Source organism: Rhinatrema bivittatum, chromosome 4 (assembly GCF_901001135.1).
Source record: "Rhinatrema bivittatum chromosome 4, aRhiBiv1.1, whole genome shotgun sequence".
NCBI classification, from domain to species: Eukaryota; Metazoa; Chordata; class Amphibia; order Gymnophiona; family Rhinatrematidae; genus Rhinatrema; species Rhinatrema bivittatum.
In genome coordinates this window covers 352,487,663-352,559,751 of record NC_042618.1, presented here as the reverse complement: position 1 = coordinate 352,559,751, position 72,089 = coordinate 352,487,663, and the positions used below count along the sequence as shown (strand labels likewise).

Genomic DNA, 72,089 nt, shown 5'->3' with positions numbered 1-72,089 from the left:
CCCGATGCCAGGAACTCAGCCTGGACCCAGGTGTAATGCTGCAACCCAAACCCGGAGGCTAGGTACTAATGCCAGGACCTAGGCCCAGATCCAGGTTCAATGCTGAGGCCTCGACTTAGGCCAGGGCCCAAGCCCAAGCCTGATGCTGCAACCTGACCCGGAGGCCAGATCGTGACGCTGGGGTCTCAGCCCGGACCAAGGTCCATCACCGGGGCCTCGACCAGGAGTCTGGGTTCCAATGCCTGGGCCTTGGCTTCAGGGTCAGGCCCAGGCCTCGGTGTCCAGGTCTGGAGTTCTGTGATCTGTGGTTGTCTTTTTTCAGCTCTTCAATGCCAAATGATGGCATTTGCTGGGGTCGCACCAGAATTAATTAACTCCAGCATATTCACCCCAGAGGACAGTGCCATTTTGATGTACGGCATTTAACATCGGGTGTCGGGCCTGGGTCCGGATCTAGGTCCCAGTGTTAGGACCCAGACTCCAGGTTGGGTCACTGTGTCGGGCCTGGACTCGGGCCCCAGCCTAGGCAGAGGCCCCGGCATCAGGACTGTCCTTCAGGTCATGTCACGATGTGAGACCTGGGTCCAGGCCCTGGTCTGGGGCCCCAGCATCGGGATAAGGTTTACTGAAGAGGATGTTGGGGAGATACTCATTCTGGAGGTTTCCATGGGTAATGATTCAGATGGACTGAACCAAATTACAATAAACCTAGAAGATGTGGTAGGCCAGATTGACAAACTGAAGAGTAGTAAATCACCCGGACCGGATGGTATACACCCTAGGGTTCTGAAGGAACTCAAAAATGAAATTCCAGATGTATTAGTAACAATTTGTAACCTATCACTGAAATCATCCATTGTAACTGAAGATTGGAGGGTGGCAAATGTAACCGCAATATTTAAAAAGGGCTCCAGGGGCGATCCGGGAAACTACAGACCAGTTAGCTTGATGTCAGTGCCAGGAAAACTAGTGGAAAGTGTTCTAAAGATCAAAATCACAGAATATATAGAAAGACATGGTTTAATAGAACAAAGCCAGCATGGCTTTACCCAAGGCAAGTCTTGCCTCACAAACCTGCTTCACTTTTTTGAAGGAGTTAATAAACATGTAGATAAAGGTGAACTGGTAGATGTATATTTGGATTTTCAGAAGGCATTTGACAAATTTCCACGTGAGAGGCTTTTAGGAAAAGTAAAAAGTCATGGGATAGGTGGCGATGTCCTTTTGTGGATTACAAACTGGTTAAAAGACAGGAAACAGAGAATAGGATTAAATGGACAATTTTCTCAGTGGAGGGGGGTGGGCAGGGGAGTGCCTCAGGGATCTGTACTGGGACCCGTGCTTTTCAATATATTTATAAATGATCTGGAAAGGAATACGACGAGAGAGGTAATCAAATTTGCAGATGATACAAAATTATTCAGAGTAGTTAAATCACAAGCGGTTCAGTGTGCTGCGGCAGTCAAAAAAGCAAACAGAATGTTGGGAATTATTAGGAAGGGAATGGTGAATAAAACGGAAAATGTCATAATGCCTCTGTGTCGCTCCATGGTGAGACCCCCACCTTGAATACTGTGTACAATTCTGGTCGCCGCATCTCAAAAAAGATATAGTTGCGATGGAGAAAGTACAGAGAAGGACGACCAAAATGATAAGGGGAATGGAACAGCTCCCCTATGAGGAAAGACTAAAGAGGTTAGGACTTTTCAGCTTGGAGAAGAGACGGTTGAGGTGGGATATGATAGAGGTGTTTAAAATCATGAGAGGTCTAGAAAGGGTAGATGTGAATCGGTTATTTAGTCTTTCAGATAATAGAAAGACTAGGGGGCACTCCATGAAGTTAGCATGTGGCACATTTAAAACTAATCAGAGAAAGTTTTTCTTCATGCAACACACAATTAAACTCTGGAATTTGTTGCCAGAGGACGTGGTTAGTTCAGTTAGTATAATTGTGTTTAAAAATGGATTGGATAAGTTATTGGAGGAAAAGTCCATTACCTGCTATTAATTAAGTTGACTTAGAAAATAGCCACTGCTATTACTAGCAACGGCAACATGAAATAGACTTATTTTTTGGGTACTTGCCAGGTTCTTATGGCCTGGATTGGCCACTGTTGGAAACAGGATTCTGGGCTTGATGGACCCTTGGTCTGACCCAGTATGGCATGTTCTTATGTTCTTAAGAGAAGACTAGGTGTGGCCTGGAGTCTGGAGAGAGGAGGTGCCTGCTCAGGTGTTGAGAGTGATACGGAGTTTGAGACAGTGAGGGGCAAGAGCAAGCCCAGACTGCCAGCCAGTACCAGAACCAGAAGCAAATCTCCTTCCGAGACCATAAGCTCAGCCAGTACCAAGCCCAAGAAGCAAGCCTCTCCCCTATCCACATTCTCTAGCTTTCCAGCCAGAGCCTGCTTCAGAGGTGAACAGAGGTATCACCTGAAGTTGTAATCAGGGGTAAGTAAGTTAGCCATAAGTGTTAATATATTAAGCAGGCTAAGGTTTATGGCATGTCTGTTACCACCCATGATACAGAACTGTCTTTAGGGAAAACAGGTGCTTAGTGGCCAGGATGTTAGAGACAGGAATTGTTATTTTCTAAATGATATGTCCTGCAAAATCTGACAAATGAAAGTCTGTTTCTGAGGAGAATATATGTTGTCTTTTCCTGTCTTAGGATTGCAAGAAGGTGGGAGGGCAGCTGGCAGTGTCTTGTATCAGACAATCCCTGCACCCCTAAATTTGCTTACAGCACCACATTCTCTGTTGCCTTCTTTGCGGCGCTGAGGGTGGGAGAGTTGATGGCAGGTATCATGAAACCCTGTGACTCTAAAGGATTGTTTCTTTCATTGATCACATTCACCAGAGACTACCTGAGCTTTTGGATACAGCGCTCGAAGACATATCAGGGTAGTAAAGATCAGCACATTTCCCTGTCTGTGGTGCCTGGCCTTGTAATTTATCCTGTCTATAACACAGTAGCCTACTTGGCTATGCGTTCAGTTGTAGGACATCATTTCCTGATTCATGAAAATCTCTGCTTCGCCATTTCCAGTTTTCTGCTGTCTTCAATTGGGTGCTTAAGGCTGCAGATCTTCAGGCCAGCTTTTTCTGTGGATATTTTTTTCCTATAAAAACAACATAGGCAGTTTTAAAAATGCAACACTACATACGCTGTTGCCTCCCCCGGCCTATCCATACCACAAGAATGCAGGTAAAATAATGTGTGTTGCAGAACAATGCACTTACTTTTATCCACAAACACTGATGGCAATTTTCAAAAAGCCATTTTTTTTACCTGTTTCAGTAATTATTTTCACAGATAAATAGTTTTGAAACTTGCTCTGTCCCTGAATTTGAAAAAGAAAAGGTTAAAAGCCTAACTTTCAAACCTGTTCACGCTACTGGACATGTGGATGTGTGGACATTTATTTTAGCATTTTATATACTGTGCACAAGGTTGCTGCATAGTTTATAAATACAATTACAGTGTAGTTCTGCTCTGAAAGTACTCGCATATGATTCAGTATGAACAAATATTTACAATGCTATTTTCTAAACATAAACACGAATATTTTAGGTGCCAAAAAAAATAACATGTATATTCCATTTTTAAAATACTCGCAGGCATACTTGAATTCAGCAGATCACCAGTGACTCTGTCAGTCCACCCAATCCATCTCCAGTTCACCCTGAACCCCCACCAGTTCATCCAGGCCTCCCACCCAATAATTGCAGACCAGTCTAAGTTCACTTGTGCAAGTTAATTAATAGGTGTAAAATTGTATAAATAAGTTAAATAATTTATATGTGTACAACTCTTATAAAATAACTTCCATATGGACTTCTTGACCCCACCCCGGAATTCCCCTAGGCCATACTTTTTTGTGCCAGTAAATTGCTCACACATAACCAAAAATACACATGTACCTTCGGTTTATAAAATAAAATATGTGCGTGAATGCATGCTACTTCTGCATGTATATGCTATTTTTCCATGCGAAGCCCCTTTGAAAATGTACTCATAAGTGACCTTCCTTATATAGACACAGGGTAAGTGGAAGTAGAGATTTTGAGCTTCACCTTTCATAGCTCTGTCCTTGAACCGTGAGGCTACACTGCTAGGGGCCATACCAAGGGTTAGCCGATCTGTAACACTGGAAAGACAATGCTTATTGGAACTTTGGAATATCACAGAATGTTCCATTATCTTCCTGAGAAACATGGCTTAGTCGAGAGCTGCATCATGTTAAGTTCCAACTTCTGCAAACATTTAAAGGTGGTCTTTCAGCATCACTATAGTGCCATGTTTCTCATCAGGGATGTCAAAAACAGCTTGTATTCATTTTATTTTGCTCCAAAAATCACCATTCATAGTAGACAAAGAGGATTCAAATTATTTTGTCAAGTTAGAACTGATTCTCCATTATGACTCTCACACAGGTCAGACATGTTAGAACTGTGGACCCTTGGACCGGGACAAGGGTTGGTACTACCACTGAGGGATGGCCCCCAATGGTTCTCGTCGCCAGCTGGTGGTATAGGTGAGGACAACCTGGCTGGAGCTTCACCTATACCAGCTCTCATTCCTCGCAGGTTGAGCCCTTGGGTGCCGGGGCTGGCAGGTCTTAGGTGCGGGTCGCCTCAACGAGAGTGGAAGTGATGGCAAGAGAAGGCAAGGTCAGGAGTCCGGGTTGGGGCAGGCAGCAGAGGTGCAGAACGAGAGTCCAATCCAAAGATCTGGGGCAGGCAGCAGACAGGCAGAGACGAAGAACCAGGCCAAGGGTCAAGACGGACAGCAGACAAGCAAAGATGAGGAAGCGAGCCGAAGTCAGAACCAGGAGTTCAAGCCGAGGAGGGAAGCACAAGAACTGAAGGAGGAGAGGAACGGAGTCAGGAACACAGGTATGGGCAGGAAGGCAGGAGTTGGTACGCCGGGACTGAACTCAGGAACCAAGGACTGGAACAGGAGCAAAATCAGGACCAGGATCAGGAGCAGGAGTTGAAGACAGGAACTGAAGACATCAGGAAACAGCAACTAGCACTCCAAGGAGACGACCTGTTGCAAAGGCAAGAAGCTGAAGACTGAGGCAGGGTTTAAATACCCCTCAGTCCTGACGTCATCCATTGGGGCCGGGCCGAGGTTTCCCGCCACGGCCCCTTTAAGAGGCAGAGTCTCCCGCGCATGTGCACCTAGGGAGAGCCCCGCTGGAAGGAAGATGGCAGCGTTCAGAGCCGCGTGGGAGGCCGCGGTCAGCCGGCCCCAGAGTGGGGCACGCGCACCAACCAGAGGAGGCACCGGCCTGCGTTGGAGGAGGTAGGGGGGACCGGCCGTGGCCTGCCGCAGCCGGGAGCCACAACAAGACATACAGAAAAATGTATCATGAACCATCATCATATTGGAAATACCAGTTAAAAACTTAAATAAATAGTAGAAAGACCTTGAAAAGCTTGCATTTCTCATTGGCCAAAAGAGCTGAGGTCACAACCCAGGGGACATATTTATTTCTGTTGCAAAAGAAGAGCTGAAAAATTGACAACCAAATAAGGAATTATTTCTCATCCCTTCTCCATTCTTTCATCACGTATCATTTTACCCTATACTGTGGGTCATGTGCCACTGGAGTTTACCACATGGGGCTGATTTCCTATGGCAATACATTATGACTCTGTTGCCAAGCTTCTGTCCTTGAGTTATTTATCCGGTGCACCTACTTTAAGTCTGTGAGGACAATGTTAGCATGGCCAACAGATAATAAACAGCACATCCTTCACTGTGACAAAAACTAGGCAGGAGGACCTTTGGGAATTTGATTTATTCTGACTTGGGCTCTAATTCATCAAGGTATTTTCCCATAGACACTGAATGGGAGAAAAGTCTTAGTGAATAATGCCCTTAAGGATGAAAAAGATACCAGAAAGGAAAAAGAAGTAGTTGATGTTTTTGCTTATTTGCTCGGCTCAGTACAAACTGAACTCTTTGAAAAACCAGTTTAGATAGTACTGGTAGATTTAAGAAGGTTCAGGCACAAGGTAAGTGACCTTCTTGTAGTTATTTCTTCTTTGGATCTTTCCTACACCTTTTTTCATCAATTTTGAGCCCTGTTCTCCAGCCAGCACGCCCAGGCATCTAATGGGAAGTGTTCATTTCATTTAATTTTCATTTCATTTAATAAAATTTATTAATCGCCTAACACTGAAAGGCCTAGGCGATATACATAATAAACATACATAATAAAAATGTAACTGACAACATACAGCATATCCTCAACGCTGCTTTTTGATTATAATGATAACAGCAGCTGCCTTCCCACCTATTTGGGCCTGAGCATGCCACCTCTGCAGCACATCCAGGCAGGACCAGATTTAAATGTGAGTGCCCATAGGCACTGTGGAGAGGAGGATCCCTTTGAGATTATTGGAGGAGGAGGAGGAGGGAGAGGTTTCCTCGGATCACCCCTGCCCAAATCTTCTCTCCCCGTGTCCAAATCTTCTGCTATCCTCACATAGCCTCTTCTGCCCCCTCAGTTCAGAAGATCTTTAGCCAGTAACTGCAGCAGTAACACGAATGCAAAGAAAGGTCGGTGTGAGGATTGTGAGCCAGCACCTAGCAGCCTCCACCCAACCTCCCACATTGGGTTATCACATCGAAACGAAGGAGTGGCCCTAGGACTAGTGAGCGTGTGCCTGCTCACAAATCCTATGCTAACTCTTCTTAAGAGTTGGTGTTGCTGCTGCAGGTGCCAGGTCAGGATGGCAGCTGGAGGCAGGATCAGATGGCAGCATGGCGCCTTTCAAATTTGGCAATGTAAGCAATTGCCTGTATTAAATATGCCGGAATCTGAGCCTGCATCCTAGTCCAGTAGGCCCTCAAAACCCAGATCTCTGACACCGAAACATACAACAGTGTGATCTGAGTCACATCTCTGACTTATAGTCCTCCGTCTACTTCCTGTTCTTTACCTCTAATACCACTAGCATGCTTAAAGAGAGTTTTACAAAACCAGAGAGATAAAGACTGGCTCCTTCAGCATATCAAAAATATGTACTTGTACAAAAAAAAAAAAACCTAGTAGTTTTTCTAATCAGTTTGTACCATTCATCCAGGGCTTAATTTGTTACAGACTGTCTCTGTGATCCCTTGCAATGCAGTACCAGCCAGAACTATGGAGTTCCATTCGGTCTATGTCACACAGCCCCAGTCTCAGTCTGTTCTATTCAAATCCTTTCACTTATCCTCAAGTGCTGTTTAACTGTAGTCATAACCATCCAAATTATATTAAAATCATCAGGATTTCAAACATGCGGAAATTCCTCTACTCAACTGGCAGGATGTTTAAAGAAAATTGCTTTAAGTCAGTATTAATCAGTTTGACTGTAAAAGTAGCATGACACATCAAGGAAATTAGATTCATTTGCTAATTCGATCCATTGCACCAAGTTTTACACATGTCTGTAGTCACACACATTTACTGTACAAATCAGCAATTGGAAAAAAAATTACACAAGGACTGTAGGATTATCTGACTGGAGTCTTTAAAAAAATAAACATAAAACAAAAGCACAGGATGGACTTTCATGCACTGTTTACATGGCTAACCAAAAATCTGGCTAGGTTGAAATGTCTAAATATATAGTGCAATCATATAGTTCTGTACATGGCCTCTAGAGGTGAACTATTCCCTCCATAATGTTGAGCCTAGGAAGCCGACAAAATGATTTGGTTTCTTACCAGTGGCCTTTCTAGCCACAGACAGAGGACAGAGGTGGGACTCTGCCGCAGGTCTCCTCCAAAGCAGCGAGCCAAGAAGGGACAATGGGAAGGGAGGAGGAGAGTGTTTTTGTGTGGGGATGGGGTGGATGTGTCTTCCATATCTTTAGTGGGTCTGGGCTTGTAGGGTTGCTTAGTTTATTACTTTATTATTTATTTAATCGAGTTGGGGTGGGGGAGGGAGACGTATCCTTCAGTCCCTCGGTGAGAGAGGATTAGTTAGTCGGGGAAGTTTGGGATGGTGAAGATAATTGTTTATTATGAAAATTACTATATTGTATTTATTATTACATGTTATATTGCATGCTATATTCTTTTTATGATTTGTATTATTTGTGCATTGTATTTTAAAAAAAAACTTGACAGTAAACTGCTTTAGGCAATCTTGCTAGACTGAAAGGGTGAAATATTAGGTTCAATTAGAAATAGCTGTCCTGATAACAGAGTTTAAAATGAAAAAAATAAACAGATAATAATCTTAGAGTAAGAGCATGGAATGGATAAACGAGGCTGCCTAGTTAGACACGAGGGGACATGAGAGAACTGGGGACCCAATGTATTATACCTCTTGTGCCCATAGGGCCACTGCCTCAGCCCACTGACCTGCAGTTGGGTGGTAGAGGTCAGCCTGAGGCACAGAATCGGGCGCTTTCCCTCATGCAATAGAGACAAGAACTTTCAAGTAAAGATTCTAAAAAACACAAGACTTGCCTTGCTGGGTCAGACTGAGGTCCATCAATCCCAACATCCTGTCTTCAACAGTAGCCAATTCAGGTCGCATGTACTTGGCAGATCCCATAAAGTAAATCTAATTCCTGTTACTCGCTCCCAGGAATAGCAATAGCTTTCTTTAGTCTACCTGGCTAATGATATATTATGGACTTTTCCTCTGGGAACTTGTCCAAACCTCTTTTAAATCCTGCTATGCTAGTCGCCTTAATCACGTCTTCTGGCAAATTTGTTTTGAATCTGCTGGTTGTTAATTTCATGGAGTGTCTCCTTGTTTTAGTATTATTTGAAAGGGTAAATTACCGTCCTTTATTTGCCTATTCCACCCCACTCATGATTTTGTAAACTTCTATCATATCCCCTCTCAGCATTCTGATCACATTCATTCCAAGAATGCATAAAGCTACGTGGCTACTTGGCACACCTGCAGTTGACTATTTCAACATAGCTTCCATCTTGTCAAAGTTGATAATGCTTTCCGTTTTAAGCATGAAATTGCAGAAAAGCAAATAACTTAGAAAAACTAAGCAAATTATTAACATGAAAAGTATTTTTATGAAGTCTAAAAGAGGATTTATTCAGGGCTCCTGTTCCATGAGCACTTTTTTTTAAAACAAGGATTTGTTTATTTTTATTTGCTGGAATCATGAAATACATTACTGACAGAAATTTTTTTTAAGTCTTGAATTTGGGTGAATCAAAGTCCTGCTATTGATTTAAATGCTGCTTTGATCATACACATTCTATTTCTCTGTATGATAGGAGGTCAATTTTCAACGGTTTGTCACGGTTTTGCCTGTTTCACAGGCTCTCTGTGCCCTGGTTCAGCCTGTTGTATAGCCCCCCCTCCATCAGAAGTCCTCAGTGAGCTTCACCTCCACCTTGCCAAGTTCCTTCTGACTGCTTATACCTCACCCAAGCTCCAGCCACATTTAACCATGCCCTGCCAGTACCCAGATGCCTCTTCATGGAGTCAACCTTGGCTCTCTGACCTGGTCGCTCTTATCTTGCTCCATGCTTTGTGGTCTCTGGGCCTTCTTTTACCTTGCTCCTTGTCTTGTGGCTTAACTAGGCCTCTCCTTGCCTTGTGGCCTCTGGATCTTCTTGTTTCTTGCTCCTTATTTTGTGGCCTACTCAGGCCTTATCTTGCCTTGTGGCTTCCGGGCCCTCCTTGGACCTTGTTTTGTGGCCTACTCAGGTCTTACCTCGCCTTGTGGCTTCTGGGCCTGCTCTTACCATGACCTTGCTTTGTGACTTACTCAGGCCTCTCCTTACCTAGTGGCCTCTGGGCCTTATGCTCAGTAGCCTATGGGCCTTCTGTATTGCTGCCTTCAGGCCTGTGTTCTTTGTTCTGTCTTGTCTTGTCTAGTCCATTTCCAGACCGGTTCTGGTTTCTCTTGTCTTGCCCTGCCCTGCCCTTCTCTGGTCTTGTCTTGTCTTGTCTTGCCCTGCCCAGTCCAGTTCCTAGTATCCATTGCCTACCTTGCTATTGCCTTGCCTTGCCCCAATCTATATCCCATCCCAGTCTCTTCTCAGTATCCTGCCCAAGCCTGTGTCCATATCTGGGAACTTCTGAGTTATGGTCACCCTGATATTGCTGTTGATTAGCAGTGAGGGAGGGGGAGGGGAAAGGAATGGAATAATATGTATCAGCTTTCTCTCTTCCACTGCCCTCATCCTCACCTAGCTAATTCTCTTTCTTTTTCTCCCACCCATCACCTGTCCCCTTTCCTGAGATGACCCAACATGCTTCCCATTCATCTCTCCCTCATCCCAGCACTGTCTTTGCTCCCTCCCCCTATAAGTCTCAGCTCCATGACTTATGCATCCTCACTGTACCCTTAGCTGAGTAATTTCCAAGTCCTGGAATCACAGCTGCAGACTAAGTTTTGTGTATATATCAGACCCTCTCCAATTTTTTCCACAAGCTGCTTATAGTGTCTACTCCAGGCTTGCCCCAGTTTTCCTGTTCTCTGCAGGTTTACTGAGGAAGGGGAGTGGCTGAGCTGTATGCAGAGAGACCCTGAGATTACTAGTGTTTCCTCTGAGACCCTGCAACTGATGCAAATTCCCTGAGTTAGGGTGAAATCGTGAGAGTTCCCAGGTAGGCCTGTCTGTATCCAGTCCCAGTCTCTGCTCAGTATCTTGCCCAAGCCTGTGTCCATATCCTGTCCCAGTCCCTGCTCTGTATCCTTTCCAAGCCTGTGTCTGTATCCAGTCCTAATCCCTGCTTAATAGTATTCTGTTTAGTCTTGTTCCAGTATCCGGTCCTCAGTTCCCTGCCTGTTCTAATACCTAGACCTCTGCTTCCATTCTGTCTCTGCCCACATCATCCAGCGCAGCCTTTGCCTGATCTCAGTTCCAGCTTGGGCCTTCCCTGCTTGTCCAGTATCCCGCCTTGTCCAGCTAAGCCCTACCAGTCCCCAGAACCCAAGGGCTCAACCTGCAGGGGAGGGGTCTGGCTAGGCAGAAGACCAGTTCTTGTTCAGCCCTGCAGTCTTGTACCACACCTGTGGGGGTATATCCTAACCCCAGCCGTTCACCCCATGACACTTGTGTGGTTGTTTTTAGCCAAATTTGTTGTGGAGCGCTAGGAGAGTGATCCATTTACCAGGAGATGTGTTCTTGGGCCACGGCTCGACCCCAGAGGAACTCCGAAGAGGCATGCCCGAGCATGCCCGAGCATGGGTTGAACAGGAGCGAAGCTGGACTGAAGACTGGAGATACTGATCCTCCTCCGGACTTGCACGCTTTGGAAGACCAATAACGCAATGGTGGTCTTATGAACAGTCCTCTGACCGTTCCAAGCCCTTTCGGACCTGCCGCAGGGTACAGCAAGAAGCAGCAGGCCGGATGGAGGCCAGGGCAGTGAAGACCGGAACATGGAGATTCAGACGAGACTCAGGAATGAGGTACTTGGATGCATAGATGTAGACTCAGGCACAGACGTAGACTCAGGAACGAGGTACTTGGATGCACAGACAAGACTCAGGAACAGACGTATACTCAGGAACGAGGTACTTGGCTTTCAGAAGACTCAAGAACAAGGTACAAGGCTTGCATCATGAAGCGCCCTACTCAGCCCGCCCGTGGGGCTGGTCGCAGACCATGACATGGCTTGCCGAGGGGTACCAAGCTTACAGAAGACTCAGGAACGAGGAACCAGGGGTTCAGGAGAGCAAGACAGAATCACGGACTACAGGATCAGGAGAAGCAACATCAGAGCTGGGTCACGAACATCAGGAACAAACATCTGGACTGGAACATGGATTAGGATCAAAAGACAGGTCTCAGGGCTGGAACACGGACATCAGGAACAGCAGGTGAACATCTGGACTGGAATGTAGACATCAAGACAGGACGAGGAGCTCCAACAAAGAACAGGAAACACAGGACCTTGAAGAAGTGCTGGAACAAGGACGACTCCTGGAGCGAAGGACAGCAGGATCCCAGAAGTGACCAACTCCTTGCAAAGGCAAAGCTGGAATGGACGCTGAGCCCTTTTGTAGGGCTGAAGAGGACAATGCCCAGGGAGGGGACAGCAGAGGACCACACCTGGCTGGCCCTTGAAAAGGAGGAGAGAGGTGCGCGCCCGTGCCTTAGGAGAGCTGGATGAAGAGAGCTGGAAGCTGGTGGCGTCCTCAGCCACGTGGAAGGCCTAAGGATCAAGGTAGGTAGCGGAGCAGCCCTGCCCAGAAGCTGGAGAGGTGGCAGGCTGCAGGAGTGCTCCCAGCCGCGAAGACAGAAGCAGGAAGCAGAAGAAGGGCTAGCTGCAGGACGAGCAGGGAGCTGTAGAAGGCTGCAGGCACCGGCAGGGACGGCTTCCCTGCCGGGCGAGGACCCGGACTGTAGCAGGCACCATCAGGGATGGCCTCCCTACCTGCTGAAGACCCCGGCCTCATGGGAACAGCTGCAGGGATGGCCCCAGCTGATTCGGGGAAGCAGAAGCGGCAGCGGCAGTCCCCAGCTGCCTGAGAGAGCTCCTGGCATCCCGACCCTGCTGCACAGGACTGGAGGCAGCCAGGGAGGGGTCCCACGACGGCGGCACACCCACCGTGAAGAAGATAGCGTCAGTGGCCCGACTAGCCGCGAGAAGGTAAGAGCCTGTCCGCGCTCCTCGCGGGCAGAATCGCAACAGTACCCCCTCCTCAAAGCCCCCCTCAAGCCTCTTGTCAACAGCTTGAGAAGAAGGCGGTATTCTATATACCGTCAGGGGCAATCAAGGATCCAAGGACAAAGCTGGAACTTCTTGGCAAGAAACTGTAGCGTGAAGTATACTTGAGCAGAAGACAAGACAGAAGGGGTCAAGGTCCAGGCAAGACGAACACAGAACAGGGAATGTTGAAGGCGCAGTTCAGACAGGGTGCAGGGTACAGAACCGCAAGATGGCATCTTGGTTCAAGGATCAAAGTGGCAGAGGCAAGGCTCCATCCAAGACTTGGCTTTGAACGGAAGTCCTTAATACTTCTTAAGGCTGAAGCTGTAGTGCAGGATGGAGTAACCAGGTGAAGGCTAGATGCTTGGTTGACGGTTCCAGGAACTTAGCACTTCAGTGACTCATGGTGGATGCATGGAATCAAGGTAGCAGTTTGAGATGCGCCAAGGATTAGACTCGGTATCACTAGAGGATGGAAGGCTTCCCCCAGTTGGTTCAAGTTGGATTTAAAGCATGGTGGGACACTTGGTGTTGGAGACCAACCAATAGTTCAAGGATCAGAGAGAGTATTGGTGACCAGATGGCTTGGCAGTCTCTAGATGACATGCAGTAAGAACAAGCGTGACTTCCTTTTATGCGTTAGTTCAGGATGACAGGTGGAAGACTTATTCACTGCTGGTGGTCACGGACAGAATTACACCTGACAAGGAACATTGGGTGAAGTCCTTTGATTGGCGATTGGACTCCCTAGTGTAGATGTATTGCCGAGGTTCAGGCTGGTAGAACTGGTAGCTTTAAGTAACTGGTGGTAAGGATCAAGATTAAAGCAGCGCAGAAGATCAAAGGCACAAAAGTTCAGTAACTCCCATCTAGGAGTGGGCCCTAAGACTGGGCAGAATCTTGGTGAATCTTGGTTAGCTGACACTCATACTGGAGTAGTCCTTGACCGATGGTAGGAGATGGATGTCCTCTGGACTACTTGAGAGCAAGCTGGAAATAGATGTACTTGGCAAGGCACACTTGGACACCTTTACTTGGATGGTGAAGCTTGCAGCGAATTCCATAGAAGAGGTCGCTGGTTTTGAGCTCGGAGTGGTGAGCGAGGCAAGCATGTGGTAACTGGAAGCACTGAAGAAACTGAGCGGGAAGAGCGAAGAAATCTGCTGGTTCAATGTGAAGAGATGACCGATGCTCCAGGCCCCATTGGATGGATGAACACAGATGGGGTGCAGGTGCCTCCTGCAGGTCGTCTGGAGAGGGTGCCAAAGGCTGGCAAGTCAAAGACATCTCATGCAGGATGGTGAACTTGATGGATGAAAAGTGCAGGATTCCAGCAAGATAAGCTCTACGAAGCAGGTGAGGGAAAATAAAAAATTCAAGCAAGCTGGCGCCTCCAGCAGGTTGGTAGATCACAGTGAAAAAACTGGGACAGAAGTTTTTTCCTTAAAAAAAAAAAAATCTCTTGGCAGAAAACTCCGGAACTAGGCATGGACCCATCACAAGGACATGAACGCTGAACACTGGCCTTCGCAATCTGTTGTGGAGCGCTAGGAGAGCGGTCCATTTACCAGGAGATGTGTTCTTGGGCCACAGCTCAACCCCAGAGGAACTCCGAAGAGGTGCCGTGGTAGGCGAGGCATGCCCGAGCATGGGTTGAACAAGAGTGAGGCTGGACTGAAGACTGGAGATACTGACCCTCCTCCGGACCTGCACGCTTCGGAAGACCAACAACGCAATGGTGGTCTTATGAACAGTTCTCCGACCATTCCAAGCCCTTTCGGACCTGCCGCAGGGTACGGCAAGAAGCGGCAGGCCAGATGGAGGCCAGGGCAGCGAAGACCGGAACATGGAGATTCAGACAAGACTCAGGAAAAAGTTACTTGGATGCACAGACGAGACTCAGGAACAAGGTACTTGGATGCTCAGACGAAGACTCAGGAACAAGGTACTTGGATGCTCAGACGAAAACTCAGGAATAAAGTACTTGGGTGCACAGAAGACTCAGGCAAGATTCTAGGTAATCAGAAGACTCAGGCAAAATTCAAGGTATTCAGGAGAGTCAAGCAAGGTTAAAGACATTCAGTAGAGTCAAGCAAAGTACTGGGTTGAGACTGCGAAGCAGCGCGCCCTACACAGTCCACCTGCGGGACTGGTCACGGACCATGCTGGACTCGAAGAGCCTCTAGACGAGATGTGGAGCAATGAAAAGGAACATGTCTCAGAAGCTGTAGAGGCCTGCACCGAGACGCGCCCTACACAGCCACCAGTGGCTGGTCACGGACCACGCTGGAATGGTACAGGTTCTGGCAGAGTCTTTGGCACGAATGGAGCAAGCACAAGGGACTCCGTAGACCAGGGATAAGGACAGAAGCGGAAGTCTCTCGGAAGCTTGTGCTGCAGAAGAGGAGGAGGCATTGCACCACGAAGCACCCTACACAGTCTGCCCATGGGGCTGGTCGTGGGCCATGACATGGCACGCCAGGAAGAGTGGCAACGAGGAACCAGGATTTCAGGATAACTGGACCACAGACATCAGGATCAGGAGAATAAACATCTGGACTAGAACACAGATTACATGCTCAGGAGACAGACCTCAGGACTGGAACACGAACATCAGGAACAGCAGGTGGACATCTGGACTGGAACATGGACATCAGGACAAGACGAGAAGCTCCAATGAAGAACAGGAAACACAGGACCCTGAAGAAGTGCTAGAACAGGGACAACTCCTGGAGCAAAGGACAGCAGGATCCCAGGAGTGTCTAACTCCTTGCAAAGGCCACACTGGAATGGATGCTGAGCCCTTTTGTAGGGCTGAATAGGACAACGCCTAGGGAGGGGTCAGCAGGGGGCCATACCTGGTTGGCCCTTGAAGAGCAGGAGAGAGGCGCGTGCCCCCGCCTAAGGACAGCTGGAGGAGAGAAGCAGGATCGTTGGTGGCGACCTCCCAGCCACGTGGAAGGCCCAAGAAGCAGGCAGGCAGTGGGAGCAGCTCTGCCAAGAAGCTGGAGGAAGGCAGGCTGCAGGAGCGGCTTCCAGCTGTGAACAAATCAAGCAGGGAGAGAAGGAGGGCTGCAGGCACTGGCAGGGATGGTCTCCCTGCCAGGCAAGGACCCGGGCTGTAGCAGGCACCAGCAGGGACGGCTTCCCTGCCGGCTGAATACCCCAGGAGTGGCTGCAGCATGTCGGGGAGAGCAGGAGCGGCAGCAGTGGTCCCGGCCATGAGGGAGAGCCCTCATCGGCCCGACCCTGCCACGCAGGGCTGGATGCAGCTGGGGAGGAGCCCGGCGACGGCGGCACGCCCGCCACGAAGGAAGCAGCACCAGCGGCCCGACTGGCCGCGGCAAGGTAGGGGACCTGCCCGCGAGGAGCGGGCAGGTTCACAACACACTCCTTTTCTCCCTCCTCCTCCCCATGGCAATCTCCAGTTCATTCACTTACTCCCTCCCTTCTCCCCAAGGTGATCCATCCACTCCCTCCCTCCCTTCCCCCCCAAAAATGTGATCCAATCCCTCCCTCCCTCCCTTCCCTCTATTAAGGCAATCCCTGGTTCATTGACTCTATCCCTTGCTCCCCCCCCCCCCTCAAACTCTTCACATACCGGCTCCTATTGGAAAAAGGTGGAGGAGGAAGATGGGGGCCTTGCAGCTCCTCCAGTACTTTCTCCCTCCTACCCTGCCGAGGTCCAACCATTGCACTTTGAACGACATATTTCAAAGCATGACATCAGGGCCCGGCAGGGGAGGAAGGAGAAACCGCAGGAGGAAGTGCAAAGCCCCCATCCTTCTCCATCTGTTTTACAATAAGAGTGGGTGAGTGAAGGGTTGGGGGGAGCAGGGACAGAGGAGGGGAAACATTGCAACACCAATGCTTTTTTATGGGAAGGGAGAGGGACTGCTTAGAGGAGCCATGTGCCATTATACCCCCAACAATGCTATCCTTCCGAGAGCGTCCCTGGTCTCCTGTGGCAATTTGGCCAACATTAGACAATTCCGCAGCAAAGGTTGAATTTTGTGGCCCTTACCATGGCTGCTGAATCGCAGGAGACTAGGGGCCCTGATTATAGTATATAAATGTCTCTATAACCTTCTTTCTGAAGGAAAGACCTGTGTAGCAGGGCCTTTCCACTCCCACTATTTTTACCCCTGTTTTTCATCTATTGGGGAGTTTTTTGCATATTGGGACCCTCCTCAGCCTTTTTGGGATGGGTGAGTCTCAGGGGAATAACTTCCTCCCTGCGCATGTGCAAAAGGTCTTCCTTCTTCCCCAGGGGATCCACCAAGAAGTTGAGATTTCTTGTGGAGGGGTTGTAGATTGTTTGGGGATCTCAGGTGAAGAACTTTTGTGGAGGAGAACAGTGAGAGGATTGGAGAAGTGAGGAGGTTTTTTCCCTATCCTGATCTTTTGACCAGTTCCTGAAAGAAGGGAAATATCCCTATATCTTGAAGGACTGATTTCCTGCTTTTCACCTTTGTGCCCAGTTAACAGCAAAGGTAAACGCATTTGGAAGTGGGTTTTGAAGATATTTTGAAGTTGTCAAGTTTTCGCAGGAAGGGGATTTTTCTTATGGACCAGGGAATTTTCCCTCCCTTCATGGGAAAGGGATTTTGGAAACTGGCTCAGTTAAAGAAAGAAGAGTGAATAGAGGGTGCTCTGTGGATAAAGAGATCACTGCTTTTATTATTAAGGTTTTTATTTTGCTGTTCATGATTTTCACTATCCTAGCTTGGATCTTAATTTTTAAGTTAAAGTAAAGTTCTTTTTCAGTTGAACACCATTCTTTGACTCCTTGGTTTACTCAAGCATGCCTCTGGTTCAAAAAGATTCATTTACTGTGAGCATCTACTAACCTGTGAAAAAGAAAGTTGGGGTGAGAGTGAGTATGATACCCACTATTACACCAGGGGCGCAGTAGGTTGCACCTATCCCCTCATTGGATGAACTCCGGCATTCCCAGAGGTTGATGTGAATCATTTTGATAGAAAGAAATGTCTGGGACAGTAAAGAGAAGCACTGAGAACTGTGTGACCCTCACACTTTATTCAGTACACCCCATGAAGGGGGGAGGTTACATCTGTAAAAAAGATCTTGACTAATGCCTAGAACATTTTGACCTTAGTTTCAAATCAGACATATTTTCATTAAATACTGGAACGTATCAAAGAAGAGAACTCATTGGAGACATGAAATCAATGAATTCTTGAATCTACCAAAAACACTCTATCTTGAGCAAATAATGTATCAGATGAATAATAGTATGCTTGGAATTTCCATTACATCTAGTACCTTCTTTTAATATTTTTCAATCTATGGGAACTTCAATAATTATTTCTTCATATGAGAAACAAAATAGACCAGAATCAAAGTCACTAGTAAACATGGGACCTTAGGATTACTAACAGAGAGCCAAATGTATACTTCTGGGGAACAGAAAGTCTACTGTTGAATCCTCAGAGTAACAGCAAATAGATATACTTCATGGGATCTGCCAGGTGCTGGGCTCTATGGACCTTTCTCAAGTTTTTATGAAATGTTACCATCCACTTAAACATGTGTACTTTGCAGAGGAGGGAGAAGAAGAATAAGATAAGAAACTTTCACCAACCTCATGTTGCACTGGAGGTGGACCCTTGGCCTGGTGCAGGATTGGTACGGCCCTCTGGTCGGACCCAGAGAGCGCCTGCCACCAGGAGGCAGAGCACACAAGGAGACAGAGGCTAGCTGAAGCTTCGCCAATAACAATCCGGGGTTTCTGCAGGTTGAGCCCTTGGGTACCCGGACCGCCTGGACTTAGGTGGGCCTCTGGTGGTCTCCCGGAGAGGTAGCTGAGGAGTGTGCCCAACACGAGCATGGGTGCATGGCTGATGCAAAATGGATGGACTACACCCGAACTGGAAGCTCCGGAGACCTCAGGGAGGAAACAGTTCAGGAGGATCCTCCGGACGAGACAGGCAGTGCCTGCAGGTCTAGTCAGGTGGAAGCTGCAGTAGGATTCCAAATAGGCTGGTCCGATAGTCACAGTAGGCCAGAAGAGAGTGTCCGAGTGAAGCGCAAGGGTCAGAGCCAGAGTATCAGTCCAGGGGTGGTCAGCCAAAGCAAGAGTTGATACCAGAGTCAGTCCGAGCATAATCAAGGCTAGCGAAGGTCAGTTCCAGGTGGCACACGAGAATGGTCAGGCAGGCAGTAGTCAGTTCCAGGCGGCAGGCAGAGAATGGTCAGGCAGGCAGAAGTCAGTTCAGGCGGCAGGCAGAGAATGATTAGGCAGGCAGAGGTCAGTACCAAAGGTCAGTCCGAAGAGGTACTACCTGAGAAGGATACTAGAGATGTGAATCGGAACCGGAATCGGTTCGGATTCCGGTTCCGATTCACATGTGGGTTTTCTTCAATCGTGCCCGATCGTGGTTTTGTTTATCGGCTGCACCCGAGCCGATAAACAAAAAACCCACCCCGACCCTTTAAAAGTAACCCCTTAGCTTCCCCCACCCTCCCGACCCCCCAAAAAACTTTTTACAGGTACCTGGTGGTCCAGTGGGAGTCCCAGGAGCGAACTCCCATGATCTCCCGCTCCAGGCCGTCCTCCCGCTCCCGGTCGTCGGCTGCCACTAATCAAAATGGCGCTGATGGCCCTTTGCCCTTACCATGTGACAGGGTATCCGTGCCATTGGCTGGATCCTGTCACATGGTAGGAGCACTGGATGGCCAGCGCCATCTTGTGCTCCTACCATGTGACAGGGGCTGACCAATGGCACCGGTAGCCCCTGTGACATAGTAAGGGCAAAGGCTATCGGCGCCATTTTGAATACTGGCAGCCGACGGTCCGAGTGCAGGAGGTCGCTCCCGGACCCCCGCTGGACTTTTGGCAAGTCTTGTGGGGGTCAGGAGGGTCCCCCAAGACATGCCAAAAGCCCTGGTGGTCCATCGGGGGTCTGGGAGCGATCTCCTGCACTGGGCCATCGGCTGCCAGTAATCAAAATGGCGCCGATAGCCTTTGCCCTTACTATGTCACAGGGGCTACCAGTGCCATGGGTCAGCCCCTGTCACATGGTAGGAGCACAAGATGGCACCCAGCCATCCAGTGCTCCTACCATGTGACAGGATCCGGCCAATGGCACAGATACCCTGTCACATGGTAAGGGCAAAGGCCATCGGTGCCATTTTGATTACTGGCAGCCGATGGCCCGAGTGCAGGAGATCACTCTCGGACCCCCGCTGGACCACCAGGGCTTTTGGAAAGTCTTGGGGGACCCTCCTGACCCCCACAAGACTTGCCAAAAGTCCAACGGGGGTCCGGGAGCAACCTCCTGCAGTCGGACCGTCGGCTGCCAGTATTCAAAATGGCGCCGATAGACTTTGCCCTTACTATGTCACAGGGGCTACCGGTGCCATTGGTCAGCCCCTGTCACATGGTAGGAGCACAAGATGGCGCCGGCCATCCAGTGCTCCTACCATGTGATAGGAACCGACCAATGGCACGGATAACCTGTCACATGGTAAGGGCAAAAGGCCGATGGCCTTTTGCCCTTACCATGAGGTTTTCCTATCGTTTTGGGGGATCCCCCGTGAGGTTTTCCTATCGTTTTGGGGGATCCCCCAATTTCTGACGATTTTGAAAATATCGATGATATTTTCAATTGTCCGAAGCCCGATTCACATCCCTAAAGGATACAGGAACACTGAGACGCTGGAACAGGAGACACTGGAACAGGATGAGACAAACTAGCACAGCAACGGTGTCGACCCGATTGCCAAGGCAGGAATCAGGGGTTTGAGCCCTGCCTTAAATACAAAGATCTAGTTATGTCATCGGGACGTGCCTCCCTCGTTTTTCCCATGCTGCTTGCTTGAAATGTGAGGACATGGCCGCGTGCGCACCTAGGTGTGGGGCTGAGCTGGCCGAAGACGTGGAACACCGACGGGAGCTCTGCTGCGAGGCCTGCAGGAAAGGTGACGCTGAAGGAGGCCATGGTGAGCGACGGGGACGTCGGGGGTTAGCGACGGCAGCCAGGCCCGTGCATGTGGAGGGCAGCGCGAGGTGAGCAGGCCCGGTCACGGCACCCACACGGCGGGATGCACAACACCTCAAAGTTAGAAATAATGCACAAGAGGCAAACATTGTCAGGAGAAAGGAACTTCAAAACATGGCACCATGATATGAGATTGGAAGGGGATAGGCTCAGAAGATTAACCTAAGAGGTGGATGCATGGAGCAACCTCTTGGGATGTGGTGGAAGCAAAAATAGAAAGGGGATTCAATAAAGAATGGGACAAGCACGAAGGATCTTTAGTGGTAGGACAGTAAAACTCAAGTCAGGGATCAAGTGAGCTCTGCAGTATTGTAACAGATTAGAACAGGGGTTCTCAACCCAGTCCTCAGAAGACACCCAGCCAGTCAGGATTTCAGGACATCCGCAGTGAGTATGCATGAGATAGATTTGCATACAACAAAGGCAGTGCATGCAAATCTATCACATACATATTCACTGCTGATATTCTGAAAACCTGACTAGTTAGGTGTGTCCCAAAGTCTGTGTTGAGAAACCCTGGATTAGAACACTGGACAGATCAGATTGGCTTTATGGTATATAATTATATGACATCATAATTTCTGTTTCTAACAATGATGAGAGGATGAGAATTTTCCAGAGAATGAGTCTGTGGCGCTCAAAGATACTGCACTGAGCTACTGTAACCCTGAGAGGGGTGTTTTAAGTCCCAAGGGCACATAATCTAATTTATTTCTTCTGGGGCTGCTCCGGCTAACCATTTCTTCCCACGCTGACTCAATCCCTGGGAGGGGGGACTCTTTATATGGGGGGACGATCTCGCTTATGGCCCAGAAAATGAAAGAAGGTCGCCAGTGTGTGTGCTGTACTTTAGGTGCTTTCCATGAAGTAAGAGGTTTTAAGAATTAGAAAGGAACAGGTTTGGGTGTTAAAATAAAGCCTACAGATTCTTAAATTAAAGTCCATGTATCTAAATTGATGAGTGTACATCTGACTGTAATTACAGGGTTTCTTTGTGTGAAGGTAGGTTTCCTTATTAAAGACTTTAGGTAGAGCCCATGGTGATTTTAAATGTGCCCAATCTTCCATTCTTGCAAGGTCCTTCTGTAATTTATCACAATCTGCTTGTAATTTAACTACTCTGAATAATTTTGTATCATATGCAAATTTGATTACCTCATTCGTCGTATTCCTTTCCAGATCATTTATAAATATATTGAAAAGCACCGGTCCAAGTACAGATCCCTGAGGCACTCCACTGTTTACCCTTTTCCATTGAGAAAATTGACCATTTATAATCCTACTCTCTGTTTCCTGTCTTGTAAGTAGTTTGTAATCCACAAAATGATATTGCCTCCTTCTGTATCCTGCTTACTGTCCTCTTCCTTTATTGGACAGGCAGGTATTTGTTATTGACAATGTTTGTATTTCTGGGAAAAGTCAATAACATTATTAATTAAAAAAAAAAAGATATTGCCTCCTATCCCATGACTAGTTTTCTTAGAAGCCTCTCATGAGGGACTAGAGATGTGAATTGTGTCCTCGATCGTCTTAACGATCGATTTCGGCTGGGAGGGGGAGGGAATCGTATTGTTGCCGTTTGGGTGTGTAAACTATCGTGAAAAATCGTTAAAATCGTGAGCCGGCACACTAAACCCCCCTAAAACCCATCCTGACCCTTTAAATTAAATCCCCCACCCTCCCGACCCCCCCCCCCCAAATGCTTTAAATTACCTGGGGATCCTGGCGGTGGTCTAGAACGGCAGCGGTCCGGAACGGCCCCCTCAATAGAATCGTGTTGTCTTCAGCCAGCACCATTTTTCAAAATGGCCGCCGCAAAATGGCGGCGGCCATAGACAAAAACGATTCAACGCAGGAGGTCGTTCCGGACCCCCGCTGGACTTTTGGCAAGTCTTGTGGGGGTCAGGAGGCCCCCCCAAGCTGGCCAAAATTTTCCTGGGAGTCCAGCGGGGTTCCGGGAGCGATTTCTTGCCGCGAATCGTTTCTGTACGGAAAATGGCGCCGGCAGGAGATCGACTGCAGGAGGTCGTTCAGCGGGGGTTTCGGACCACCGCTGAATGACCTCCTGCAGTCGATCTCCTGCCGGCGCCATTTTCCGTACGAAAACGATTCGCGGCAAGAAATCGCTCCCGGAACCCCGCTGGACTCCCAGGAAAATTTTGGCCAGCTTGGGGGGGCCTCCTGACCCCCACAAGACTTGCCAAATGTCCAGCGGGGGTCCGGAACGACCTCCTGCATCGAATCGTTTTTGTCTATGGCCGCCGCCATATTGCGGCGGCCATTTTGAAAAATGGCGCCGGCTGAAGACAACACGATTCTATTGAGGGGGCCGTTCCGGACCGCCGCCGTTCTGGACCACCGCCGGATCCCCAGGTAATTTAAAGCATTGGGGGAGGGGTTCGGGAGGGTGGGGGATTTAATTTAAAGGGTCGGGGGTGGGTTTTAGGGGGTTTTAGTGTGCCGGTTTTCCTGCCCTCCCCCTTCCCCCGATTTACGATTTTTTAACGATAAATCGGGGGAATTGGTATTGTATCGTGGCCCTAACGATTTTTTGACGATTTAAAATATATCGGACGATATTTTAAATCGTCAAAAAACGATTCACATCCCTATGAGGGACTTTGTCAAACACCTTCTGAAAATCTAAATACACTACACCTTTATCCACATGTTTATTAACCCCTTCAAAAAATTGAAGGAGATTTGTGAGACAAGACTTCCCTTGGGTAAATCCATGCTGACTGTGTTCCATTAACCCATGTCTTTCTATATGCTCTGAGATTTTGATCTTTAGAATAGTCTTATCAGGCTATAGTTTCCCGGATCACCCCTGGAACCCTTTTTAAATATTGGGGTTATACTGGCCACCCTCCAATCTTTAGGTACACAATGGATGATTTTAAGAATAGTTTACGAATTTTAACTAATAGATCTGAAATTTCATTTTTTAGTTCCTTCAGAACCCTGGTATGCATACCATCTGGTCCCAGTGATTTGCTACTCTTTAATTTGTCAACCTGGTCCACTACATCTTCCAGGTTCACAGTGATTTGGTTCAGTTAATCTGACTCATCGCACTTGAAAACCATCTCAGGAACCGGTTTCTCCCCAACATCCTCATTAGTAAACATAGAAGCAAAGAATTCATTTAATCTTTCTGCAATTGCCTTATCTTCCCTAAAAACCCTTTAACCCCTCGGTCATCTAACGGTTGAACTGACTCCCTCACAGTTTTCCTGCTTTGGATGTATTTTTAAAAGTTTTAGTATGATTTTTTGCCTCTGTGGCCAACTTCATTTCAAATTCTCTCTTAGCCTGTCTTATCAATGTTTTACACTTAACTTGACAATGTTTATGCTTTTTCCTATTTTCTTCAGATGGATCCTCCTTCCAATTTTTGAAGGATCTTTTTTGGCTACAACAACCTCTTTCACCTCACCTTTTAACCATGCCGATAATTGTTTTGCCTTTCTTCCACCTTTCTTAATGTGTGGAATACATCTGGACTGCGCTTCTAAGATAGTACTTTTAAACAATATCCACGCCTGTTGTACACTTTTAACCTTTGCAGCTGCACTTTTCAGTTTTTTTTTAATTTTCCTCATTTTATCAAAGTTTCTCTTTTGGAAATTTAGTGTTAGAGCTGTAGATTTACATATTGTCCCCTTCCAATCATTAGTTCAAATTTGATCATGTTATGATCACTATTGCCAAGTGGCCCCACCACTGTTACCTTTCTAACCAAATCCTGCATCCCACTAAGAATTAGATCTAAAATACCCAACAAACATGGGATTTCTACTCAAATAGATTCTACTGTGCATTTAGTCTCTTGTATGATCTTACACCATCTCACCACTAAAGGGAGCTCCTTCCCTAGGGCATCTATGACCAGCATAGCAGGAGACTAATGAGTCTTACATTAGAACCCAATACACACACATTAAATACATAACATTGAATACATATCCATGAACTCCTGTAGAATGAATAGTGGTTAATCTTAAACTAGCCAGCACCGCCACTGCTGGGAAAAACAGGAGGGTGCTGCCACCACCCAAAATGAAGTAGGCTCTCTCAGCAGCAATTGCAATGAAAACAGTTTACACAATATGAGGTAGACATCACTATATTAAATATGCTTGGCCTGGGAAAACCTGTAGATGTTGGGCCCAGAATTACTAGTTCATCCCAAGGGGGGGGGGGAATGGGACACTATTCAACATTCAAATACATTGGAATACTTTATTACCCATTCTTATCCTTTCCCTGACTAAATACTTCATTGTGTCAAACTGACATTTCCTTTTGTGATTCTTTTTCTCCTTCCCATCACATAGGGAGTGACAGTTTCTGGAGCTGGCACCTACCATCAGTACTGGATGCCCTGTAACAAAGCATAAAACTCACAAGACAGAGGAAAAAAACAATGGAACAGTCTTTCAACGAAGAGGGCCTCTGAGTCCTTTGGTTCCTCAGCTCACAAGGAGATAAGGTCTTCACTGGGAACTTCTTCATTCTTTGGGAACCTCCATCATTCATAGTGCTCTGGATGGGATTTTTTCACTGTGATCCCATTAGGTAAAAGGCAGTTTATTGCATAGAGCTTTTGCTCCTCACTCCGCAGATAATTTATCATCGCATGCTTGAAGATGTTTCAGCCTAACTGCAGGTCTGCCACCTTCCTGTCCAAAGTTCTCCTGTAGTGCAGATGGTCCCGTATGTACTGAGGTTGCTTGGTATCTTTGACAATCACTTTGTCAGAATATTCAGCAATTCATGTGTTTCGGTTTTCCTCAACAAATTTCATGATGTATAGTGGGACTTATAGGTATTGAAATCCGAAGATTCCTTGTACCTGGCGATCAATGATATGCTTGGCCTGGGAAAGTTTTACACACATAAAAGTTACATGTGCACTATTATAAAATAGCATTTTTTCACATGGAATTTGTACATATGTAACCCTTTTTCTATGGACATGCTGCATCCCATAGGGCCATATAAAAATGTATTATTTGTGGCTGTCTCCACAAGCATATTCTCCTCTCTCTTAGTCCCAAGTAGTGGGTCCTTTCTATGGGGAGAAGGATGCCCTTCTAGGCTAGGCTGTATACTAAAATCTCTTTCATTTATGTGACACTAAATTCCTTTAGGTGAAGCTGTGCTGCAGGGACCAGACAGGGCACAATATTGGGTGTTCAAAATAAAAGTTTACTGTGATTCTCTTCAATGTAAATAAAGTCCAATAAGTCTGGAATGACTGGTCCATTGTATATCTGTATTTACATCTGAGTTACAGCTGTCTTTGTTCACTGAACTCTTCTCTATTCTCTGTGTATGTGTCCCCAGCACCAGGTCTTGGGGTATATCATATCCCTCAGGGAGTGAGCTGATTAAGAAAAATCCCAGTTGGGCAGGGAAATTGCTAAGAGTGGCAAAGATTTCCTTAATCATGAAAATGTACCCGAGGTCCACATGAGTCCATATCGTCCCAGTCTGTGTCCTGTGTTCCAAAGGGGGGAGATCCAAATGAAGGTATCCAATAGGTCTTGCCTCTGCTCCTCCTTCTGTTGTAATCTCTTGTTAGGACAGGTCTGCACTGAAAAAACGGGCTAATATAGCCCAGCTTCACGATGAGGAGGGATGGCACTAAACCCCCTCACATTTATTTTGTTTTATTTATTTAGTTAGTTATTTATTTATTTAGATTCCGCTTTTTGCACTTTTTTTTTCAGTGCTTCAAAGCGGATTACATTCAGGTACATACCAAAAAGGGCAACACACTTCGAAGTCCAAAATGCTCCTGCTGAGGTGAGGAGTCACTGCTGTCCTTCCACTTCGGAGGAAGAAGTACACAGATCTCCCTCACCAAAACAGGGCCAGAGACTTGCCCTGGGAAACTCAGGAAAACTGCCCAAAATGCAACCAAAGTCTCTCTTTCCTAACTGGAGGCAGACACTGACAGGCAAGGGGTGCATTGCAGAAATCTCCTAAAAAATGAATCCACTCCCAAAACTGGCTCCTTAATCTCCAGAAGCCAACTCAAAATGACCATGATCTCTAAACCACTAGTCCCAAAAGTGAACTACCATTCACATCCAGCCTCAAGGAGAGGTGGTCTAAGGCAGTGGTCCCCAACCCTGTCCTGGGGGCCCACCAGCCAGTCAGGTTTTCAGGATATCTGCAATGAATATGCATGAGAGAAAATTTGCATGTTATGGAGGCACTGCATGCAAATTTTCTCTCATGCATATTCATTGCGGATATCCTGAAAACCTGACTGGCTGGTGGGCCCCCAGGACAGGGTTGGGGACCACTGGTCTAAGGGAATGGTTTCTCCCACTAAGCTGGAATACCTAGGGCAGGGATCTAGGGCCATCTAGTGGAGACCATGCATACAGTGCATTTTATAAGTGATATAAGCATATTTCTTCTTGATAATCTGTGTGTAGAATTGGCCAATAAGCTAAATAATGGATGTAAGAAAATAAAAAAATATGTGGATAAGCACTAATTATTTTCCTGTCTTTTATTGACCTTACATCTTCAGTTCTATAGCTGGTATTTAATCAAAGAGGATGGGAATCTTCAATCACCACTAAACATTCTGGGTGTTTGTTTCTAGACAGGGTCTCTTTTGCTGTACCTATTCTACATATGTCTGGATAGACTGCAGCTGAGGGAATTGACAGTTCTGATCTTGCTTCAGCTGATTTCATGTTAACTCTGAAGGGTTGCTTTGTGACGATCCTATAAGGGTTGCAGGAGGGTGAGGAGAAGAGATAATGGTTACATCTTGGATTATCTGATAGCTCACAGCTGGGAGCTTTAATGTGAAAGCCTTCAAATATTCCTTTTACCTACATGTCTTATAGAAGACAGGGGCTCAGGGGGTACCTATTTATTGACAGGCTGACATCCATTGTGGGGCTTCCAGGAATATAGGTGTTGGCATGGCAATGGAGGGATTTTTAACTGGAAGCTGAGAAGCTTGCAGAGGTTAGCTGGCCCTTACTGGGGAGGAGAGGCAGTGTAAACAGAGATAAGGTGAGGATGGGATCTGTAGTTATATCAGGCATTTGTTGAATTCCAGATTGGCTTTCATCACCATGGGGTAAGACTGAATTTGTGCCTATTATTTTCATTGACAGAACCAGCTTTTCAGAGATAGAAGCGAAAGGTTAGATTTTGATGCATATAGCTTCTGCACCTCTTTATGACACCTCTTCTCTGCTGGAAGGCTTCCTGTTTGTGTAAGAGTCAATACATTTCAGTTCCTTGACTCCCCACTGTGTGATGTTAGTAGTGGTGAAACAAACAAGATGTTTCACTCTGTAGTCTATAATCTTGCTTGTGGCTGGGCAGCACACATCTCTGGCAGTTTGAGGAGGTGAGATCTAAGTGATAATTACAGTTCTGACGTGGGGTGCCCATCACAACAAGGACATTCAGGGGGGACTAAGATTAGAATGGTGACCCAAATAATCTGGAGCAACGCAGAAAGCAGTTGTAAGGGTAGATGAGTGAAGATCAGAGGTTAGAGGAAAGATCTGCATGCCTAGCTACATGCAGGCCAGTGTGTGAGTGTGTGAGTGCAGTAGGCTGTCCTGACAGCGGTAGACTCTGGGATGACATGGTATTTTGCATGCATAAGAAGACATATAAAAGATAAACTTTAAAATAACATATAAATTTCAAAGCATTTAAAACTGTTTTATGACAATTAAAACAAAAAAGGTGGTGAGGTGGAAACAGCTAGGGAGAAAACTGTTTACATAAGTTAAAGGGCCAGGAACGGCCAAAAGACAGGTTCTAACAGGCTTAGCGGCCTGGGAGCTGTGGTTGTCACTTCATGCCCACAGCTGAAGATCACTTGTGAAGCCCTCTTGAGCCTGTTTGAGATGTTCCAACCTCTTCCACCTGCCTTCTATGGTTGGAACACACCTTAAAGACATCCTCTTCCATTCTCTGAACTGCCAACCCCATACTTGCGAGATCTTGGGCCTCTGGTCTTGGAGCTGGTGCTCCAGCCACAGAACCTACCTCTTCAGCCATGGGGCAAAGGCCTGAATCAAGGAGAAGTTGATCTGTTAGTTGCTCACCTCCCTCACCCAGCAATGGCTGGCACCTCAGGACCTGTGTCCAAAGGACCCGGGGAAAAAGGGAAGGAGGCCTTCTAGGGGATTGAGAGAGGAAGGTGAGCCTGTTGAGTCTGAAGCTTGGACCCACCAGTTGAGTGGGTAGAATGTGTGTCTGGCTGCTGTGCTGCTACATAGTGTGGTGGTGGTAGAGATAGTTGTAGACAGTGGTTGCTGGCTACCTGCAGCCAGCACTACACCTCCAAGAGGAAAGGCTAGGTGGTCTTCATCCTCCTCTTCAGAGCTGGTGATTTCTGTGAACAGAGACAAAAGTGAGTGGCAAGCACCTTATTGTCCTCTACTAAAAACTTATTGGTAACACCATCTCAGAAAGCCATTCACCTACAGTCCTCTCAGTATCATATGTTCCAGTTTGTGGATTCTTCCTTTCAGAATACCTAAGACAAGAACGTGATTATTTGCATTTTAGAAAAATGTTGAAAGCCATTTTATTCACTTGTTTCTTTAATCTAAAGTCAGAATGTAAAACCTTGGACTCAGGCCAGGTGTTCTCTGCAGGTTGGAACCATTTGTTGTCTTGACAATAGGCTGTCAGGCTTATACTGTGTAGATGTACTAATTTATTAGTTTTGTCTGTTTCATTGATAACTGTTTGTTTTTATTGTACTGCTTCCACTGTGTATGTTCAGTTATCTGCCTTGAGAAGAATCCACCAACTTGCACTCCACCTTCAGAAGGGCAAGAACCAAGAAGGCAAAACCCGCCAAAACCTTCCCGCTTTCAGAACTCCCACTAAACCGTTGTCCCCCCACTCACCCGTTAACCCAAACACAGCATCACATTAAACTACAATGCTTTTCTCTAAGAATGCCATCTAGTGGTCATTTGATAGCACTGCAACAGCCAACTTACAAAACATTTCCCAAACATGTCAAACATGATAATTACAGGGTCACACCCACCCAAAATGTCTTGTTCAACTAGAAAACAGAAACTCAGTTTGGGTTCTCGCCACACACATATTTATATCCACATATTGGGCAGGCAATTTTACAAGTGAGCATTTATGTTGTAAAGAAATGCTTTACCCGCATAAATACCTTTTAAAATTATCCTCAATTTATTTAAACATTTTTTGTCAATTAAAGAAGAGAATTCATCATCTTAAACAATCACAGGGAGTCATTTAATAAGCTGTGATAAGCATTTATCATGCTTATCACGGCAATATTGTGTGATATTTTCAATACCTCATGATATTTTTCAACAAATTCTGTATGTATATTAATGAGCTGCTTTACATGCATAAGCTTTGCAAATACATACAAAGCAGCTTATTAATACCTAAATTTATGTAAATAAAATGACATAGTGTGCCTCAAAAAATGCAAGTCATTTTATTTTCCCAAAAATTAGCTACAAATCTGGAGTTGTGGCTATCTTTCTCCCTGATATGCATCCTCATACTCTGGGACTGGTGCATAAAGGGCACACCAGCCCAAAATAGCTACCTCAAGTGTAAAAAATCTCCCCAGAAGTCTTGGAGACCCCTACCACCTCTAGAAATTATCCAGAAGTACAACAAATGAAAAAAAATAAATGAAAAGGCATGTGGTAACACCTTGCCCTCTATCAAACCCCCTTTTCCAAAAATGTCAACCCCTCAATCCAAACTCCTCTCAAATAGCAGGCTTACAACCCCACCACCACCACCACCACCCCACAATCGCCTACCCACCCTAGCCCAGCTCTCTGGCCATTCCTAGTAATCTAGTAGTGCTCTGGTGGTCTATTGGGACTTGAAAAGCCCTCTAGGCTCCAGGCTGGTGGATCGCTAAATCCAAAATGGTACCACTTGGCCTTGGACAAAGGCCTAGTGGTGCCATTTTGAAAATGTGCAGTGGCGGCCAGCTTGGAGCTTAGGAGTTGCTCCATACCCCACTAGACCACCAGGAAATCCTTAGACTACCAAGATCAGCCAAGTAGGGGGTGGGCTAGGGTGGATAGGGGGTTGTGTAGAGGATTGCTTCTTGAAGGGGGTTTGGATCAGGACGAGATGACTTTTTTAGAAAAGCGGGGGTTGAGGAGGAGGTGGGACATCACTGCATGATTTTTACATTAATTTTTTTCCACCTGTTCTACTTCTGGACCATTTCTAGAAGCAGCAGGGGAATAGGCGGAGGTCTCTCAAGACCCCTTGGGGATCTTGCATACTTAGGGGGAATGCTATTTCAGGTCAGAGAAGCCCTTTAAGACGATTTTATTTACTTTTCTTTCATACATGGAGATTCCAGGTGAAAGGAGCTGCCATCATGGGATTTTTTACCCTTTTCCCCACAATAGTTTTTCCAGTGGAATTTTTACACAGAGGGGAAAAATACTATGGGCGACAGAACACCACAGGGAAGCCCTGTGGTGTTTTTCCTTGGCCCGTGGCATTTCTCCCCTCCACGGAAAACTACCACGGGATTGTAAATGACACCCCCCCCCTTAGTTTGAAAAAAATGTAACATTTCAGATTTTAAGAAAATGATTCTCACACCATTTTCAATGCACTGAGAAATTCCACATTTCCTTTTCTATAAGCAAGACAAATTTTGCTAAAAACCAGAAGTTCATCTGAGCAACTGCATAATCTGAATAATCTATCATCAGTGCTTAAACCAGATTGGGTGGTGTGCTGCAGTACTTATATTTAATATCACTGAAGTCATGTGAATATTAAACATCCCACTCTCCCCATTCAAAGTGTGTTGTCAGAGGTCTAGTTCTGATGATCTGCCTGTGCTATGTTACCATACTGCCACCTGGTGTACACTAAGAATCCATAGGATAAAAGAATAGAAAATGCAACGTAGAAAAACAAAAACAGGAAAAGCTTTCCAAATGGTATGGACCAGAATTAAATTTTAGGTAAAAGCAAGTAAAAAAAAAAAGTGCAAGATGTCTACAGGACAGTTTGTAAAATTTTGAAATGGCACACCTTTTGCCTAAGGACTTAATTTCTTGCAACTTCTGGAAGGAAAAAGAAATCCTCACACCCAAAAAAGTACAAGTAAAAAAACTTGGACAAATCTCTTAATTGGTATTTCTCTTAATTATAAATTTATTGTATGCTATCACTGTTAATGCTATTTTGCTATGCTATTATTGTTATGCTTGTAAGCCGCTCTGAGTCTTCATGATGTTAGAAAGACAGATGCTGGAAGGGATTTCGTGGGGATCTCATAGGCTCTTTTACTCAGGGTGGTGGAGTATATTACATTTTTCACTTCCATACTGGTTCATTTCACAAATATGAACTCCAGTTTGCATCACAGATAACACAATAATCAATACAAAATAATCCCTACTATACAGAATAGCTCCATTTCCCAGTCTAATTCATCCTGGTTCGGGAGACCCGAATCCCAAAACGGATTTTTCCCAAAATTCGGGAAAAATTTGTTTTCAGGTTAGCGCAGGGGGGGGGGGCACATTTATTTAAAAATAAACCAAACCCAACCCAACCCTTCAAATTTACTTAATTACAACCCCTCCACATCCCGATCCCCCCCCCCCCCCCCCAAGACTTACTGAAAGCCCTGGTGGTCCAGCGGGGGTCCTAGGGATCTTCCACTCTTGGGCCATCAGGCCTGCCAGGAATTAAAATAGTGCCAGTGGTTCTTTGCCCTTACCATGTGACAGGGGCTATCGGTGCCATTGGTCAGCCCCTGTCACATGGCTGGTGCCATCTTTGAAAATGGCGTGGGCCATCCATTGCTCCTTCCATGTGACAGGGACTGACCAATGGCACCAGTAGCCCCTGTCACATGGTAAGGGCAAAGGCCCACCGGCACCATTTTGGTTAGTGGCAGCCAACGGCCCAAGAGGGAGAGATCGCTCCCGGGACCCCACTGGACCACCAGGGCTTTTAGTAAGTCTTGGGAGGGGGGATCGGGATGGTGGCGGGGGGAGTAATTAAGTAAATTTGAAGGGTTGGGGTGTTTTTTGTTTTTTTCAGTTCGAAAAATCTGCCAAAACCCCCTCAAAAAATGACCCGTAGGAAAACAAATTTTACGACGAAGCGCCCGACCCAAAAGCTTAAAACGAAGCACATCTCTATAAGACATTACTCATTCCCTCTGTTAGCCAAAGCAGGGTCCCTTGCTTATCTTTTTATTTCTTCAGAAGTTCAATTAGAAGACAAAGACACATATAACACCACCAGTAGTACATCTTCGGAAGTGGAGGACTCAATAGAGTAATTAGGGAACACATGGTTTATGTTATTTAAAGATAGGAAACCTGCAATTGACAAGGAGACGGCTGAGAGAACCAAACTACAGACAGCGCACTCAAAGATTCAGAGGCAAAGATTCATCAAAGCTCTATGGCATGAGGAGACTGAGCAACACTGGACTTTATTTGCAAGAGCTAAGTGTATACACTCAACACAAGCCTCTAGCTGGACTGAACAAGAAAGCAAGAGATTTAGAAATACACAGAGTGAAAGCATAAGAGAGAGAGAGAGAGGACAAAGTGCCAGTGTTAAAGGACTCGGACATACTTAAGAAATGCCAAGAAAAAAAGGAACACATACAAAAGACATACTTACCTTTATCTGCTGCAAGGACCAGAACACCTGTGAACTGGAGCATAAGAAAAGAATCATAAGCTCTTAAACAAACATCTGCTTTACATACACATAATTTCAAGTGGAACAAACTTTACTACTCGGAGATAAATACATATAAACTTACACTTATCTGATGAGAGTTCCATATTAGCAGGTACCGGTACCAGACAGTAGGGGTGTGCATTCGGTCCCTACGTATTGGCAATCTGCAATAGATGTGGCCATATTCATTGTATTCGTGGGGAAGCGAAACGTATTGCGATTCCCCACGAATACACAAATCTTCGCCAAATTATTCAGCCGCCTAAAGAAACCAACTTAAACAAACCCCCCACCCTCATGACCCCCCCCCCAAGACTTACCAAAACTCCCTGGTGGTCCAGTGGGGGGTCCAGGAGCCAACCCCTGCATTCACACCCTCGATGCCGGTTTCAAAATGGCGCTGATAGCCTTTGACCTACTATGTCACAGGGGCTACCGGTGCCATTGGTCAGCCCCTGTCACATGGCCATCGGCGCCATCTTGTGCTCCTACCATGTGACTGGAGCTGACCAATGGCACCGGTAGCCCCTGTGACATAGTATGGGCAAAGGCTATCGGCGCCATTTTGATTACTAGCAGCCGACGGTCCGAGTGCAAGAGGTCACTCCCGGACTCCTGCTGGACCACCAGGGACTTTTGACAAGTCTTGGGGGACCCTCCTGACCCCCACAAGACTTGCCAAAAGTCCAGTGGGGGTCCGGGAGCGATCTCCTGCACTCCGGCCATCGGATGCCAGTACTCAAAATGGCGCCGGTCGCCTTTGCCCTCACTAAGTCACAGGGGCGACCGTCGGTTCAGGAGGGTGGGGGGTTGTAGTTAATTTAATTTTAGTGGGGAAACGAATAGAAAGCAACGTATTAACGCATCGGGGCGCCATACGGCCGAATGCAATGTATCCGCCCCCGATGAATCGGAATCCTGAATGCAACGTATGGCGTACCTCTGCACATCCCTACCAGATAGATAGGGAATAAGAATCCTAGGAGGAAAAGAGATATAGAACATTTTTTTAATGTTGTTCTCTATTGTAAAATAGAACTTTCTGCTTTGAATGTTATTTCCAAAAGTTCACAAGAATTTGAATTGCTGATTTACACTACTTTCTTGGTAAACAAAACTGTTAAACTGTTTTCCTTAATTTAGCATTTAATTTATCTGAGTATTTTACTTTTAAAGACCGTGCCTTCCCTCTCTACCCCTGGGAGACTGGTTGGGTGGGTTTGAGTCCCCTTGGCTCCTGTTATTGGAAGACCCAATGGGAAGGAGGGCAAATTTTCCTCTTATAGCCCCTCTTTTGTGGATCTAGTGGCTCCCGGAGTAACAACGGAAACCCCATATTCTAATAGCTATCATAGCGGGACAGTCACTGCCCAAAAGTAGCGGGGTACAGAGATTTGGCATCACATTACCAGGATTAATCTGTTTAAAAGTGTTCTAGTACTTTTTGCTTACAGTAGCAGGTACCAAACAATGAAGTTAATACAGGGTGTTTACTTGCTGTTTGCTCATCTGTTTTCCTGCCTACCCTGTGCTTTGGTTTTTGGTGGGAGAACTCACATCCTCTTTTACAGTAAGAAGGGAATTTAAGAAGTCAAGATGAGTGAAGATATGCAAGCTAAATTGGATGAGCAGGAGGAGAGGATCCGCAGACAAGAAGAGACTACTCGCCAGAATCCAGAAGGCAGACGTGGAGCAGGAGCTGAAGGATCTGTGGAAATGCTGTGGATGACCACTATGTACATCCCGAAGGAAAAGAAAATTCAAGATTTCACAGGAGTAGCAAAGAAGCAGGGAGACTTAAGAGTGGAAGACTGGATAGAACAGACTCGAGCAGCCTTGCAGGTTTTACACATTCCAGACATGGGCCAGCTGTAAATAGTGAAAGACCACTTGCATGGACAAGCAAGATACAGTGAAATAAGCTACACCTCGGCCCAAGAATATTGAAGAGATGTTCCAACAACTGCAACTAGCAATGGACGGCTGGCGCCATCTTGTGCTCCTAACATGTGACAGGGGCCGACCAATGGCACCAGTAGCCCCTGTGACATAGTAAGGGCAAAGGCTATCGGCGCCATTTTGAATACTGGCAGCCGACGGCCCGAGTGCAGGAGATCACTCCAGGACCCCTGCTGGACCACCAGGGACTTTTGGCAAGTCTTGGGGGGGGGGGGTGTCAGGAGGGTGGGGGGTGTAGTTAATTAAATTTAAAGGGTTGGGATGGGGTTTTTTTTGGGAAACAAATACATATGTAACTAATGAACAGATCGGGGTCCCCCGAGAGCGGATGTAACGGATTTGGGTCCCCACGAATATGAATACCAAATAGGACGAATCCGTCCCTGCTGCACATCCCTAGGAGAGACTAGAACAGCATCAGCAACAAAGTCAATATGGTCCAATGCAAGCTACCAGAACAGTATGGATGGACTTCAGCAACAGGCCAGAATACTAGCCCAATGAAGTGTTCTCACCCAAAAGGGACCAAGGGCAACATGGTCAGCAACTGAGATATAACTGAGGAGTAACTCAGCTTCCAGAAATGAACGAGGGAAAATTCTCTGTTGTCACTGTCAGGAGCCTGGATGTATTGCGCAGGTCTGCAAGAGTGAGAGGAAATTAAATTCTAGAAGGGGGAGCCAGCCAGCATATGAGACACGATGCATGCCCCCCTGCCACATTTACAGAAGTGATTCGGCCCCAGCAAAAAGAACTGGGTGCGCCAAAGAAAGACATGCCTACTACCGCCACAATTTGGCTACAGTCAGGTCGTACTGATGAAGATGTAATGCTTGAGAAAAAGAAGAAGAGGGCATTTGGAAAGAGTCCAATATTAGATATATTGATAGGCTCAGTTAAGACCACATACTTTGTTGACACGGGCTCAGATGTCGCTACAATTACCGTCTCTCATTTCAGAGATTATTTTGAAAAGACAAATTGACTGGAAGATGCAAGTTGGGTGAATCTCACAGATGCCAGTGGACTAGCTTTGCTTGTGCTGGGCTGTAGTGAGGCTGAAGTTAAGTGCCTGGGGCAGTTTATGAAACAAAAGTATAAGTTCATTGTGCCAGATCATTCTCTTGCTGAGGTACTTGGAATCCTTGACATGAATGTGCTGCAAGATTTGAACCTGTCAAAAATCACTGCTGAATTACCACAAAGGTCCAAGCTGGCTAAACTCTGTAAAACCCTGCAAGAACAAGAGAGAGAAGAGGTTTTATGAAATTAGGGCCTAAAAGATCAAGCTTCCACCGCTGGCAGAAATTACCTTAATTGGAACATGTGCTCGACTACAACAAATAACAGCTGAGAAATTGGTAGTCACCGCTTCTGAATTAGTCACTTTACCATTGGCAGTGCTTGTGGCAAGCACACTAGTGGAACCTCAAAGAAATAAAGTACTGATATGCTTAATTAATGCTGGGCAGCGACCTATTCAATTATCCCCTCGGTCCAGAATCGCAGAGGTGATTCGACCCACTGAAATTTATACAGCAGCTCCCATCACATTCCAGCTAGAAGGTGATGGAGTCCGAATACAACAGTGTGCCGTCATGACCAACGATGCACAACCTGAGTCCTCTACCTGTGATATCCCAGTTGAGGTTCAGTGGCATAATTTAACTCCAGATCAGAGGTTAGCGCTACAGCAGTTGTTACAGAAACACCGGCATAGCTTTTTCATTGCAGATACCGGCATTGCCCACACAGTTCAGGCATTCCATACACACGGGGGATGGTGGCTCCCAATCGAGCAGAGAAATCAATTCGTTTCTCCATACGTGTCTGAGGAATTGAGGCACAATGTACAAGACTCCTCTCACAAGGAAGTTTTGAAGGGAAACAACAGTCCCTGGGCTTCACCAGCAGTAATAATCAAGACAAGGGATGGATCGATCAGGTTCTGTTGTGACTACAGGAAGTTAAAGCAAGTGACCACCAAGGATGCGTAGCCGTTTCCCAGGATCGATGAATCATTAGATGTTCTGAGCCAAGCTGTTTCCTTCTTTTCACTAGATCGGACGTCAGGTTATTTCCAGGTGGCGCTGGAGCAAAAAGATCAACCAAAGACAGCAGTGGCTATCCCATTTGCTCCTGCTACCTTTCAGAGACTTATGGAAAGGAGGCAGAGAAAGGGAGGGTTGGTGAAGGAAAGAAATGTAGAGGGATATGATGTGTGGTGGGGATGGGATTATATAAAGAATATTGGTGGAAATTAGACAGCCTGGGTGAGGATACTAAGGAAAAGAGTTCTGCTGCTGGAGATATGCCTGATGCCATGAGGTAGTGCTGGGGGTCTAGCAGAAAGGGAGAGAGCATTGGGGAGGGAACAGGGAGGAAGAGAGGGAAAGTGTTGGGGGTCTCATCCTGGGGAGAAGACGTGCTGGAGTCTGTCCTGGGGATGGGAGAGGGGAGAACACTGGGGTCTGTCCTGGAGAGGAAAGTGGGGAGAATGTTGAGGGTCTTTCCTCTCCCACAGGAAGGTGACCAGAACTTTAAAATCCACAGATATGCTTCTTGGTGTTTCCAGTTTTTCTGCACATTTCTATTTCTAATTTATGATCTCTTATTCTGTATTTGGTGAGAATCTGTCCATGTTCTGCTTTTGTGTCAGAAGGAAAGGATTTTGCTCATCTTTAATTTCTGTGTAGAAATTTACATAACATAGAAACATAGAAATGACAGCAGAAGAAGACCAAACGGTCCATCCAGTCTGCCCAGCAAGCTTTCACACTTATTTTATTCATACTTATCTGTTACTCTTGTCCCTTTTAAGTAACTTTTTGGTTCTGTTTCCCTACCACCACCGCCGTCGAAGTAGAACAGTGCTGGAGCTGCATCTAAGTGTAGTATCTAGCTAATTGGTTTGGGTAGTAACCGCCGTAATAAGCAAGCTACTCCCACACTTGTTTACCCAGCCTGTGCATTCAGTCCTTGTTGGTTGTTTGAATATAAATCCTCTTTCCTTCATTCCCCCTGCCATTGAAGCAGTGAGCTGCGCTGGATATGTATTCCAAGTGAAGTATCAGGCTTGATTTGGGGTAGTGACCGCAGTAACAAGCAAGCTATAACCATGATTATTTGTTTTACCCAGACTATGTAATTCAGTCCTTGTTGGTAGTTGTCTGAATATAAATCATCTTTTCTTCACTCCCCCTGTCGTTGAAGCAGAGAGCTATGCTGGATATGCTTAGAAAGTGAAGTATCAAGCTTATTTGGTTTGGGGTAGTAACCGGCGTAACAAACAAGCTACTCCCCTGCTTTTTTGTGGATGCAAATCCTTTTTTCCACATTTCCTTTTGCCGTTGAAGCATAGAGCAATGTTGGAGTTGCATTAACCGTGTGAATGTTTATTGAATAAGGACGTTAACCTTGTGTGGGTTTATCTTTTCTTCATTCCCCCTGCCGTTGAAGCAGAGAGCTATGCTGGATATTCATTGAAAGTGAAGTATCAGGCTTCTTTGGTTTCGGGTAGTAACTGCCGTAGAAAGCAAGCTACTCCCCTGCTTTTTTGTGGATGCAAATCCTTTTTTCCACATTTCCTCTTGAGGTTGAGTCGCATTAACCTTGTGTATGTTTATTGAATAAGGACATTAACCATAATTATGTTTTTTGAATAAGGATATTAAACTCCAGCTAGTAACCATCATTCCTGCAAGCCACCCCCCATGCCTCTTCTCTTCATTCACATCCTCTAGACTTTATGGATCCACAGTGTTTATCCCACGCCCCTTTGAAATCCTTCACAGTTTTGGTCTTCACCACTTGCTCTGGAAGGGCGTTCCAGGCATCCACCACCCTCTCCGTGAAGAAATACTTCCTGACATTGGTTCTGAGTCTTCCTCCCTGGAGTTCTAAATTGTGACCCCTGGTTCTGCTGATTTTTTTTGCAATGGAAAAGGTTTGTCATTGTCTTTGGATTATTAAAACCTTTCAAGTATCCAAAAGTCTGTATCATATCGCCCCTGCTCCTCCTTTCCTCCAGGGTGTACATATTTAGATTTTTCAATCTCTCCTCATAAGTCATTCGATGAAGACCATCCACCTTTTTAGTCTGTAGTTCAACTTATTCTGTTTTCCCAGTAGGAGGTGTATTACACAGACATAAGGGCCATTCTTTTGAGACCATTATGACTGCCACGATTATAAATAACGGGGTAGATTTTAAAACCCCAGCGTGCGTAAATCCCAGTGTTTACGCGCGTGGCCGGGCCTTACGTGCACCAGGCCAATTTTCAAACTGACCCAGCCACACACGTAAACCATAGGAATCATGTAAGTGCCAGGGCTTTAAAAGGGGGAGGTCCAGGGAGTGGGGTGGGGCTAGAGGGGCCCAGTACAGCGGCCATTTGCTGTTGTTCTGGGAGATCATGCGCTGGCAGGGTGCCGGTGCATGCAACTTGCTCTTGCTCCTTTGCCGGAGCAAAAGGCAAAATAAAAAAATCAGTGATAGCTAGGATAGGGATAGGGGGAGGGCAGGACAGGGGAAGGGGAAGGGAAGTTAGGGTAGGGGGTTGGGAATTTCCCTCCCAGTCCGCTCCTTAATTGGAGTGGACTGGGAGGAAACTGGGGAAGGCCCCGATGCGTCGCCGTACGTATTTGCAAAATTATACCCCCCCTTGCGCGTGCTGACCTGGAATTTTATAACATGCACACGCCAGCACACACATATTATAAAATCGCACGGCCATGTGCATGCACCAAGTAGCACATGCACATGGACGCGCACGCGTACTTTTTGAAAATCTACCCCAATAAGTGTTATGTTTTAAAAATAAACCTATGAGTGTCTCTCAGTTCGTGGTGTGGTGTATTGTGTGGTGTAATGGGTGAGGACACAATTTTTCACTTGGCCATGGGTGCCAAATTGCTTGGCTATGGATCTGTCCAAACTCCTCACTCAAAAAAAAAAAAAAGGGACTGCCTACCCTATCACATCCTGTGTGACAATCCCTCCTCTCCTAGATATTCCCTGAAGCAGCTCCCCAAATGGGCAACCTCCTTTGCATCACCTCTTTGGGAATGACCCTATTTAAAGTCTGCTGAAGATGACATTATGATGGGGATGGAGCCACCGAGACCCAGATCTGGGGAGGCATCAGGAAGGATGATAGCTGCAAGGCACTAGATGGGAAAAAATTCTCACCCCTCCTGTAACCACAGCAGTTGGAATAGCTGCCTTCTCTCCCCCAGTGGCAAAGCTCTGTTTAAAGTTTCCTGAAGATGACATCTGAAGGAGATGGAGAGATCAGCAGCATGGTCCAGTTGGTATCAGGCAGAGCAGTTCAAAGGAGAAAGACAAAAAAAAAAAAAAAAGACTGTCCTGGATAAGGAGAAATCTTTCAGGTGGTCACACTCTGTGGCTGACAGCTAGGATGTATCCTTAGTAGAATAATAGGATAACTGGGTAGAATGGTCTTTTTCTGCTGTCATTTACTAAGTTACTATAAAGTTACAGTTTAAGAGCAGGACAAAACCCCAAGTCACAATGCAATATAGATTTTTATTTTTGCATCCTTTTATTCTTTTCTTTAATTGTTGCCCTCTCCAAAAAGAATGTTTAAAACAACATCCTACTTGCTGGTCTATCTGATGACTTATCTCATTTAGAATAACCCTTTCAGTAGGTGCAAGGGTTCTTTTTCCATCTTTGTAAAGGTTTGCTTCACAAAACAAGACTAACCTCTACAATAATGAAATCACATTACTCAGTTTCCCTGTCACAGCAATAATGTTTTGTAGAGATAAGTAATAATACTGAGTCCCAGGGGATGGGACATGTATAATTATGCTGAATAATGCGACTTTGCTAAATAACATGAAGCATTTAAAAGGCTTAAAAGTTCATGTTTAAAAATGTATAAAAACTCAAAGCCTTGAGAAAGCTGGATCCACAATGTGTCATGTCCTTCTGTTTTACTTTTAATGGTTACAATTTTTAATGCAAATTCTCAGACAGCAAATTGGCTTTGTGAAATCCAAGTAGGCCCTGCTAAATGCTTTAATACCTTAAAATCCAATAGCAGTTCAACACAGCTCCAGCTCTTTTTTTAAGTCGCCTTCAGCAGGTGGTGAAATTTAGTACTGGGAAAAATGCTGTAGAATTTATTTCATGGGATATTTTGGCTTCCTGTCTGTTTATCTGTGCTAATAGCAGCATGGGGACGCATCTTCTGAAGCACAGTCATTGACATACGACTGCAGGCATTAATCAAGCCCCAAGAGGTGGGAAATTGCATCTAATCTTAAATTGTCTTTCACAAATGAAAAGAATAACAAGGTGCTCGTGTGCCATCAAAACCTTGTCCTGTCTTTGGCTTTCAGACCATTGCATACCTAATTGTGATTCAGTGCAATCAAAGAATGATTCTTTTTGTTCTTCTCTTGGAATTAATCAATCAATTAATTAATAGCTTTAGTATAGGAAAACAAGAACTGATGTCTGTAATAAATAGCACAAACCACTTATAAACAGAATTTTACATATGTAGCAGACCCTCCTGGTCAGGCCACTTGATGTCATTGTCCCTATCCTTAGAACACACTAAGGGGCCGATGCAATACAGCTGAGCGCACTGTTTAACCCACTCTCGGACGCAGGTTAAATAGGCACTAATCCACCCACTTATGCAATAGGGGAATTAGTGCCTATTTAACGCGCGTCCGACGCAGAATGAATGAGTTAGCGCTTATCACATGCAAATTCATGTGAATGAGGCTATTACTCATTCACTCCAAATGCAAAAAGATAAATGTGTGTCTCAGCTTCACCAAAAGGAGTTTATTTTAGAAGTGACATCTCCCAGTGCATTCCTTGCCTGATGGTCCTTCTTCTAATTTACAGAGAGATGGAATTGTATGCCTGATACCCTTTAGGGGCAAAAGGGGTCTCACCAGAGGACCAAAGACCCGTGAGTCTATTCTAAATCCTAGGTAGGCAAGCACCAGTGATGAATCCTCCTGTGAGAGAAAGTGAAGGCCGAAAACATATCCAGCTCAAGCTTTAGAGTATTGTTTTGAACTTAAGCAGAGTGGGGAGGTTTTCAGATGCCTGATCCCACTGACTTTTCCTTAAGACAAGTCCCCCAAAACATCAGAGAGTAAAAGATGAAAGAACAACTAAACTAAAGGAAGAAAGAACAAGATCAGGAAAGCCCATCCGGATTTCTATACCCAGGGGACCAGGACAGGCTAGATGTCCAAAGAGAAGATGTCTAAATGTAGGATTTTTGCAGTAAATCTAGGGATACCTCCACTAGGATTCCCATATGGCCACTGGGAGAGTTATGCACATTTAAAATCACCATGGGCTCTACCCAGAGGTCTGAATTAAGGACACCTACCCACCCAAATTTATACCTGTGCCATCAGTCAGATATAAACTCACACTTCTAGATAATGGATTTTAATTTGTTAACATCAGTCAGTAAATTATTATTTTAAACCCAGAACTGGTCCTGTCTGCTTATTATTACACCTCATGGGAAGTACCACTACAGCACACACACACACTGGTGACCTTTTTCTCATTATCTGGACATAAACGAGAGCTTCCCCCCATAAAAAGAGCCCCCCCCCCCCCCCCCCCAGGAATGAATAGTCAGTGTGGGATGGAATGGTTAGCCTGAGCAACCCAGAAGATATAAATTAGTTGTGTGAGCTTAGGAGAAACAATCCTCAAAAAAAAAAAGGGGTTACACATAGACCCTTATCAGCTAGGGGTATGCATAGACAACAATGCTTTGCTTTCTATTTATTTCAAGGGCTTTTGTTTCTTTTTGTTGTTGTTTAACAAGAGCTAAATGGTTTTCTCGCATGCAAAATAACAGTGCTACTGGGAATGCATAGAACCACACATTCCCAGTGCCACCACTAGCATTGTGAAAGGTTGGTAAACCCCAAGTCAGTCTGTGTTTGCATGGTATAGTGATACTTCGCCAACACTATGTTAAAAATTCCATTTCTTTTTTGCTATTTTAGTGTCATTCATTCTCTGATACAGTTCAAATATTCAACTCAGCTGCTTTAATAATGCTTGTTGTAGTTTTGCCATCACATGGAGCTGCATGACCTGCCCTTACTGCCAACGATTCATCCATCAGTTTACAACTGGCAGAGCAGCTGTGGCAGCTGTTACACATTTCCATTCAGGGCACCCAGCCTCTTCATACAGATTACCCAGCAAGGTTGGGCTTCAGCTCAGAGACTGGTAAGTGCTGGCCCAGTGCAGCATCCTGTTGAGTTCATTTCGAGACCGACCCAATTTCCCCTCCTAACCTTAACTCACCACGGACTACGAAATCCAGTCAAAGTCCCTGTATACATGATGGATTCCTGTGGTATGCACATTTTGGGGGCCTAAAAAATGTATGCATATAGAACCTGCTTAAATAATATTGTCACTTAAGTCTGGGATAGTATACTAGGGACATTCTTATCAATTGTTACTTTTGGATGTACAATTTTGGATTGTACAATTCTGGTCGCCACATCTCAAAAAAGATATAGTTGCGATGGAGAAGGTACAGAGAAGGGCAACCAAAATGATAAAGGGGATGGAACAGCTCCCATATGAGGAAAGGCTGAAGAGGTTAGGGCTGTTCAGCTTGGAGAAGAGACGGCTGAGGGGGGATATGATAGAGGTCTTTAAGATCATGAGAGGTCTTGAATGAGTAGATGTGACTCGGTTATTTACACTTTCGAATAATAGAAGGACTAGGGGGCATTCCATGAAGTTAGCAAGTAACACATTTAAGACTAATCGGAGAAAATTCTTTTTCACTCAACGCACAATAAAGCTCTGGAATTTGTTGCCAGAGAAGGTAGTTAGTGCAGTTACTGTAGCTGGGTTCAAAAAAGGTTTGGATAAGTTCTTGGAGGAGAAGTCCATTAATGGCTATTAATCAAATATACTTAGGGAATAGCCACTGCTATTAATTGCATCAGTAGCATGGGTTCTTCTTAGTGTTTGGGTAATTGCCAGGTTCTTGTGGCCTGGTTTTTGGCCTCTGTTGGAAACAGGATGCTGGGCTTGATGGACCCTTGGTCTGTCCCAGCATGGCAATTTCTTATGTTCTTACTTTTAAACATGCCATGAGCTGCACATACTTTATTTATTTATTTATTTATTTATTTATTTCACTTTATATACCGACTTTCAAATTCATTTCAAGACGGTTTACAAAAAATTAAGTTGCAGTAGCAACACTCAAATACATTTAAAACAATCCTTACACATTTTACAACACATAAAATTTAAACTAAAACATTTTAAATACCACTTTAAATACAGCCATACACTAGAACCCCACCTCTTCTTCCCCTATCGTCGTACCATTTATCCTCTATCCCATCCTCCTGCTTGCTTAATCTTCCCCTTATTAAGCCTCCTTTCCACCCTCACCCAACTAGACTTCTCACTATTAACCCTGCTTAACCCTTCTGGTAACTCCTCAATCTCTGAAAGTAAAATAAGAAAGGTCCATTAATTAGCATTAATTAGCATAAGCCCTTTCAAATAGCCAGGTTTTAATTTGCTTCCTAAAACTACTGATGTTCTCCTCTAACCGAATCTCAACAGGCAAAGAGTTCCACAACTTTGGTCCTGCCAAGGACAAAGATCTTTCCCTCACTGAGCTCAAATGAGCCAGTTTGGGTGATGGAATAGTTAGCAGGGCCTGCCCAAGAGATCTCAGGTTCCGTACTGGAGCATGAATGCGCAGTGAGGCATTTAGCCATTCAGAATTCGTGCCATAAATGGCCTTATGTATTAAAGTTAAACATTTATATTGTATACAGGCCTGCACCGGCAACCAATGTAAATCCATCAGTACTGGGGAAACGTGATCAAATTTCTTTATATCGGTTAGGAGTCGCGCCGCGGCATTCTGCAACAATTGCAGCGGGCGAATAGTTGATAATGGCACACCTAGCCATAATGCATTACAATAATCTAGTTTGGGCAAAATTAATGCCTGAACCACAATTCGGAAATCTTTTGAATGCAGTAATGGTTTTAATCTCCTCAGCACTCGTAGTTTGTAAAAACCATCTTTTATGATGGTCCTCACCGAAGTCTTCATGCTGAGCTCTGAATCAAGAATGCATCCTAAGTCTCTAACCTCCCGTTGGATCTTATATGTAGGAAGACAGTTTAAAATATCGATCTCTACTTTCTCTGTTATTTTATTACTGACAAACAGTATTTCAGTTTTGGAGTTGTTTAATGCCAATGACATATGATTGAGAAGTTGTTTTATTGATTTATAATATACCTCCCATAATTTCAACGTAGCTGCCAAGGAATCTTTTATAGGCAACAGTATCTGAATATCATCTGCAAACAGATAGTGTACCAGTCCCATACCCGCTAAAAATCGACATAATGGCGCCATATAAACATTAAACAATGTTGGCGAAAGGGATGAACCCTGGGGGACTCCGGTATGTAAATCAACTACATCAGATTCTACTGTTCCCAGTTTAACTACGTATGATCTATTGGTAAGAAAGGATCTAAACCAGTCAAGAGTTTTTTCTTGAAGCCCAATTTCACTCAATCTTAAAATAAGTGCTTCATGACTGACAGTATCAAATGCTGCCGATACATCCAACAAAATAAGTAAATAAGAAGTATTTTGATCAAAGCCTCTCTGAATAGTGTCAACAATTAATGAAATTAGCAAGGTTTCGGTATTATGAGATTTCCGAAAACCATACTGTGATGGAAAAATCAGCTGATGTTCTTCTAAATGATCCATAAGTTGCCGATTGACCACTTTTTCAATTAATTTAGCCAAAAAAGGCAGAATAGAAATTGGTCTATAATTGGCAAGAACTTCTGGATCCAAATTGGCTTTTTTCAAAATAGGCTTTACTACTGCCCGTTTCAAATCATCTGGAACTATCCCTTCTTCTAAAGATAGATTAATCAAATCCGCCAATGGTTTAGCTATAATATCTTGTACCATCTTCAAACTATTAATAGGCATTTTATCCATAGAATGGTTGGCAAGTGTCATTTTTTTTATTAGGTTTACTATTTCTAGTGATGAGACTAGATCAAAAGTAGCCCAATTCACCGAAGAGTTGCTGGGTAAAGTAATATTTTGTGGAACCAGTGAATTTAAATCTTTTAACACTGCTTGAATTTTTTCTTTAAAAAAGGACGCAAACTCATTACATTTGTTCTTTGGGTTATCGCCCCAGGTAGACAAATTGCCTCTAAGGTTAGTAAGTTCTGAGACATATTGAAACAGGATTCTTGGATTGAACTGGAATTTATGAATTCTCTCAGAATAGAAATTACGTTTAGCACTATTAATTGACTCTCTATATTCATTTAGGGTTACTCTATAGTTTACTTGTGATACCTCATCTCTAAGTTTCCTCCAAATTCGTTCCACTTTCCTTAATCCTTTTTTAAGATCTTTTAAATGGGAGGAAAACCAAGGAGCTCGATATTTACCTTGGAGGGGAATCGTTTTTTTTATAGTGGGACATAGTTTATTTGCCAACTCTGTCATGGCCGAATTCCATGAATTCACTGCATCCAAAATATTGGATCTATCTAGTGATATCATAGCAGCCGGAAAGTTGGCAATTAAATCTTCACTAGTACATGTCTTTTTAACTTCAATCTCTATTTTTTGATTTAGTAATGTTTTAGTCTGAGGCTTTTTTAGAGAAAGGGCTGCTGTAATTAAGTAATGATCTGACCAAGGAACCTGTAAAATGTTAGGTGCTGCATTAGCCTTAAAGGCCTCATTTATGAACACCAAATCTAACGTATGTCCCGCTCTATGGGTGGGAGCATTGATCAGTTGTACAAAGCCTATTGCTTCTAACGTATTTAAAAAGGAATCACAACTGACTGAACGTGGCATCGAATCCACATGAACATTAAAATCACCCATTATTATTGTTGGGACCTTGATGTCAATCCTAGATGAAAACAACTCTATAAGTGGAGAGCAATTATGGTCTAATAAACCCGGAGGTGTATATACCAAGCAAATTTGTAACAGGCTTGATTTAAATATCGCTACTTCATACCGTGCAGCAATGTTAATCTTTTGTTGAATTACATGGTATTTTTTGTTAACTAACAATAATAGTCCTCCCCCTTTTTTATCTACCCTAGGACAGGAAAAAATGTCATAGACATCATGGGGTAACTGATTGGTGAGCACTGTATCCGAAGAACGTAACCACGTCTCAGTAATCCCACAAATATCAGGTTTGTGATCTTTGAGATGGTCAAGAACCACACATGGCTTTGGGTTTATGTGCAATAAACCATCTGCAATTGTTTGCACCCTTCAGACTGATGTTATGTGACACTAATACTAGATAATTCATATTTGCAATGTAATAACTTTGACATGTTTATGTATGTTTATTCACTTTTGATATACTGTCTATTATAGGGAGACTTAGGGGTAGATTTTTAAAAATGCGCGCACGCGTCCATGTGCGCACGCTACCCGGCGCGCACACATGAACACGAGCTTTTATAACATGTGCGCGTATGTTATTAAAATCAGGGGTTGGCACGCACAAGGGGGTGCACATTTGTGCAACCTGCACACGCCGACGCCCGCAGCCTTCCACAGTTCCCTCACAGACCGCTCCAATTTAGGAGTGGCCCTAGTGGGAACTTCCTTATCTCCTATACTAACCTTTCTACCCCTTCCCCTAACCTTTCCGCCCCCTAGACCTATCCTAACCCCCCCAAATCCGTCTTACCATTTGCTCCTGCCTCGGGGCAGGAGCAAGTTGCGTGCGCCGGCACCCTGCCGGCACGCGATCCCCCGGCACAGCAACAAATGGCCGCTGGCTGGGCGCCTCTAGCCATGCCCCGCCCCACCCCACGGACCACCCCACCCCTTTCCCAAGGCCCTGGGACTTACACGCAACCCAGGGATTTACGCTCATGGCCGGGCCTTTGAAAATTGGCCCGGCACACGTAAGGTTTTGAAAATTTACCCCTTAAGTATTTTACAGCAAAAAAAAAAAAAATACACAATTTTATAGCCATGTCTTACAGACATTAAGATATCACACTAAGGCATTATGACATCACAAAAATAAAAAATATTACATATTCATTACATCATAAAATCAATATATAAAAACCAACAACATTCAGACCTATGCTGCTAATCTAAATGGGTCCTTTAAAATAAACTAGTTTCTAGATTCTTCCTTTATTAACATAGAGCAGTCTTTCATACCTCAGATAAGTTGTACATCAATCCAGTATTTCAGTTCTAGATCAATGCATGTATGGCTTAGACCTCAAATATCTGTGGAAACATCCAAGATTTTACTAACTTCCTGAATTTCAATTTATTTTCAAGCCTGATAAGGAATTTCAGAGCCAAGGGGCTTGATAACTCATAAGAGTTTCTCATGTGAGTTCCAGTCTAATTTCTGATGGAGATGGTAATCTTCTTGGAGGAACAAAGAGTTTTCTGAGTTTGATAAGGGATCCATTGATTTGTCAAGTAAGTTGGAAGCCCTATACGAACACTGTAGAATAATAAGTGGATACTATGGACCATGGGTCAGCACATTTTGCTATAACCCTAATAGACAGTGGAAAACCTGATTGCCTTGATAGCATGCATGCATCAACCCCGTGTACTTTTCATATGGTGACAGAGATATAGAAGTCCGATCCTTCAGGGTTGCAAAGAGATCTGGTATCCAGGATAACCATGATGGATATTCATAAGATATATCTGGTATAAAAGAATGGTTAATTTGCATAGCTTGGTTATCTTGAAAATCAAGTCCATTTGCAGCGTGTTAAGACTGGGGTTATGCACCCTCGATCTAGAAGATCTGATTAAAAATTATGGCAAAAATATGTCCAAGAGACACTTCCATTCAGCCATGGTACTGTGCAGTTCTGCAAAACAAAACTATATGTAAAGGGATTCTAAAAAGAATCAATAATACATAAGTTTTAAAATTACCTGAGTTCTGAGCTTGTCAGTAGCCTGAGGTACGGGGTCTGATCTGCAGGGATCCTGTGCTGTTTGGGAGCTGAGGAGACAGGACAGGCATCTGGGCAGTGTAGTGCTGCCAGGAAAATAGCAGCTATGATATTGAAATGTAAAAAAACCACACACACACACACACACACACACACACACAAAGAATAGCAGGGCTTGAAAGCTGGCTGAGTTGTCATAGATAAGGTGACTTTCCCACAAGTAGGGAACATCATAGAGAGGTATGCTGAACAGACATAAAGGCTGCACTAACCTCCTTCACCTAGAAAAGAGAGGCAGACAGCAGTGGGACTCCTGCTAGTTAAGCTGTAATTTTCATAAGAGACTAGTAGCTCTGCTCAGTGTTCCAAATAGCGTGGAACATGAAAGGATGAAGCTGTTACCTAGGGAACCAAGATGGCTTGGGTGCTACAACCCCCAGTGGCATCATCAGAGAGGTGCTACAGTAATTTTTCCTCAAAACTGTGTCAGTTTAGAATTTGAAGAGAAGCCTGTGAGACTGCATGAGGGCAGGAGCACATCTCTGTGTCTCGCCACTAAGGCTTAGAAAGTGGCAAAAAATACAATTATATTGACAAGGGCAGTTGGGAACTAAGAGAATGAGTGAATGTATGTTTGAAATATAATTTTTAATATAACTTCCAGTCAAGGTAAAAAAAATAAACTTTGAGACAGTTAATATGTGGCTGACCCATGGAATCTATTGTCAGCTAAGACAGGCTGTTGTATGTATGAAGGCAGAGATTTTGCAAAAGAATATCCTAAGAAGGAGAAGAAGCATTCTTTCCCAGTAGCCCTAAAAAAAAAAAAAAAAGTGTACTACAAAGATATGGCAGCTTGCTAAGGAGTTAATATTACCTATAAGTTAAATAGAGTAACCCAAATAAAATACTCATATGACAAGGAATTATATAGGGTGAACACAAGGAACCTTTGCACCAAGAGGCACTCAGTAGTGTGTACTGTGTAACCAAGATGTTATAATAGAGAATTCTTCAAAATGAATAAAGAAACACTCACCAGAGACTGTAGAATATGATATGCTTGTTGAGTGAGTGAAAGTAACTACAAATAGGGACCTGCCTTTGTCCATAGATAGGGCAATTATAATTATCATTTATTTTTTATTTAGATAGTCCCAGTTAAAAATAAGACATCGTGGACACACTCGCCTAGGGAACTCACGGACCATAGCTTGTGGAAGAGAGGTTGGTCGCAGGGAGGTAGTCTCTCTTTTTATGTTATTTATAGTATAGAATAGTAGCTAAAGAAGAAAACAACAAAAGAGACATTGACTGAAAGGAAAAAGAAGAAGATAGACAAGAAGAAACAGCAGACTGATAAGTGTGTGCACACACCATCACTATATAGAAAGAAGAAAAAAACGGGAGGCGGATCCAAGATGGCCACACAGTGATTTCGGCCAGCGAGAGGCTCCGTGGTGAAATCTTTTTCTCTTGCTAAATCTTTACCTTTTGTATGGGAAGAAAGCGGAAGCCGAGGGGGGATCCCTACCCTGAGGCCCCCAAGACACCACTACTCACCGGACCCATGGACGCCCACGTTATCCGCGGAGAACTTCAGCAAGAGGGAGTGCAGTCGCTGGAGAGCGGGGGAGGGGAAGTTGAGCTCCTCTCTCTCCCTGACTCATTGTCACCTTTAAGCCCCGCTGAGGGAGTACCGCCGAGGAATCCCGCAGCCGAGAGAAGCACCACCAGAACAGCAGAAACAGTACCAGACCAAAGAGCCATGGAACTGTTTCTGACAGGGACCGTAGGAGGTGCCACGGCAGCGTTGAGCCCAGTTCCTTCAGGGCAACTCGACGGGGAGGAAAGACCAGTGCTGAGAGAAACGGGCAGCAGCGAAGATTCCCTAATGGCTTCATTTCTTGTGACTGGGGTAAGACCCACTGTTTTCTCCTTAGAATTGATCTGGGAAACTATAACTGAGATGAAAACTTCTATATTGCGATTACTACAACTGATAAATACTAGTTTAAAAGTAATGGAAGAGAAAGTGGAAACACTGACTCAAGCAAATGTAAACTTGGATCAGAGAGTGAAAACAAATAGTGAACAGTTTAAAGAATTTCAACAAGTTCAGATTGTGATGATAAAGGAAAAGAAGAACATGGCAGTAAAGATGGAAAATATTGAAAACCAACTAAAAAGCAGGAATTTAAGATTTATAAACTTTCCGCAATTGCCTCAAGTATCTCCTAGAGAGACTTTTAGGAGATATCTTTGGGAAGTGCTTCAAGTAGAAGAGTCTGCTATTCCACCTCTTTCGAGAATATTTTACTTGCCAAAAGTTAAAGATCAACTTGGACAACGAGATCTTGCGGGTCAAGAAAATCAGAGAGCTGATGTACCAATAGATATCTCTGCATTATTAGAGGTATCGGATACTGAACAAGCTACTCCCGCTACTTTAATCATCACTCTGGCCTTAGAACCAGAAATGTATTATAAAATATGCAAATAATACTTATATGTTTTTTGATCCTCCACAGCTTACAAAATTTCTTATAGGGAAAGCTCCGCTGATGCCAGTAGGTAATAGTACTGTGTTAACTCCATCTTAAAATTAATAGGTTCTCTGTAACTGTGCATAATTTCTTTAGTAAGTAATTATATTTCAGGTAGTGTAATCGGAGGACTTATTCAAGAGAATATGTATACAATTATGCAGAATATTGTCATTTTCTTTAACTATTTATTCATATTCTCTGTAATTTCCTACAAGAATTTATCTTGTGAATGTTTTGTTAAATGCATAAAGAAAAAATAAAAAAAAAGAAAGAAGAAAAAACAGGACAGAGTAAAAACAAGGAATAGAATAAAGACAAATAAATATAAAAGAGACAGTAAAGGACATAATAGGAAAAGACTGAAAGTAAAGTAAAGAAAGAAACACATGTGCTATACTTACCAAGGTGAACTTCAAAGGTCCTGTTTTCCTGAAAAATATAGAAAGCACAAAGACTCAATTTCCTATATAGTATAAGGTATTAGTAGTATTTAAGGAAGAATAGAAAGTTTATTGAAAAAGATAAATAGAAAATATTGTACTTATCTGATGTTTTCTCAGGAGTAATTGATAGATAACCAGTTCTAGAAAAAGCAAGAAGAAGAAGTTAAGTATAAGAAGTTGTGTGATTTAAGTATAATAAAAACAACACACATTGGACAGAACATCTGGTATAGTAAATCTGTTCGTTTTAATCCATTCCCTTACCCTTTATCCCTGCTCTCCCTCCCTATCACCGAGAGACTAAATTGGGTGGGCTTTGAGACTTTTCTTTTTGTTGTTTATACCTTATTGGAAAGGGGGCTTCTGGAAGTGACCCCTAGTGAGTAACATCAGGGAACCCCAAGTGTAGTGCTTGGCTAGGGACTCCTAATACAAAGTGGGAGGCGATTCCATCTCACTAGGGTGGTTTATATACATGTTATAATAAAGCTTTTTACTCTCAGCTCAGCAAAGAGGTCCACTAGCTCAATTGGCCCTGGCAAAATGGAACCTGGAATACAGTAAATTATGTGACTTTTTGTAGAACCAGTGTAAGAACAAACAACAAATTAGATTCCCACAGGTGGGCTAGTGAAAATCTTCCTCCCTAAAGACCAGTTTGAAGGATGCGCATGATAGGAAGATTGAGGCCAACTTTAAGCAAGCATTTGAAGCAGTGGCAATGACCTTGCAGATAGTTTCTTGTTGTTCCCTGATGGCTTGCTCTTGTTTGCTTCTCTCTCAGGAGGTCGATGACCCTGAAGTGAATTCCAGAGATCCGGCCACAGCCTTTTTAGCAGATGCAGGCTGCAATTTAATCCACACCTTGGCCAGAGGGGTGGCTTCAGTAATAGCAGCCAGGTGACAGTTATGGCTAAGATATTATTTGGCCGAATGCAACCTCCAAGGTTAATCTTACGAAATTGCCCTTTAAAGGCTCACTCTTGTTTGGGAGTGAGTTGGAGAAACTGGCCAGTAAGTGGGGAGAATCCCTGGTCCCTCAGTTGCTGGAAGACAAGAAGCAGTCGCCGTGCATCTTTGGCATGAGGGGTCGTACCAGGGGTTCCAAGCATTTTTGTCCCTACAGGTTGATATTCCATTTATTTCATTGTGCCCAAGAAGGAGGGCTTCTTTTGTCCCATCCTGAATGTCAAAGGGGTCAACTGTCATTTGTGGGTGACTCATTTTCGCATGGAAACATTGCTCTCGATGATAATGGCAGTGCAGTTGGGTGAATTTCTGACCTCCCTGAATCTATCCGAGGCATATCTCCATCTGATTGGTGCTCTAGCATTTTCTGCATTTCGCAAAAATGGGGTGCCATTATCAGTTTCAGGCACTGCCTTTTCGTCTGGCCAACGCTCCCAGATCTTTTTCCAAGGTGGTAGTGGTGGCAGAATTGAGAAAGGATGGGATCCTGGTACACCCATATTTGGACAACTGGCTGATTCAGGCCAAGTCTCTGGAGGAGAGCCTCCTGGTGACCTGCAAGGTGATCTCCCTGTTGCAGGAGCTCAGCTGGGTGGTGAACCTAGCCAAGGGCATTCTTCAGTCATTGGAGTATCTGGGTATTCGGTTCAGCATGAATCGGGGCAAGGTTTTCTGCCAGATGTTTCATATTCAGAAGTTGAAGTCACAGGTGCATCTTTTGATGAACACTATATGCCCAATAGTGTGGTCCTATCTGCAGGTACTCTGTTGATGGCAGCAACCCTGGAAGTGGTGCTGTGGGCGAGGACACATATGCATCCTCTTCAGCACTCCCTGCTGTTTCGTTGGAACCTGCAGTCTCAGGACTATTCAATTTGGCTCCACCTGCTGATGGATGTCTGTTCTCACCTTCAATGATGGTTGCAAGCAGATCATCTAAGAAAGGGAGTTTCCCTGAAATCACCAGATTGGTAAGTACTCATGACAGATGTGAGCCTCCAGGGTTGGAGAGCTCACTGTCAGGAAGTAACAGCACAAGGGTGTTGGAGTATGGAAGAGTCTCTCTGGAACATCAATTGGCTGGAAGCCCAGGTGATCCTGTTGGCATGCTGGCAGTTCAGCGGTAGGCTGCAGTGTTGAGCTGTCTGTATAATGCCAGACACTGCATCGATGGTGGTGTACATCAATTGGCAGGGAGGAACCAAGAGCCAGGAAGTGTTGCAGGAAATAGACTAACTTATGGAATGGGTAGAAGTGCATCTTCAGGAGATCTTGGCCTCACACATTGTAGGAAAAGACAATGTAAGAGCAGACTTTCTCAGCAGGGAGAGTCTGGACCCAGGAAAATGGGTTGTTGGATGAGGCATTTAGGTTGATAGCGAATCGCTGGCTCATTCCATTTCTAGACCTACTGGCAACTTCTCACAATGCGAAGGTTTGTCGATTCTTCAGTCGCAGGAGTCAACCGAAGTCCTTGTGTATTAATGCTTTCGTGCAGGACTGCCTGGAGGACAAGCTGCTCATGGCCCATGTTAGGCAGAATAGTTTGGAGAGTAGAGGGTCACAGAGGGATGGTGCATTTGCCAGATTGGCCCAGGAGACCATGGTATGCAGATCTGTGAAGGCTCCTGGTAGACTCCCCCCTCCAGTTTCCAGTGCACAGGAATCTGTTATGGCAGGGACCTGTTCATCACAAAGATCCGACTTGGTTTTGTCTTAAGGTATGGTTCTCCACTTCCTTAGCCTATGTGCAGGTTTGGCGAGAATTTGAGACTTGGTATGAAGAACGAGGAGTGCTTCCTCATTCAGTTAAGATCCTGCTCATTTTGGAATTTTTGCAGGATGGGTTGCATAAAGGGTTAGCCCTTAATTCCTTGATGGTACAGGTAGCGGCTCTTGCCTGTTTCAGGGGTTAGGTGAATGGTAAATCCTTAGCAGCTCATCCAGATATGGCCCGATTCTTGAGAGGAGTGAAACATCTTCGTCCTCCCTTGTGGTTACTTGTACCCTTGTGGAGTCAATCTGGTTTTGGATTTCTTGGTGGGCCCTACATTTTATTTATTTATTTATTTATTTATAACTTTTCTCTACCGAAGTTCAAATAACAGAGTTAATTATCAGAATTAACAGTTAATTAACAGTTAATTATCAGAATTATTCAAATAACAGAGTTAATTTTGACCAATGCATCACCTTTCATTACAGTTACTAACCTTGAAAACAATGTTTCTGGTGGCGAAATGAACTGTGCATTGAATTTCTGAGCTGCAGGCCTTGTCTTGCCAGGAGCCGTTGCTTCGGGTGACTCCAGCTGCATACTGTTCCTTCTTTTTTGCCAAAAGTGAACTCAGATTTTCACTTGAATCAGTCCATTGCCCTGCCATCTCTGGAAAGGGAAAGAGATGCTGAGGAATATCGCCTGTTGCATCCCTTGGATGTCAAGAGACATGTCGTGAGGTATCTGGAGGTTTCTAAACCTTTTCAAAAAATGGATTGCCTGTTTGTCCTTCATGGTGGAGATAAACAGGGTTAGCCAGCTTCACGGGCTACAATAACTCGCTGGATTAAGGAGGTAGTCACGGCTGCATTTGTGGCTGTGGAAAAGCCGTTGCCTACTTAGGTTAGGGCTTATTCCACTAGGGCTCAGGCAGTGTCATGGGTGGAGGTTAGATCATTGTCTCCCTTCAACATTTGCCGAGCTGCGACAAGGTCCTCTTTACACACCTTTTCCAGGTATTATCATATGGATGCACAGGCCTGCAAGGATACTGCCTTTGCACATGCTGTTTTGACTGGACCACAGATTGCCTCCCAACCTATTTGGGAATAGCTTGGGTACATCCCACTGGTCCTAAATCCATTTGTCTGGGTACTAGGAAATGAGAAATTACTACATACCTGATAATTTCCTTTTCCTTAATCCAGACAGATGGATTCACCTTCCTGGCCTTGGCTGCCGAATGATTGTGTTATGGTCCTCCTGCATGGCTACATGTTCCAGGGGTTACTGGTAAGTGTTAGGGATGTGAATCATTTTTTGACGATTTAAAATATCATCCGATATATTTTAAATCGTCAAAAATCGTTAGAGGCGATATTTAATAGGAATTCCCCTGATTTATCGTCAAAAATCGTAAATCGGGGAAGGGGGAGGGGAAGGGGGAGGGCGGGAAAACCGGCACACTAAAACATCCCTAAAACCCACCCCGACCCTTTAAAATAAATCCCCCACCCTCCTGCACTCGAATCGTGTTGCCGTACGGCCGGCGCCATTTTGCAAAATGGCGCCGGCCATATGGCCATTTTGCAATACGGCAACACGATTCGAGTGCAGGAGGTTGTTCCCGGACCCCCGCTGGACTTTTGGCAAGTCTTGTGGGGGTCAGGAGGCCCCCCCAAGCTGGCCAAAAGTCCCTGGGGGTCCAGCGGGGGTCCGGGAGCGATCTCCTACGCTCGTGACGTCGGGGGACAGGAACCAAAATGGCGCCGGCGTTACCTTTGCCCTGTCATATGACAGGGCAAAGGTAGCGCCGGCGCCATTTCTATCAACGCACCCGTGGCCCGAGAGTGGAACATCACACCGGGACCCCCCCCACTGGACCCCAGGTAATTTAAGACATTTTGGGGGGGTTCGGGAGGGTGGGGGATTTATTTTAAAGGGTCGGGTGGGTTTTAGGGTTGTTTTAGTGTGCCGGTTTTCCCGCCCTCCCCCGATTTACGATTTACACGATATTTAAAAAAACAAAACTGCGACGATCCGATTCCCTCCCCCCCCAGCCGAAATCGATCGTTAAGACGATCGATCACACGATTCACATCTCTAGTAAGTGTTAATGCAGTCCCTAGATTCGTGTTCATACATTCCTGTTGGTTGAGTACTGATATGGTTATCTGTTATTAATCAAGTTTTTGCTAGTCCACAGTTGGCTTTTGAAGAGAATACTAGCAGGCTGATGTCTCTGCAGGGGTATATATATTGTGTCATTGGTTTGCTCCATCTCCATCTGCTGGTAGAGGTGCATAATTCACTGGTCCTGGATTCATATGTTTGGATTAAGGAAAAGGAAATTATCGTGAATGTAGTAATTTCTCATTTTTCCCTACGTCTCAAATACGTAGGAAGGCTTTTCTTCAATTTAGGGAAAAAGTTTTGACTTTAGGAGCTGCCTTTTATGTCAAATTTCTATGCAAGTGTTCGGTTGGTTATCAGAATAAGAAATTGAGCTCTTTGACCCCACTCATTTGGGAGGTATTTCTCCAAGACAAGGAAAGTACCTAATTTAGAAAATTGGGTGGTGAGTAGTTGGGGAGTTCTTAGGCTCTATTAATTTTGTACTCCCTTCTTTCTTGTCCGTCTCAATTTTTATTTTTCTTTCTTGTTGTGCCCCCCTTGATGAGGACTTGATTTCTTGTAAGCCATTTGAATTTCTTTATTGTTAATTTCATGTTTAAGTTTTGTGGTGACTTCAGAAATTTTCTTCTCATTAATTTTTGTATGAATAAATTGAATAAAAATTTAAATTAATTAATAAATACCCAAATAATTCTGTAAACAAAGTACTCTAATTGGTAAAAAAAAAAAAAAAAAAAAAAAAAGGTAACTAAATAAAAATATATAAACTTGTTGCTTGTATAATTCTACCATAAATGAAGCAGTCAGTTGTAGGGTTTCTGATCCCCTTTTTACATGGAGGAAAGTTTGTTTTCCAAGGAGTAATTTAACTGCAGCTTATACATGGATGTGAATAACAGGTGCATTGGGGTAAACACACTTGTTAAAACAGGATCTCTTACTAGGAAATGAAAGTCAGACAGGGGAAGTTCACTTAGGGTTACAAAACTGCACAGTGGCCAATTTTGTTGTCATTAATGGTTTGATAGTCAGTGCAGTGCAATCTTTTATATGCTGATCTTCAAAAAAAAAATTTGTAACAAGGGTGACCATAGTTTTGAATTGAGCTTTGAAAATCTTGTATGAAATAGTCCAAACTAAAAATTGCAGTTGCTCTACTTAATTCACCGGTCATTGCCCTTTATTTATGCAAACAGGATAGCTATAGACCCTCACTCTGCTATCCTCTCATTGTTCTGAAACCTTTATTGCACATTACAAAATAATTGCATTATTTACATATTGCAACTGAAATATAGCCATATTCTGTTATATCTTTGCATTAGATTCCTAATATATTAGCTCTCTCCTTGTCGTTGTAACTTTGCTGCTGGAAAAGCATGCTATAAATAAATTAGACTTGTGTTGACTACCAATGACTAGATTTAGGGGCCTACGTACTAAAGGTTTTCTCCCATTTTGTGCCTATAGGAAAAATGCTTGATTCAAAAGACCCTCATTTATTTTAAATACCTATCTTCCTCAAAACTATAGACAATTGCATCTTGATTTGAAATAGTAATCACAATAATACTTTTGCTTATTTGAAATAGGACTTTGTAGAGGAGTTTCATTTCTACCCGTCTAATCTTTTGCTGTAACCTATTCTATGTTCTCCTTAATGATCTTGTCCTCTGCTGCCATATTTTGACAGATACTCCAAGGTTCAATCTGCTGACATACTTTCCCCTGCCTGGCATTGCTCCTTAATTGGAGCAGACTGGGAGGGAACTGTGGAAGGCCCCTACACATGATGTGCTACAGTGTCGCGCGACAATAACTTACCGTGCATTGCGCAACTTTGCTATGAGATGCAGTAAATATATTTGCCTAACCATGCCCCATTTTTTTATCGCAGACGCTACTGCACCATATTTCTGCTTTATTTATAGCAATTTGATGATTCTAGGTCTAAGTTCCTAATTTATTGAAGACTTTTCCTACAAGCACAACATTTTTATACTTTCTATCATTCTAGTTCTGTTCATTTGGTATAACTGAGGCAAATCACAAGGTATCCATACCCCTAGATTCTTGAAAGCTCTGGGTGTCCATGAGAGTGGAAAGGTACCTTGTCAAGCCAGTTTTATCTCATCTTTTATAGGCATGGCTTCAGATTTTGAGAGATTAATTTTTAAACCTGCGAAGAGACCAAACTGCTCTATCAACTGCAGTGTATTTATAAGTGAACATGAGGGATTTGCAGGAAACAAAAGCATGTCATCTGCGAACAAACATACTTTATACTCTCTAGACCCCAAGCAAAAACATTTAATATCCGTTTGTCTAATTTTGATAACCAAAGGTTCTATTGTGAGAACCTACAAAAGCAGGGAAAGGGGACATCCTTGTCGTGTACCTCCTTCCAATCGAAATGGACTGGAGATTTCACTATTAACCATTATGCTAGCTTCAGGGTCAGAATAGAGAACACGTATCCATTTCACAAAGGAGTCTGGAAGACTATATTTATTTTAGCAGCCAGGATATGTATGACCATTGTACATTATTGATTGCTTTTTCAGCATCAAAGGTGATGAATAGGCCAGACAGATTTAGAGTAGTACCAGACCAGAGCGCCTCAATCAGCTTGCATATATTATTTACACCATTTCTACCTGACACAAATCCGGTCTGATCCTCAGACACTAGTACTGGTAAAACTCGATTGAGGTGATTGGCCAAGATGGAGGACAAAATCTTTAGATCCACATTTATTAAGGTTATAGGTCAGTAGGATTCCAGCTGAGTTAGATCCTTACTTGGCTTTGGAAATACTTTGAGGGCCCAATTCATATCAAATTTGAAACCACCATTTTGCAGACTACATTCATACATGTTTTTTTTAAGGGAATCACTACATTATCTTTGAGAATCTTATAAAATTCTGCCCAAATTCATCCAGTCCTGGTGTCTTGGTAAGGGGCAACTCCTTGATAACCATCATAATTTCCGACTGGGTTATTGGCGTTCCCAGTATTTGTACTTGCTTATCCAAGATTTGAGGCAATCGTAAGTTTTCAACAAAGCCTGCACGAGTAATTTCATTTGATAGTTTGTGTGTGTGTGTGTGTGGTATGTATATTAGGGGGAGGATGCTTCTGTGTGTGTGTGTGTTGTGTATGTGAGGGGGGAGGATGCTTCAGTCTGTGAGAGAGACAGAGAGAGAACGTGTGTGATTGAAAGCTTGTGTGTAAGTGAGAGAGAGAGAGCATTGTGTGATTGAGAGAGACTGGTCAGAGAGGTGACGTGTGTATGTGTGAGAAAGACTGATCAGGGAGGTGACTGTTGTGTATGTGTGTGTGTGAGAGAGAGAGAGAGAGAGAGAGAGAGACTGGTCGGGGAGATGATTGTGTGTGAGAGACAGAAACTGGTCCTGAGAGTGTGACTGGTGGTGTGTGTGTGTGTGTGTGAGTATATGAGAGAGAGACAGAGACTGATTGTAGTCCCTAAGGAAAAGGACCATGAGGACAGCTTCAGCAGCTACTGCTGCTTCTGGTGTGGCCTGCCAGGAAAAGGAGTAGAACTGCTGGAGTGTGTAAGTAAAGGGGGCTTTTTAAGTTCATTTTTATTGATTGACTGCCAATTTAATTATTGGGTATTATGTGATGTGTCTGCTGTTTTGAAATATTTTATTGGTGTTTGGAGAATTTTTAATAATTTAAGAGTTTTTAATTGTTTTTAATTGTTAGATGTTATTCTGTTCATCAGCTGTTTTGAAACATTTATTCATATAGTTTTACAGTTATTTTTGTGTGGGAATCTATAACAGCTTGGCTTTTTCTGTTTTTCTAATTGGAGATGTATTGTTTTAGGGCCTGGTTTAATATTTGTAGTGTTGCCTTTTTATAGGTAGCGTTGTTCCATTTGAGTGCATGCTATAATGCAGGTGTAACTTTGTGTGGGTTAGTTTGTGTGCATTTTTGCAGATCCTGGGACTATGTTAGATGCTATATTTCTCTTTCCATTTCTCCAGGTTTGCACTGAATGCAGAGTGGCTTTTTTGGGGTTCTATTCCAGTTTCTGTCTCTATATTTGTAATTTGTGGTCTTTCTGTACTTGGTGAAGGTTGATTTTGTGTGTGTAACCGGGGTGATGTATTTAACTAGCATGTAGGCTAGTAAAATGCCTCACCTTATCTGTTGTGTTTTCTCAATAGAACATGCATTGGTGGTGAACTGCTGTCTTTTTATAAGTAGGGCTATTGAGCCTGGTAGTAGAGGGAGTTTGTGTTGCTGTTATTGAGATAACACCAGAACATATTTGTTGTATGGTGAGTTGTACAGGGAATGTTATAGCTCTGCTTTATATCCATTGCTGAGGGTCAGAGGTGGGGATGGGGGCTCCTGTGGATGCAAAGTGTACAATTACATTTAGCCTTGTGACTGTCATGTGTTCAGTGTGTCACACATATGAGAACTATCAGGTGTGTCCCAACAGAAAAAAGCTTGAGAACCAGTGCTTAGGGATGTGCAGAAGGGACGATTCATCTGATTCGGTATTCGTATTCATTGGGACCCAAATACGTTGCATTCGTTTTCATAGGGGGAAACCCGATTCGTCCATTAGTTGAATTCGGTATTCGTTTTCCATTAAAGTTGGAAAAACAAAAAAAAACCCTTCCCAACCCTTTAAATTTAATTAACTACAACCCCCACCTTCCTGACCCCCCCAAGACTTGCCAAAGGTCTTGGCAAGGGTCCAGCGGGGACCCTGGAGCAAGGGTCCAGCGGGGGTCCTGGAGCGATCTCCTGCACTCGGGCCGTCAGCTGCCAGTATTCAAAATGGCGCCAATAGCCTTTGCCCTTACTATGTCACAGGGGCTACCAGTGCCATTGGTCGGCCCCTGTCACATGGTAGGAGAAATGGATGGCCGGCACCATCTTGTGCTCCTACCATGTGACAGGGGCTGACCAATGGCACCGGTAGCCCCTGTGACATATGGGCCGATACAGTAAAGTCCGCGGGAGAGTGGACGAACGCCCGCTCTCTCAGTGTGTGCACTGGCCCTTCGCCAGTGCGTGCGATTCTCTATTTAAATTAGGTGACGCGGTAGATCCGGGTAAAAGGAGGCGCTAGGGACACTAGCGCGTCCCTAGCGCCTCCTTTTTGACAGGAGCGGCAGCTGTCAGCGGGTTTGACAGCCAACACTCAATTTTGCCAGCGTCAGTTCTTGAACCCGCTGACAGCCACGGGCTTGGAAACCGGAAGCCGGCAAAATTGGGCGTCCGGTTTTCGGCCCAACAGCTACGGGCCGAATTCAAATTTTTTTTTTTTTTTTTACTTTTTTTACTTTTTGGGACCTTTGACTTAATATCGCTCTGATATTAATTCGGAGGGTGCACAGAAAAGCAGTTTTTGCTTCTTTTCTGTGCACTTTCCCGGCGCCGGAAGACCCAGGAGACCAGGTTTCCCGGCGACCCAGGAGACCAGGTTTCCACTTAGTAAGGTAGAATCTCTTTGTTAATGCTGGGTTTTCAGATAGCAGACAAGTTGTCAATCCTGGGTTTTCAGATAGCAGAAATATAAGCCCGTGCAGAGCTCCTCTCACATGCGACTTCTTAGCTGGATGACATCACTGGAAGTCTGTCTTAACTTCTAATAATGCTATTGATTATGGATGTGTATTTGTTTTAAATGAACACATAAAATGGAACAAATAAGGTATTTTGGCTATTTTCATATTTCTGGCATGATTTTAAAATAAAAGGGCCTCCTGCAGCCCTCAACTACCCTCCACCCTACCACAATTTAACCTGGGCCTGGGCCTGCCAGGCTCAGCCTCTCTAAGCCAAGCCAGGACATCCCAGAAAAGTAATCAAGGCTGATCCCAGGATCCAAGCCCAGATAGGATCTCTCCGAGCCCTTCTACCATTCCTACCATTTGCGTTGCCAGGGCCAGAGAATGGCCATAACACAAAATGGCACCATTTCCAGGTGGATGGCACCATTTTTAAATTTCTGGGACCGGGGCAGGAGCAAGTGGGCTTTGCCTCAGCCCCTTAGGAATTGAGAAGGACATGGGAAGGGGTTAAGTGGGGGACAAGGTAAGAGCTCCCCAACCCCAACAAATTTGAACGGGGGAGAGCAGGAGGGGCCCAGTGATGCCTGGCTGTGCTCAAGCCTGGGCTCGAGCACATTTACTTTCCTGGGCTAGGAGTGGGTTTTGGACAGGTCTGGGGGGGCCTCAGCTAAGCCAATGGGGTCCAGCCAGGCAGATTCAAGCCCCAAGTTACATTTCTATGGGGCAGGATGGATGAGGGCCATGGATGTCCTGGGTTTTTTTAAATGCCACAAACATGAAAATACCTGAAATACCTAATTCATTGCATTTTCTGCATCCATTTAAAACAAATGAACATCCCTAATCAATAACATTGACTTAGTCCAACCAATAGGAAAAGCTCATGATTGAGAAGCTAAAGTCACTGTTTTTTAAATTTTATGTTGGTTCAGCAAACAAACTGAAAAAATACATTAAGCGAACTGAAAAAAACAAACTCCACTCCCCCTGAAAACAAAAAGTTAACTGAACTGAAAATGTTGGGGCTGCATACCCCTACTATTGATATTATTAACAATTATAATAAATTGAGATTTATATTTTATATCCAAGCAGGACCTTACAATCTCAGCATTATTGTTTTCTACCATGTAACTGAGTCAACAAGGTAAAGTAATTTGTCCAAGGTTATACAAAATCATTTTAAAGGGAAAAGATTTGAACATATGTATTCTTGATTCCACATCCAAGGTATTTAACCAGTGACAATGCCATCTCACACCAAGAATTAAGAATTTTTAAACAAACTAATACATAAAATAAAAAGTTCAGAGTACAATTCCTAGTATCAGAGCCATGCTAGATGTTGGGCTGATAGCAGTTAAGACTGTGTCCTCCTGCTGACTTGGCTTTGGGGGTGTTTGGTGAGTTCTGGTAGGTAGAGGATGGTCAGGGGACTGTTGAGGCTAATTGCTTTTAGGTTTGGTGGGTGAGAGGGAGGATCAGAGAAAGTCTGGGGGCTACTTTATTTGATAAGATCAGGTAGGTGGGAGGGAAATCACCGGCTTGTGGATTTTTAGAGGACTTCACCTGCTATCTCTGACCTGCAGTGCTAGCCTGCTAAGGTTAGGCACCCAGGGTTCAATGGTCGAAAATCTAGCTGTCCATATTTTGATCAGTTAGATTTAAACCCATTTTGTGCTGAAAAGCTGAGTGCCTATATTTGGCAGAAAGTGTACTTAACTTAGACGGTCAAAATCTGGTTGGCTAAATTAGATGCTCTGCCCCCCCCCCCCCCCTTTTTTTTAATTTTTATTAATTGATCACCATCACCATCTTTTGGAAATGGTGGCATTCCCAGTGTGGATCTTACTGAACAATGACTTCTTTATTTATGTTCTATAATATGTCGCCAGATAAACCCAGGACCATCACTCCCATGATCAATCCTATCAACACTCTGCAGGTAAAATTAAAGGACATATTCTAGTTTGATAGTAGGAAAGGATACTTCACTTCCCAGCAGATTACTTTTTCTCTCACACATTCTTTTTGTTAAAGCTCTAAAACATGTGAAGAAGAAGCGCTGTCTCAAGCCAAAAGTTTGCTAACAATAATGTGCAGCTGAAAGGGCATGTTTGGTGGGAGAAGTCTGTTTCATGCTTCCATCCCCAAGAAACTAAGCAAACTCCTGCACCTTGTACACGCTGCACACTCAACCTACCATGGCCTAGAAGGAAAGAGCAAAAAGTGTGGGCTGTAAGTTATTTTCAAACACTGGGGCCGATGCAATAAAGTGTGTCCAGCCTAGTGGACGGGTTTACACGCGGTTGGATGCGTGTTTTGGACAAGCTAGCCAAGCGCAGGGTGCAGTACAAAGATTGGCGCATCCAAAACATGAGCCCTAACAAATGCAAACCCAATAGCGCCCATCAGATGTTAGTTGCATGTAGATGAGGACATTAACTAATACCCCTGATGCGGTATAGCACAGAGTGCCCACCGAACACTTTTTAACATGGCAATTTTAACTCCAGCCTTGGAAGTGGAGTAAAGTCAGATTTCATTCAATGGCTCAAGAAAAGCATTAAAAAATAGGTTCTCTGTGTTGTGCTAAGTGTGTCCTCCCCCTTAGTATCATTGTAACACTTTAATTTATTGCTTTGGGTGGAGAAAAATTGTATATTTTCACTTAAATTAAAAAAAAAAAAACCCACACATTTTTCTTATCTCCACAATTTGGACATCCATAGCAAGGGGCGCCTAATATTTTGCTGAGGTTGCTGAAGAGAATTATAGCAAAAAAAAAAAAAAAAAAAAAGAAGCGGGATCAAAATGGCCACTCGTACTGAGTGCCCGTTGCAATCGGGCGCCCAATGCAATAAACTGGTGAGCAATGCAATAAACTATTGCAATCGGGCGACCAGAGGATGCGGCTGTGCGTGTGCTAGGAAAACAGGCGCTCAATACGAGCACCCGTTTTCAGCGCACGTCTTACTGCATCAGCCCCTGTGTATTGCATTTTGCATTAAGATTATATGCAGTATGGTCCAAAAGACATGTGCATCTGTACAGTGCTTTCCACTAGAGGTCACTGCAGTGTTAATTTTCTATTCTCAGCTGCCTGACGCATAACAATTCAAGAATGAAAGGAAAGTATGGTATCTATGAGACATGGGCAAAGCAGGAGAGATTAATGTTCCTAGACAGCTAGACTTTGTTTTATTGGCAATAAAAAATAAATCCAGATACTTTTGTAACCCCTGGACGGGACAGATCCTTGGGCTGGCACCCGGGGGTGGGGTGGACATGAAGAAAAGAGATGGACCCGTTCTGTACACACTCCTATTTACTCTCTCTCTGTTAGTTTTGCAATTCACACCCTTTACCCTCACTTACGTTCTACTAAAGTTAGCAGCAGTAAAGTTCTTGTTACCTTTAGTGTATTTTCCAGTTTCCTTCCCTTTGCACCATTGGTAGGGATCCTCTCCTCCAGATGAAATCCTCCACACTCTCCCTGAACCCATACTCTCTCTGAACCCAAAAAAGGGGGGAAAAAAATCAAGCAAGAGACAGGAAGGGTGGAATAAAACTTCCCTGCCTGCAAACAGAGGAGATAGTGTAAAAAGTTAATTCAAAGTTCCTCTGCATCAGTTCACTCTCAGGTCTTGTGGAGGGAGAGATAGCACACTGCAGGGGTTCCCTCCCCCATGACCCAGCCTTGAACACAGGGACGCCCCAATCCACTGCAAGAAGGGGGACCAGGCTCTCACAGGGAACTCTCCAAAAATTGGTCAAAAGATAAAAGTAATCAGAATCAGAGGCTTGATGCCAAAAGAAGAAAATCCCCATCTCCTGTCCAATAAATAAGGAAAAAAGTTGTACCGCAGAAGGCAAAGAGCTCCTGCCTACGTGAAAGTCTAACTAAACATCTATGAGGATTAGGGATGTGAATCGTTTTTCAACGATTAAAATTATCGTCCGATAATGTTTATATCGTCTTAAATCGTTATAGAACACGATACAATAGAAATTCTAACGATTTATCGTTAAAAATCGTTAAATCGTGTTAGTGCGCACTAACTCGAGTTAGTGCGCACTAACTCCCGTTAGTGCGCACTAACTCGATTTAGTGCGCACTAACTGAAAATGATACAAATAAACACTTTCCAGGTCACTGAAGGTCAGTTAGGAATGAATATGTGTTCCTATTGGCTGGCTGCCCTCTTATCTATTGATGTTACCAAGGTTACCACTGAGGTGATGGTTGGGGGGATGGGAAATGGAACTGGAAACTAACGAACACCAACAGAAAATGAAACAAAGTGTTCACACTTCCCAGGTCAGTAAAGGTCACTTAGGAATGAATATGTATGTATGTATTCCTATTGGCTGGCTGTGCTCTTATCTATTGATGTTACCAATATGGTTGGGGGGGATGTGAAATGGAAACAGTTGGAAGCTTGACAAAAAAAGTAATGTAATGATCAGCACTCACCTGACTAGAACTTGTTTGTTTATTATTTTTGTTAGCAGGCACCTGAAATGCTAGTGCATGTTGAATTTGCCAATCACTGTGCATTTTAGAAAGGTGGTCCTGGCTGGAACTGTACACAGTTCAAATATATGTAATTGATTGTTGGTAAGTGTATTTTTTAAGTAGCCACACTGGCACCAGTATGTTTACTTTTCCTCCTACTTAACTCACTAGCTCAGCTTTGTAAGAAGGGCTTCTCTGCTTGTGTGTTTGTTTTTGTTTGGTGTGAGGAGAGCAGAAACATCAGATCTTTATTCAATCTACTACAGTCATCTCTTACAGTGCCCTATCCCTATTAATACCAGGAGTGTTGTGATCTTCCTGCACACAGTGCCCTAACCCTGATACCAGTCTGAGACAGCCCCCTCCCTGCATTACTAGTGAGAGGCTGGCTTCACAGACAGGGGGGAGCTGCCTGACCCTCACTCCTGACTTCCCCATGTCCCAGCTAGTGAATGGTGTGTGGGTGAGGGGGGGGGGGGGGAGGATGGTGAAGTCTGAGACAGCTCCCTCCCTGCATTACTAGTGAGAGGCTGGCTTCACAGACAGGGGGGGAGCTGCCTGACCCTCACTCCTGACTTCCCCCATGTCCCAGCTAGTGAATGGTGTGTGGGTGAGGGGGGGGGGGGAGGATGGTGAAGTCTGAGACAGCTCCCTCCCTGCATTACTAGTGAGAGGCTGGCTTCACAGACAGGGGGGAGCTGCCTGACCCTCACTCCTGACTTCCCCCATGTCCCAGCTAGTGAATGGTGTGTGGGTGAGGGGGGGGGGGGGGAGGATGGTGAAGTCTGAGACAGCTCCCTCCCTGCATTACTAGTGAGAGGCTGGCTTCACAGACAGGGGGGGAGCTGCCTGACCCTCACTCCTGACTTCCCCCATGTCCCAGCTAGTGAATGGTGTGTGGGTGAGGGGGGGGGGGGGAGGATGGTGAAGTCTGAGACAGCTCCCTCCCTGCATTACTAGTGAGAGGCTGGCTTCACAGACAGGGGGGAGCTGCCTGACCCTCACTCCTGACTTCCCCCATGTCCCAGCTAGTGAATGGTGTGTGGGTGAGGGGGGGGGGGGTGGCTGGCGAAGTCTGAGGACAGCTCCCTCCCTGCATTACTAGTGAGAGGCTGGCTTCACAGACAGGGGGGAGCTGCCTGACCCTCACTCCTGACTTCCCCCATGTCCCAGCTAGTGAATGGTGTGTGGGTGAGGGGGGGGGGTGGATGGTGAAGTCTGAGACAGCTCCCTCCCTGCATTACTAGTGAGAGGCTGGCTTCACAGACAGGGGGGAGCTGCCTGACCCTCACTCCTGACTTCCCCCATGTCCCAGCTAGTGAATGGTGTGTGGGTGAGGGGGGGGGGAGGATGGTGAAGTCTGAGACAGCTCCCTCCCTGCATTACTAGTGAGAGGCTGGCTTCACAGACAGGGGGGAGCTGCCTGACCCTCACTCCTGACTTCCCCCATGTCCCAGCTAGTGAATGGTGTGTGGGTGAGGGGGGGGGGGGAGGATGGTGAAGTCTGAGACAGCTCCCTCCCTGCATTACTAGTGAGAGGCTGGCTTCACAGACAGGGGGGGAGCTGCCTGACCCTCACTCCTGACTTCCTCCATGTCCCAGCTAGTGAATGGTGTGTGGGTGAGGGGGGGGGGAGGATGGTGAAGTCTGAGACAGCTCCCTCCCTGCATTACTAGTGAGAGGCTGGCTTCACAGACAGGGGGGAGCTGCCTGACCCTCACTCCTGACTTCCCCCATGTCCCAGCTAGTGAATGGTGTGTGGGTGAGGGGGGGGGGGGTGGATGGCGAAGTCTGAGACAGCTCCCTCCCTGCATTACTAGTGAGAGGCTGGCTTCACAGACAGGGGGGAGCTGCCTGACCCTCACACCTGACTTCCCCCATGTCCCAGCTAGTGAATGGTGTGTGGGTGAGGGGGGGGGGGTGGATGGTGAAGTCTGAGACAGCTCCCTCCCTGCATTACTAGTGAGAGGCTGGCTTCACAGACAGGGGGGAGCTGCCTGACCCTCACTCCTGACTTCCCCCATGTCCCAGCTAGTGAATGGTGTGTGGGTGAGGGGGGGGGAGGATGGTGAAGTCTGAGACAGCTCCCTCCCTGCATTACTAGTGAAGAGGCTGGCTTCACAGACAGGGGGGAGCTGCCTGACCCTCACTCCTGACTTCCCCCATGTCCCAGCTAGTGAATGGTGTGTGGGTGAGGGGGGGGGGGAGGATGGTGAAGTCTGAGACAGCTCCCTCCCTGCATTACTAGTGAGAGGCTGGCTTCACAGACAGGGGGGAGCTGCCTGACCCTCACTCCTGACTTCCCCCATGTCCCAGCTAGTGAATGGTGTGTGGGTGAGGGGGGGGGGGGAGGATGGTGAAGTCTGAGACAGCTCCCTCCCTGCATTACTAGTGAGAGGCTGGCTTCACAGACAGGGGGGGAGCTGCCTGACCCTCACTCCTGACTTCCTCCATGTCCCAGCTAGTGAATGGTGTGTGGGTGAGGGGGGGGGGGGAGGATGGTGAAGTCTGAGACAGCTCCCTCCCTGCATTACTAGTGAGAGGCTGGCTTCACAGACAGGGGGGAGCTGCCTGACCCTCACTCCTGACTTCCCCCATGTCCCAGCTAGTGAATGGTGTGTGGGTGAGGGGGGGGGGGTGGATGGTGAAGTCTGAGACAGCTCCCTCCCTGCATTACTAGTGAGAGGCTGGCTTCACAGACAGGGGGGAGCTGCCTGACCCTCACTCCTGACTTCCCCCATGTCCCAGCTAGTGAATGGTGTGTGGGTGAGGGGGGGGGGGAGGATGGTGAAGTCTGAGACAGCTCCCTCCCTGCATTACTAGTGAGAGGCTGGCTTCACAGACAGGGGGGAGCTGCCTGACCCTCACTCCTGACTTCCCCCATGTCCCAGCTAGTGAATGGTGTGTGGGTGAGGGGGGGGGGGAGGATGGTGAAGTCTGAGACAGCTCCCTCCCTGCATTACTAGTGAGAGGCTGGCTTCACAGACAGGGGGGGGAGCTGCCTGACCCTCACTCCTGACTTCCTCCATGTCCCAGCTAGTGAATGGTGTGTGGGTGAGGGGGGGGGGGGAGGATGGTGAAGTCTGAGACAGCTCCCTCCCTGCATTACTAGTGAGAGGCTGGCTTCACAGACAGGGGGGAGCTGCCTGACCCTCACTCCTGACTTCCCCCATGTCCCAGCTAGTGAATGGTGTGTGGGTGAGGGGGGGGGGGGGGGAGGATGGTGAAGTCTGAGACAGCTCCCTCCCTGCATTACTAGTGAGAGGCTGGCTTCACAGACAGGGGGGAGCTGCCTGACCCTCACTCCTGACTTCCCCCATGTCCCAGCTAGTGAATGGTGTGTGGGTGAGGGGGGGGGGGTGGATGGTGAAGTCTGAGACAGCTCCCTCCCTGCATTACTAGTGAGAGGCTGGCTTCACAGACAGGGGGGAGCTGCCTGACCCTCACTCCTGACTTCCCCCATGTCCCAGCTAGTGAATGGTGTGTGGGTGAGGGGGGGGGGTGGATGGTGAAGTCTGAGACAGCTCCCTCCCTGCATTACTAGTGAGAGGCTGGCTTCACAGACAGGGGGGAGCTGCCTGACCCTCACTCCTGACTTCCCCATGTCCCAGCTAGTGAATGGTGTGTGGGTGAGGGGGGGGGGGAGGATGGTGAAGTCTGAGACAGCTCCCTCCCTGCATTACTAGTGAGAGGCTGGCTTCACAGACAGGGGGGAGCTGCCTGACCCTCACTCCTGACTTCCCCCATGTCCCAGCTAGTGAATGGTGTGTGGGTGAGGGGGGGGGGGGGAGGATGGTGAAGTCTGAGACAGCTCCCTCCCTGCATTACTAGTGAGAGGCTGGCTTCACAGATAGGGGGGAGCTGCCTGACCCTCACTCCTGACTTCCCCCATGTCCCAGCTAGTGAATGGTGTGTGGGTGAGGGGGGGGGGAGGGAGGATGGTGAAGTCTGAGACAGCTCCCTCCCTGCATTACTAGTGAGAGGCTGGCTTCACAGACAGGGGGGAGCTGCCTGACCCTCACTCCTGACTTCCCCCATGTCCCAGCTAGTGAATGGTGTGTGGGTGAGGGGGGGGGGGGAGGATGGTGAAGTCTGAGACAGCTCCCTCCCTGCATTACTAGTGAGAGGCTGGCTTCACAGACAGGGGGGAGCTGCCTGACCCTCACTCCTGACTTCCCCCATGTCCCAGCTAGTGAATGGTGTGTGGGTGAGGGGGGGGGGGGGAGGATGGTGAAGTCTGAGACAGCTCCCTCCCTGCATTACTAGTGAGAGGCTGGCTTCACAGACAGGGGGGAGCTGCCTGACCCTCACTCCTGACTTCCCCCATGTCCCAGCTAGTGAATGGTGTGTGGGTGAGGGGGGGGGGGGGGGGGGAGGATGGTGAAGTCTGAGACAGCTCCCTCCCTGCATTACTAGTGAGAGGCTGGCTTCACAGACAGGGGGGAGCTGCCTGACCCTCACTCCTCCGGGGTATTGTGATCTTCCTGCACACAGTGCCCTATCCCTGATACCAGGGGTGTTGTGATCTTCCTGCATGCAGTGCCCTATCCCTATTAATACCAGGAGTGTTGTGATCTTCCTGCATGCAGTGCCCTATCCCTGATACCGGGATGTGTGCAAGAAGATCACAACACCCCCGGTATCAGGAATAGGGCACTGTGTGCAGGAAGATCACAACACCCCCAGTATCAGGAATAGGGCACTGTGTGCAGGAAGATCACAACACCCCTGGTATTAGGGATAGGGCACTG

At 45.3% G+C, this 72,089-nt stretch overlaps 1 long non-coding RNA gene across 1 annotated transcript; it reads right to left on the bottom strand.

Annotated features, from left to right (window-relative positions):
- Positions 1 to 28,429: 28,429 nt before the first annotated feature.
- Positions 28,430 to 49,511, bottom strand: LOC115089528. The gene is made up of 4 exons (XR_003856142.1): positions 49,423 to 49,511; positions 33,374 to 33,407; positions 29,158 to 29,213; positions 28,430 to 29,069 (listed from the first exon to the last, which is right to left on the bottom strand). It is a non-coding gene; the product is annotated as an uncharacterized LOC115089528 (long non-coding RNA).
- Between the last annotated feature and the right edge of the window lie 22,578 nt (positions 49,512 to 72,089).